This window comes from Xenia sp. Carnegie-2017, unplaced genomic scaffold (genome assembly GCF_021976095.1).
Source record: "Xenia sp. Carnegie-2017 unplaced genomic scaffold, XeniaSp_v1 HiC_scaffold_3, whole genome shotgun sequence".
Classification (NCBI taxonomy): Eukaryota; Metazoa; Cnidaria; class Anthozoa; order Malacalcyonacea; family Xeniidae; genus Xenia; species Xenia sp. Carnegie-2017.
This window is the reverse complement of record NW_025813493.1, coordinates 3,077,920-3,140,088: the sequence shown is the minus strand read 5'-3', so window position 1 is coordinate 3,140,088 and position 62,169 is coordinate 3,077,920. Positions and strand designations below refer to the sequence as shown.

Sequence of the window (62,169 nt, the reverse complement as noted above, 5' to 3'; positions counted from 1 at the left end):
TTTTCACTTTCCTTTGTGTGGACCCTACACATACTATCGTAAAATTAATGTAACATTGAACTGCACGTGTATTTTGGAAGGATACTTTGGAGAATGTAACTCGTGCAGGAGAGGTATGGATTTATTACTGTCTTTATCAAGATTTTTTATCACCGATCATGAATAAAGAGCATCTCTGTGCAGTTTTAAAACTTTGTTCTTTGTTGAGAATCCTGAGCTGTTCTCTGTGCTGTTGCTTCTGTGCAAGGAATTTGCTGCATCTACATTTTACATGTAACCACAAAAATAAGGCTCCCAGCCACACATACAACTTCATTATTATCAATACAATCAAGCAGGAAATCAGTAATAAATTTATGAAAAGCTTCAATACACTTAAAACTTCCTCAGCACACAACATTGAAAGTGTATGGTTCTCTAAATGACAATAGCACATGTTAACATTAACACATTTTGAGTTTCTCTACATTAAGGAGGGGGTAGGGCTAGGGTAAGGGTTAAGGTTAAGTTTAACACTCCTCCTGAAGTTAGTAATCTAGCCCTGCTAACCTAGATACACCATATTAGACAGTCTTGAGTTTATAATTGGTTGGCTTTCCTAAACTAAGAATTCTGTAAATACAAACTTTAAAAAGCATTTTGACAGACAGGCTGCCAGACAGGGGCTGCGGAAGTATCTCAAAAGTGGGGGGGCACTGACCGAAAAGGGTATGTGAGTTTGCAGCTTACTGTTTTAGTTTATAACAGATATGCATTGCTTCATGAATCATGATTAAATTTCAAAGTCTGCAAAATATTGGTTGACATTCTTTGAATGCTATGCGTATTCTCTACAGCTCGGCGTGCGTGCTAACAAATTGAACTAAGATGACTACATGAACAATTCTATTAAGTAATGCGATCTCCTTAAAATTTCCAAAAAACATCTAACCTTACGTTCGTTTTTCAGAACAAAGTTCTTAGCTATTAAACGTAAGTCCAGTTCGTCAGTTCTGGCCTTGTTTACATGCATAACAATAAGATTATTGTAGCCTGCTGCCGTCATTGTGCTCCTGAGATGTGTCTTGACAAGCCACTGGCATGAAAAAGATCGTTCTAAAGAGGCTGCACTCATTGGAGCAAGAAGGTAAATCTGCAAGTGTCGAACAACATTAGACATTGCCATGACAATCTGCGATGAGTTATTTTCTTCGGTTGAGAATATTGATGTTATGGTGTCAATTGATGTCACCTTCTTTACTTCTGGAAGTCGCTGCGAGATAACTCCTTCAAGAAGCTTTAACTCCGCCTTCAGCTGGTCAAAGTCGAGGTCATTTTCGTAAAGGTGTTCAACTTCATCATTCAACTCAAACTTACGCCCGTTTGCTGCATTAATGAGCACGGTTTCGATGTTCATCAATACAGAATATGTTTTTTGATCGAAGCGCTCCTGTAGTGAAGCCAAGCACGCACCAATTACTTAGTTGTTTTAGCAACATTCTTCTTCAAGTTTCCTGGGTTTTCTTCAATTCCCTGACCAATATCGCTCCAACATCTCTTCTCGAATCATCAGATAATAAAACTTTCTCAGTCGCCTCTGCGTGAAATTTAGACTGAGAGTGTTTTTAAGTTTTCTCCGCACTTCCTCCAGTCAATGAATTCTCCTAGGAGAAAAGCCTTTTCACCATTATGACTGAAAGTAATAAGGTCTTGACGCATCGCTCTTTTACAGAAGTAACAGGCAATGGTGCCTTTTGTCATGCAGTATGTGCCCCATGTATATTTCAAAATATAGAAGACGGCCAAGTTCGTACATTCGATTATCCTCCTGTACTGGTTCTTTCTAGACGTGTGCTTTATTTCTTCTAGGGTAGGATGGTAAGGATGTCGGCCTGTACAGCACAAACGCTTACAATCGAGTCCTAGCAAACATTCCGTTGACTCAATCTGCATAGGTCCTACCAATAGGGCGGTAGTCGTGGAACTTGGCAAAGACGCATACGTTAGGTTTTGAGAAGGTGTGTGAACTGGCTCGGTCGGTGGCGCGACTAGTATCTCTGAAGACGATGTAGAGTCAGAATCGCCGAATTTTGGTTTGGAATGAGAATGAGGAGATAAACACGTTGATGGAGTTTCTGTAGCTGACGGCAGTGTCAAATTAGACCTAGAGTCGATGTTTTGGTCAACAACGTTCTCTGCTGGAGCACTACTAAAAACTCGTCAGTTTTCGCATCCTTTTAGCTCTTTCTACAAGCTCTTTTCCTTTTCTCGTTTTCGCCTAGCAGCTCTAGGCATGATGATTTTGATTAGAAGTGATTTAAACCGCAAAATTTTCAATTATTATGATTATGAATTGTCAACAGTTTTGTAGGACCAATGGCCTGAAAGACAATACGACGGGAGCAATGCGTTGCCGTAGAATTTATAGTCTCATGTGGATCATAAATTGCGACTTCTCATTGGTTAATTAAGTTACTGGGCGGACGTCTGCGAAGACAACCCCAATCGACAAACGCGATTTTTGATCTATCTGGGTAATCAAGATCAAAACTAAGCTATAGCTGATTTCGCATGATGCCGACAGACTATGTTCTACTCTCGGGGCTACTTGTATCTAAGAAAAACTTCTTCTGTCCAATTTTGCCTAAAACAAGGGCATTTCTATACCATGAAAAGGGCACTTTCATTCCAGAAAAGGGCACATTTTTCCCTGTTGCAAAAGTGGGGGCACTTGCCCCAATGCCCCCGTTCCCTCTGCTTCCAGACCTCCTAGAATGAGTGCACCTCAATAATATTACATCAAATGTCTTCAACCAATGGATTGTAGCTTTATGAACTTATTCCAAGAACAGACAAATATGGCCGTTGTCCGATTACTCAGTAGGCTATGTAGGCTGAAGCTTACATTCCCGCGTTTTAAAAGTCCTGTTCTCTTTAAACATAGTTTTACTCTTTGCCATTCTAGATGAGATAAATGATCAAAATTTCAATAATATATCCTGTTGGAAACTGTACGATATACTATTATAATGCTCTATGTATAGAACTCATAAAGTAGTGAGTTTATCTCGTTCGAAATTTAAATTTATTCTATAATGTTTACACTATGAGTAACAAAACTGAAGCAAAGGCAATGGAGCATGAGAAACGGAAACGTCGTCAAAAGACTGAAATTTTTGGGAGAAAGTTATATCACTTAAAGTCCCACAAATTTTTCTAAGCTTATAGTCCGCGCAATTAGTCATCCGCCGCTTAGTTTGGGTGGTATGCACTGATAATGTTCATTCATACATATCCTGTTAACTTTCGATGTAAGAAAATTAGGTTTTACTATTAAGCATTCACTTCCCTTAAAAACCTAAATAAGCAATATTTTTAAGAGGTACAATAAATAAGGTCAAAAAATGTATGTAAATAATGGGTAATAACGTTTTTCAGTAGATGGCATTAAATTTCTACTGGGTTTAATAAAATTTCAAATGACTTTCTTACTATTCAATTTAACGCTATTAGAGTTAGACTGGAATTTTCTATTCAGACATAGAAAAATTTCATGTAAGCACACATTACAATGAAATTGACTTTATATTCTGAAATTGAGTATATTGCAAAACAGCATCCCCACTTCAAATGTAATTCACAGTAGTCAATAATATCCATATCTTACATGCAATGCTTGTGTTCTGTACGTTTTCAGCCTGTGAAACATGAAACAAGCAATTTTTAACAAATAATAATAATACCTAGTAATGATTTTATTCGCTTAAAAACACTTTTTCACAAAATTCAGTCGTTTATCCTATCATAACATAACCTTGAGAAACTGAATTTTTAACATTTTCAATTTAAATAGCTAAAGATTGCAGTGAGGAACAAAATAATGGCAAGAACGAAAGTGGAGTTTATCAAATTGATCCTGATGGTCAAGGATCTTTTAATGTCTACTGTGACATGACTTCAAATGGTGGTGGCTGGACTGTATTTCAAAGACGCCAGGATGGAAGTGTTAATTTCTATCGTGGGTGGAATGACTATAAAGAAGGTTTTGGTAATCTTAGTTCTGAATTTTGGCTTGGATTGGATAAAATATACCGACTAACATCAGCAAGGAGAAATAAACTTCGTGTAGACCTGGGAGACTGGTCAGGAAACAAAGCATATGCTGAATATGATTATTTTGCTGTAAAGAATGAAAGTAAAAAATATCAACTAAGTCTTGGTAAATATTTTGGTAAGTTAATACGTAAATATATACGTTTGAGGAAAAAACATTTTGATATATACAATATTTTGAATGATTTGAGTGATTACAGTTTGCAACGGGGGATTCTCCAAGTTTTGAAAAAAACGGATAGTAACGGTTGGTTTCGAACTAAAGCCTTGTTTGTCAATAAAAATATAATTAATTTTGAACTTAAAACTTACCGAAAAATACAACAAAAACGTAAGTAAAAAGTCGTTCCAATTTCGAACGATTCTGTTGCAAAGATTGATTGTGACATGTAATAATTGTGATTAACTTATCATCAACATTAAATGCAAATTCAACTGCAGCTTTGTAAATTACGTAACGATAACCTAGCACATGAACAACATGTAGCTAATAAACACGACTAAATTATTTGGTACATAAGAAAAATCTATACTGTGAATATCATTGTCTAATGATCATTGACTGAAATCTTTTTATAAAATGCAAGCATTGAAGTAAGCCCTAGTAAATAATTGTAAATGCAAGTTTCAATGCCTAAATGTTATATACATTATAACTTGTTCTTACATGTAAAAGTTTTTATGAACTTAGCAACAACCTAAAACATAACAGAAATTTATTTAAGTTTACATGGACAATTCACATTTATAAGCATGAAACACAAATATATCAATTGAGCGTCGGAAAATACCCATGTACGCCATTAAGTAAGGTCTGTTTCATACGTCAAACTTTACATACACCAAACAGAGCCCTCTCTTTGTAAGAGTTGGGACATGTATTGTTCTCTCGTTTGCGAACGTTGACTGGACAATATCGATCACATGATTAATTTCCGCCATTTTCGTTCCTAATTTTGAAATTTGAACTAGTGTTTATATGGCGATTATTATAAGTTTGTTTGTATTTTGAGAAAATATTTTGATTTTTTGGAGGTATGGTTACAATAATTGATTATTTGATAGCTAAAACATGTAACTGCATATCGCCATAATTATGGATCGAGAAAAAAGAAAGAAATGGCTTTACGATAGATTGGATTGTGCGTAGTGACCATTGTGTCTAACTGATCTTTATCTAAAGGTTTATTTACGAAGATTGTTTTCGAGTAAAACATCATTGGAAATATTTCTCCTAATGCTAACGATTCAATACTTTTCTTACATACAAAGCCTGTTCTTTATAGAAAGATTATGACTTATCATTATGTTCGGAAATTACTCTAATTTACAAGTTCTTAACCACTTCAAGAGATAATTATTGCTAATCCAATATGCTAAAATAATATACTTTCGAATATTGTATTTTGCATCTTTAGGAAATCCTTTGAAAGTATAGTATCAGTAATCATAAATAAAATATTTACTGAAACAGCTGGGTAAAATACATTACTGGTAATGAAATACACATTCTGACTGTACTTCAAACCAGAGCATGTTCAATTTGGTTATCAATGATTTGTTCTGGTCTTTACATAATCAATGATTTGGTGTGGTCTTTGGTCTTTATAATTTGGAAAACATGCAGAAGTTTTGTCATTACTCAACTTATTATTTTTTTAAGATAGATTAAAACTTGGATCAGACTCATATACAATGTCAAAGTCTGTACAAACAGTGACATTTGTAGCAAACAAGACTGTTCTTCAACAGCAGAATTGTTTTATAATACACAAACATAATTTCCTTTTCAACAAATGCTTCACCAAATAGAAGCCTATACCGTTTTGCATTAGAGTTAAACTTTAACTATAATCTCAGTTTCACAATCAATAAGAAATCAACAACTTCACATTAGATTAATAGAATATAAGAGCTACTGCATCTAACAAATATTTTAAATTCATAATTTTCACACAAAAACTTTTTGTAATCTATCTGCATTAAATTTTTATGCCTGGACTACATTGCAAAATATGTACTACCTAAGCAAAATTTCACGACCACAGTGCTTCAAAACAAAACTTGGATAACACTGATTCAATGGTAGGCACAGTTTAAGTCAAAATAAATTATAGCAGCTCAATTGTAAATTCAAAATACTTTTTAGTTTTAGAATAAGATTATTAGTGGTGAATTTCTAAAGAATATATTTTTACCAGTTGAGTCGCCTCTACGTTTTCTAAATGTAAATATAACCAAAAATGAGCTGCAGTGATTTATTTTTACATACCTTATACCTGAGAAAGCATTGATTCAAATCTGGAGATATGTGTAGTAACGTGTTTTCCCGAACAGGAATATGCAGCCAAAATGTCGAGTATTTTCTTTATCGCTGGTAAATTATAAGCAATGAAAACAAATATCTTGGTGCTGTAGTTGAAAACTGCGAGAATATACGTTCACATACGTAAAAACGTCTAGCAGTGGGTCACGATTAGTTTAAAAGCACAAACTAGTCAATGTATCTAAAATCTGCGAAATTGAGTTTGGTTTGCAGTAATTATTCACAAAAACGCCAAAAGCTTGATTGTGGTTTCCGATATGTTTAAAATTTCCTATAAACAAGGCGGAATTTTATTATTCTTTTGCTCATTAACCAATTTCACACAGTTTTATTACAAGTTTAACTTGCAAGTAGTCACGAAAATGGCGGCTCCGCGCTCACCCCAGACCCGTTGTCCTAGCTCTTACAAATAGAGGGCTCTGGCACCGAACGCATTAAAGACAAAAGAACCATTGTCAAATGAAGATTGACTGAAGTCCTTTTTATATCTAAGCCTCTAATAATCAATTGTAAATGAAAGTGTCAATGTCTAAATGATATATACATTAAGCTTGTGTTAATGGAAGTTCAAAAGAATTCTATAACTGCATTAGATGTGATTTTTGAAATGTATTATTTTTCTTAGGAAATGCTGGAGATTCATTGTCAGTTCATAAAAGTATGGCGTTTACAACAAAAGATTCAGATAATGATAAGGAACGTGGAGGAAACTGTGCCACATACTTCAAAGGTGGTTGGTGGTTTAAGAGATGTCATCATTCTAACCTGAATGGACACTACTATAGTGGCAACCAAAACAATGCCAAAGGTGTGGTTTGGTATCATTGGAAAGGTCGTAAATCCTTAAAGTTCACTGAGATGAAAATAAAACCATAAAGAATTTCCAAAGACTGTGATATTATAAATTTGATCATTATTTCTAATGAAACTTTCAACATATAATAAAAACATTTTAGCTTTTATGTCTTTTAAAACAACCTTGATGAAATTGTTAAAAATGCGTTGGTGAAACAATACTTTTCTAATATTTTCCCTAAAAATTAGAGCTGATTTAGGTAATTATATGATTCTAATGTTACGTCATTTCACTCATTTTTTTAATGAGATGTTGCTCTTTAAAGCCCGGTTTCCATATGATCGTTCCTGTCGTAAGGATCGTCTTTGTCGCTTGCAATTTGTAGAAGCGACAGAGACGATCATATGGAAACGCTCAACTCAAACGACAAAAGCGATCCTTACGTTAGAAACGATCCTTGCGTATCGATCGTTTGAGATAGACTAGAGTTTTATCCTTGCGACAGAAACGACCGGAAACACCTTTACGCGCTTGCATTTTTAATGAAAACCGGTGCAAAACGATCGTTACGAAGTAGCTAATTTTATCTTTTCGCCCCGTTTCACGCAATCTTGATGTATCATGCATTTCATGCAATTATCTTACATCATTATTCACTATATAAACAATGTCACTTTTGATTGGTCAACTACCTGCAAATAATTCTAGATATCAGTAGGTAAGACGTCTATTTACAAATAACAGTTTGTCATGAAAAGCCGATTTTGAAAAAAATTCAAATCATTACCCATGTCGCATGTTCTTAATCGTCTGAAACAAGACTTCTCAAATTGAGAACGTCGCATGTATGTGATGTAGGAGATCCTCTAAGCATTCTCATTGACGCCATATTTGATTTATATATGCATCAATTTATATATCATCAACACACGACATGCATACGACACACGTGTACCTTATGAACATGGCGGCAACTGGAATACAGTATGAAGTATTAACTGACTTGCAAAAAGCTATCTTGAAATCTTATTACGATCAGGGAATGAATACAACCTCAAAGGAGAAACATGAAACAATACAAAAGGCAGCTGATGAGACAAGAATTACATTTGAAAAAGTTAAGGTGAGTGAGTATTTCTACCTACTTTTTACTTGGAAGGGCAGGCTACCCCTGTACTCTCAGAATTGTGCGCACTAAAATGTCGTATCCAAATCTGTGACCATAACCTATTTCTAGGTTGAAGTATTAACATACAAATATTTTTTAAAAGGTACTAAAATTTTTCATACGTAAGTTTGTTTGGAAAGGCAAAAATACGCAACTACAAATATACACGTTAATGATGTTGTATTTTCTATGTTAAGAAGCTGCGCATTATTTCTTCGACTAGATGCGCTTTTAGAATAATCACAAAAATGCCTTAATGGTAATATTTTGGCCTTGCGTGATGTGCTTTTGCCTAGGAAAGACTAAAATTAAGAATAATTTGGGATATCAAATGATTTGTGTCGGAATGATTTTGTAGCAGTTTTTGGTTTGAAAAAATATCAATATGTTAAATTCAATTCTAGTCTGTGATACTTATAGTCCTTTTTATGAAGATTCTTTTCTTGCCATTGTCTACATGCAAATGAAGTGAACATTGTACTTATAAAAGATAGCTTTTACTATAAAACATATAAATTCATTTTTGACGGTGTGAATTTCTAGCTGAAAATCTATCATATGAGCAAATTTGTATATTCCATTTCATTCATAGTAATTTATTTAAGTCAACGAAGCTCGTTAAGAAATCTGACAATTTGTGTAATATCTTGCAGGTTTAGTTACATCAAGCAGTAGTAACTGGAATGATCCAGCAATGGTAATAACTATTTAATATTTAGGTTATGAGAAAGTACATTTCCTTACCTCTGTCTTGAGTATTTATAAAAGATGACGTTTTTTTTTGATAAACATTATTAATAATGAAATTGACCGACAATAAGCAAATTGCCGTATACTTTGTGTAAGACTTGATGCAACTTGTCTCGCAAAAAACTCTGACCGCTGCGATGTATCAAGAAAAAGCAAACGGCGTAACAGCACAGCGCCCAAATCGATGATGAAAAAACAAATTTCTATTATTTTTCCAAATGAAGGCAGATTTATTGATATAGTTCTACTGTGACGCCTTTTCTCTCATTTCTTTGATGTTTGTGGTGAAAGTAAATTGCAAAAAATTTTGATGTTTTTTGCTTTGTTCTCACGCAATCTTGGATTTATCATGCATGTGATGCGACTATCTTATATATTATCTGGTTTGTCATGCAATAATACTGTTCCCACCCAAGAGAATGTTTGTACAGCACCTACAGACAACACAATATATCTAAATATTTGTTGTTCAGTTTTTAGAGTTACACCATTATAGTTATTCTTAATTTGAGAATTTGTGTAGAAATTCACACACAAATTAATACAGTTTTGCACAATTTTATATCTTTGGAGTGATTGTTATATTCGCCAATTAGCATATTTATATAGAAAAATATATTTTGGTTATTTTGGAATCCAAATCAAGGAATATAAATGTTATATCCTTATTTAAAGGTCATAAAACTGTAGTTAAAACATACAAACATAACTTTGAGAAAGTTTTAATGGTTTACATTAACTTTACTATAGTCAGAAAACTGCATTTGGAATTTCAACAAGACAGTAGTGAGCACAGTCTGTGAGAGTTTTCAACCGGAAAGTAACGTAATAGCAAGTCAAGCAATAGAAGTGACAAGGGATAAATACCAAATAGATTGACATTGGCTGAAATGGTGTGGAGATACTTGTATATATTCAGAAGGAATTTCCAAATTGTCGCAACACATAAAATAAAACAAAGTGTGAACAGTCTGTGTAGACACAGCGTGAAAATTATGCTCACGCTTGCGTAGTAAGTTTTAAAGTTTCTAGCCAAATGATCAAACTCATAAATTATAAATGCAAAATGCTGTCATATGTTAATAATATTTTTCTTTAAAATCAAATTGGAAACCAAAAGTAAATCCAATTTTGTGGATATGAAACTCTAAATTACTGCTATAAACAATAACACAATAGCCAAAAGAAATCATTGCAGTTTTTAAAATCCAGATCACCCAGCCTTGAGAATGAACAAAAAGTACGCCGTCAAAGACACATTCATTTTTACGAAACATTTAAGCCTATTACTGTTAGTAATTAGTAAATTCAAAAGAAACCCCGTTATTCAAAAAGACTTTGAATGAAAATGCAAACAAACCATGGTGTTTCTGGAGATAATTTACATACATGATACATCTGTATACTACTCTCTTTTATCACTAAAATATCGAATTTCGCGATCATCAACGACTTGTGATGGGATCAAAATTGACACTAAACATCACAATGGATTTTACCATTATCATGACGCAATTGTCTCCAGGTTTCTCCTCGAAAAATTATTGAAATGATTAAAGCATTCCAGTCGAAAAAGACGTATTCCTGAAAGAAAAAGAGCAGTAATCAAGCATATAAAGTCATATTAACTACACCTCAACGTTAGCCTTCAGGAGGAACATAACATCATCTAATTATACTGAAAAGGCAATCTTATCAAAATAAAACTTACAAAGGAGTAATTGAGAAAATATTTACTGCAAAAATGTTAACACGTTTGTGTACATGCTAGTGGAGCAATTCAACGTTCTACATGGACGCCGAATCGTCGATAATAGGGAAGGGGGAAAATATTCATATAATTGTGTTTTTACTGATTACTTTCTTTTGAAATGAATTGTTTTTTAGGAGATGTGACTACGAATTCATGAATATTCTTCCCCCCTTCAATTAAAGACGTTCCGGCGTCCCTGACGTCCTACAATACATGAATTAAATTGCACGCAAATAACTTGGTTTGTCTGTTTTAGTTTTAATAGTATTTCCTTTGATCATATTTTACTGAACAAAAAGAGAAATGCTTTTTATCGATCATTTATAAAACAACAACAATAAAAAATGCGTACGCAACTTGGTGTACAGCTGGGTTTTCTTTTGCTTGTGAAAATGTGGAAGTCGATCTGAGCCACTGAACTAAAATACATGGAACGCTACCAGTAATAAAAAAGCCCTATAATTTTTTTAAGCCAAATTTTACACCCAGACACGCGTGTGTAGTCAATCAATTTTCACTCCTCGAGAAAATCTCGAAACACTACACACGCGTATCTGGTGTAAAACCTCGCGTATCTGGTGTAAGACTTGCCTTCAATTATTTTCTTAAGGTAGCGTTCCATCTATTTTTAGTTTAATGATCTTAGCTTTTATTAACTTAACATAACAAGTTCCTTATCTCAGTTCTTTTTACTAGAATGTGCTAACATTCACGACATTATCAGACAAGGAGCATGAATTTTTTAACATCATTGTCAGACTATAACTAGTAGTAGTAGTAGTAGCTTAAACAGAGAAGGAGAACCTAATGCATAGGTATGTAGCTACGTATAAAAATAAGCATTCATTTATCATGTAAGAAATAGAAAATATTTTCCGTGTTTCTACACGCGAGAAAGTTTGAGAGAAACAAGAAGTTGCGTGGCAAGCACGAGCACGAATTGCGACGGCGAGTGCTTCCGAGCAATTTTGAGTTGCTCACAAACTTTCACACTTTTATTACATTCATAAAATAGCCTATTAAAGCAATATTAAAAAGACAAATTACTTAATGACAAATTACTTAATTACTAAAAGACAGAGTACTTAATGATTTATATATGAGTTTTAACTTAATGTGCTGTCTATCACATATGATGTAATTAATGAGAACAATGTTTTACAATATTGCTCACCAATCAACCAATCTTTTCATAATCATCAAGCAAGAAAATATTTCTTAAAGCTTCTTGGAGGTAAACAAAAATCGGCTTTTATGGCCTTGAAACATGCCCAAAATACCGGAAAAAGGCTTTTCTATGTAATTTAGGTAAATTAAACACAGCTGCATGTGCAAAAAATAATTTATTCTTCATGACGGTGGCTATAAAAATGTTGTCAAAAACGTTTTTCAAACATAAAGTGTTTTCTTTCTTTTGTGCAATATGTTGATGCGCGTTTCTGTATTTTTTCTTTTAGTTGCTTTTTGCAATGCATCAAATAATGCTTGTCAAAGTTCACAAAGTGTTTTCATAAAGACAAAAAACAACGGTAAGTTACAGTATAACAAAGATAATAATAACGTATATGAATTTAAGGATAGAAAAAACTCGTGTGTTTTAAAACGCATACCAGCAGGCCAATTGTCATTGCTTAATTGCAATAAAATTTTTACATTTTTATTTTAATATACCATTCTTGTGTTTTATTAACTTAACACGAGGGAAATATATTTTTCGTTGAACCTTTAACAAAGCTCGAGGTCTTCACCGAGATAAATCCGACCAAGGGCTTTTTAGCTATATACAGAGTCCGTACGGCGAGGTTATCCACTCAAAGACTAAAATCCAATATTTAACGGTAATGACCGAGCAGACAAGGTTGGTTGGCTTATTGCATGACTTGAAACAAAGCTTTCTATCTAGCTTTGTTGGTCTTTACTTTGATTTGCCAGTAAAGTAATTTTTTTGAAATTATGTCATCACATCTAAATAATAAAACTTACTTCTCTTGTGTCTTTAATTTCTTCGACTCATTTTCGTATATTGCTTGCGTTCAATGCTGAAACTTGTGTAAAAACTTTAGTAGGTGAAAGCTTCTAAAGGTAAGTCATTGGACAGATATATAGTTATAAAGTTTATTAATTGTAATCTTACCTTGTAAAATAAAGTTTTACGGCGTTACACTTCACATTTCTTGTCACAATAATGAGTCGTGGCATCATGCATTTTTTATAGAAATTAAAATCATGATGAATGCTAATTCAACTTAATTTTTAGAAGTTCTTTTGTGAGCATACTACAATTTCGGACTAATCACTATAAAAAATATAAAGCTATATACTCGTTAAAGAGCAAAAATTATGCTTTGTAACACGTTTATAATTAGCACAACAAGGAAACAGTGTGTTAAGGGGCATAAGAAACGATGTTGCATATTGCTTACGAAAAAGTAGAGGGCAACAACGGCCATGTTTTTAAGGCCAATACGCAAGAGTGCGCAGGAGTTTATCACCAAAACGTTGATTAAATTAGTAACTACTTGCTTTTTTGTCAATCCGAAATTTTTATCTACCATCACTGATGCTAAATCAAAATCATACAGTTTTAAGCATAATTTTACACTTTTGCTGAGAAAAATAATTGGAAATACTATAAAACTATACGCCTAAAAGTTTGCGCTCGTGTAAGTTTATTTATAGAAGGCGTCTTTATGTAGTGCAGCCCAAGAATTTTTTTGTTAACTGCTGGTGGAAAACGTATATTATTCTTAATTTCTCATCTTTATGTTTGTGTTACGGAATCTATCTCGCGGCTAAGGTTGATATTGAATTTTCACATCTAACAATGCATGCACGAATTCATTAATTACAAGTAAAAACAACTAACTATACGTTGATACAAACTTGAGCCGAATTCACGCGACATTAGATAATCTGGGCTCAACCCAGGTTCAAATGAGCCCTGTATGTCTTTTTTGCATGTGAACACTATTAAAACAGGTTTGACCTGGGATTAATTCATTCCACTTCCTAATATGGGTTGAGTCAAACCAAGGTTAAACCTGGGTTTTAGTGGTCAGCATACGCAAAAAAGTAGCCCGTGTGAGTTTGAATCTTGGTTGAACTCAGGTTTGTTTATGTCATGTAAATTGGACTTAAGATAAAATAAACTTATACACTGATAACAACACGGTGTAATAAACATGCACAAAATTGTGAATGTAACTATACAAATATACGATCAAAGAATTTAATGTTGCAAACTAACGATAAATTGACACTATTGGCTGCTTTAGCTGAACTTACAAAACAGCTGCTTCCCTCAATAAAATTAAATGGAGTTTTCTCATAACACGTTGACACTTCATGCATTTGCCAAATAACTTGTAGTGCTTTATCTTAAAATTTTTAACAGTTTGTAATCAGATTTTATATACACGAGTACAAAACCTTGCCCGTTGTAAATTGTGGAACAGTGAAATTACGAAAATCTTCCCAACAAATTCCTGAAACTTGCCCGACTAGTCCAAAGATTGTGAAGAGTGGGGAGTTGTGTCGCTTACCCTCCCTCATACCATCCCAGAAGTTTCAGCCCTATTCGAGTTCTACGTTTTGTGCAACATTTGATATTTGCTTAGCAAAATTCGTTTACATTTATAGCTAAAATTATACGTGTAATAGACAGACATAACGGGAAAGTAATTGATCAGTAAAAATTTTTCTGCGCCACTCAAAGCACGCTAACATGATACAATATGAGAAAATATTGCATTCAATTTACATGAGATGTCCGTGTTATTTAAACTCTAAAACTTAAGACGCTAGACATTAAAAACATATTCATATCTCATTTATGAATTGACGCAACAAAAGTCTTATTATTTTTGCCATGTGGATTGCATGCTATGAACAAAATAAGTTTCTTTTCATGTTTTTATGATTGTTGTCATGAAAATTACTAAAAAATCTACTGATGACGATTCATACGCAAAATACAGTTTGGCAAATTTAGGGCAATGTCGTAGCTACCATTGTATCACCCCGTCTATGTAATATACGTACAGAAAGTTTTGCGTTTACGTTTGAACAGAAATGATGATTGGTTACTTTTGAGAAACGAAGATAATTGGGAACTTTCTTTTGCTTCCTGTCTCATTGAATTTTGTAAATTTTAATTTTATTTTGTATATACTGACTAGAAAATGGACTTTGTTATCTTTGTGCATAATTTACACCTATTGTAATGTATTCTGTTTTGTCCTTTATTTTAAAGATGAGACTTTATCACCGAAAGATATCATTTCAACTCATGCTGTTCCCAATCACATTGAATGTTTCACGAAATGTCATCAACAGAAGCTATGTGTTGGCTTCAATTTCTTATTTGATGCAAAAGAACATCCAAATTACTAACATGATAACAGACACCAATTTAACGAAACTTGCCTCAGAAGGAAAATGGACTTTTTATCAAACTCAACTACCGACGGTAAGAATAAAGAAATTAGCTAGTTGATTGGAAAATGTTTCTTAAGTGGGCATTTTGCGTTTATTTTAAATAATTGATAATTCACGCTAATTTTTTCTACGTAAGTGTTGTGCAAAACTATATTAAATCTGACTTAAAGTTCTTTTAAAAAGAAAATTTTGCTCATTATTTTGTTAGCCTGATCAAGTGTTCGTTTTCGAAATCATCTTCTTGCAAACCCCCGTAATATCCTGCAGGCATATTTTTCTCTTTAAAATTTCTTTAGTACTGCATTGATTAAAGCATGTTGGATTAAAGCAACGCACGATAAATTTTACTCTTTCTTGCATTTTCAATATAATGTAATATAAAATACCAACGGCATTTTGAAAATATAGCTGGTGGAAAATTATGTACTTATTACATTGTTATTCCTTTATTAAGAGATATTTATTAATGATCACTGAAATGCTTGCTAAGTCTTCATCAAATAAAAACATCATTTGATGTTTCGAATCAGTTGATATCATTCAATTTGTCTGCTTAATTGCCAATCATTTATATTAAAAATATGATAACATTACCTAAATAAAAAGTTGGGCTTTAATCTAAAAAAAAATATTGTCTTTAAATCGGAACGTTAGTTCATTAACCAACTTTACCACGCCTGTAGCATCCTAAATAATGTTTAATAATAATATTATCTGATTTATGCGTGGAAACTGTGCATTGGTGAATTTCTAATATAAAATGTAAAATTCAAAAATGTTCACGATTTTGTTTCTACTACATTTGACCAGTTTAAAAAGGTTTTGTGCTCTTTTAATGAAAGTTTACGGTAGGAGACGTTGAATGCATCTATTTCTATAACAAGCCATTAATACCAACCTTTCTATTTAAACATGCTCTGCATTATGTACGTTTAGACAGCCGAATGATAACTGACAGTATCAGAAGATATATTTGTTTTCTATAATAAATTAAACACGCCACAGGTCACAGAATCCATATAAAATAAATTGATCTTTTAAGTTACTGAAATTCTCTTGATTTCAAAGATAAGAACGCAATTGTAATGATCTTGAGTCAATTTTATTTCTAATTTGTGTTTACATTTAATTATAAAATGAACAAACTAGTTATTCAGCACAATGGATGTATGCGCAGGAAAGCTGTGTAGCAATTAGCTTATAGGTTTAATGAGTTACAAAACCCATAAGACGTACATTGCAATAGCTTTTTTAATAAAACTTCTTTTCAGGAAAAAGACTGTGCAGATCTTTACAAAAAAGATGAAAAAAAGAACGGAGTTTATGAAATTGATCCAGATGGCCAGGGCAGATTCAGTGTTGTCTGGGATATGACGTCATCTGGTGGAGGTTGGACCTTGTTTCAACGTCGTCAAGATGGAAGTGTAGACTTTTATCGAGATTGGAAAAACTATACACAAGGATTTGGTAATCTTGCTTCTGAATTCTGGCTTGGATTGGATAAAATAAACCGACTAACCTCAGCCAAGAGAAATAAACTTCGTGTTGACCTGAGAGACTGGTCAGGAAACAAAGCATATGCTGAATATGATTTTTTTGTTGTGAAGAATGAAACACTTAAATATCAGTTGAGTCTTGGTGCACATTCTGGTGAGTCAATAAATAAATATAAACAATTTATAGACAAATTTCTAAGCAATATTTTGATATCAGCATTATACGTTGGAATGATTCGAGTGATTCCAGTTTGAGTAGACAGGTCTGCAATTTTGAGAAAAACATAGATATTTTAACAGTTGACTTTAGCAGAAGTCTTGTTAGATCTTAAAAAATACAATCAATTTGATCTTACAAACTTACAACAAAATACATTGAACAAACATATAAAATTCATTTTGTTGTGTGAATCATTAAGTTGCACCCTACGAAAACAATTTTTGACTTACAATAAGAGACCATTCATGGATTATGGATACCCTATCATTAAGATTAAATAAAAATTCAATTGTAGCTTTGTTAACAGGTAATGAGCATGCGCCTAAACATCGGGGAATAAACTACAACTAAATTATTTTGTACATAAAAGAATTCACACCCTTGTGAAATGAACACTGAAACATTTAATATAAAAGGCAAGTCTGTAATATATCATTGAAAATTCAGGCCTTAAATATATATAATATATATGCATCACAAAAAGGCAAAGTTTTTTCATGAACTCGTGACAAGAACCTAAAACGTTACTGAAATTCATTCAAGTTTACGTGGATAAATTTACTCATAGAAGGATGAAAAACATAAATATAAAATTATGTCTCCGACAACACTACTGGTATATATGAAATAAATAAAAAATTTTGCAGTACTATTGAAATAAAAATTAAATACCAGCCATTAGTCAGGCTGGATGTAAAAATAATGTTCTGGGGAATGAGAGTGAGATCGAAGTCAAGCAGCTGCTTAACAATTTTACCTTCAAACGGTAACAATATTCATGAGATTGTCGTTAGATCTCTTGCATGCACCTGAATATATCAAATGAAAACTTGGTACTATATAATATATTTTGGTATTTACATCAGTTCTCCTTCCTAACTATACAAAATGAGGAAAAAACTGATTGACATTTCTCATAACCCCCTCCCCCCCCCCCTCCCCCTCAGAAAGAACAACCACAGAAAAACTCTAAAAATCTTGCACCAACTGCATAAAACTTTAGTTGGGGGAAATTCCGCAAGTTCGAAAGGAGAATTGTATAACAACATTAAAGACGATTTTATGAGAACTCTTAATTTTCTTAGGAACTGCTGGAGATTCATTATCTTATCATAAAGGTATGGCATTTACCACAAAAGATTCAGATAATGATAAAATTAGTGGAAACTGTGCCACTCGCTTCAAAGGTGCTTGGTGGTATAAAAGTTGTTATATTTCCAACCTGAATGGGCACTACTATAGTGGCAATCAAAACAATGTCAAAGGTGTGACTTGGCATCATTGGAAAGGTATTAAATCCTTAAAGTTCACTGAGATGAAAATAAAACCATAAAGAATTTCCAAAGACTCTGATGTTATAAATTTGAACAATATGCAAATATGAACAATAACACCACAAAATTAAAAGGGTTGATAGGATAAAAATAATATTAGAATTAAATTAAAACGATTAGGATGCTTGGAATTTGCATGAACCGATTCTACTTTTTTTTTACATATTTGTCATAAGAGCAATATATATTGTTTCAACTTAAAATACAACAAACAACCCCCCCTTTGTAAACCAAAAATATGTTGTCATGTGAATACAGCTTTGAAAATATCGGTATAACAATTAAACTACAAACTGCAACAACTACTTCTGGACAGGCAATACTAAAGAGATCATTCAAGAATAAGGACTAGTTTACTCATTAAAATCAACTGCAAACTCAGTTCCAGCTTTATGTACAGCAAATTATGTGTAAGGGCCTGAACATAATATTATATAGAAAAAACACAGCAGTATTTAATATTTTCTACATAATAAAAGAACTAAGTGATGACACACATGATGGAGCAAAAAGAATGTTTTTATTGTAAATATTTCTGTCAATTGTCCATTGATTAAACATTAATATTACACAAGCAGTGAGGTAAGCATGTAGTGACGAAATATAATGCATAATAAAAGTCCACTGTTAAATGTGCGTTCTTTTGAACACAATTATCACCATTTAGGAACTGCTGGGAATTCATTATCCGCCCATAAAGACAAGTCGTTTACGACAATCTATTCAGATAATGATACAGATGGCGGAGGAAACTGCGCTGTAAATGCTAAAGGTGCTTGGTGGTTTCATTATTGTTATGATTTTAACCTAAATGGGTATTATTATCATGGCAATTATTAACCTTCTGCATCTTGGTACAAAGGTGTTGTTTGGAAAGATTGGAAAGGATTTTCTTATTCTTTACAATTCACTGAAATGAAAATAAAACCATCAGGAAATTTTTAATAAAGTAATGATTTCATGACGATAATGAATACATCTGTAGTGAGCTTTATACATCTTGTCGTAAAGTTTGTTGTTTAGTCTTTAAAAAGAAATAAATCTCAACAGTCATTATTCGTGGTTTTTTAATATGGATTTGGTATGATATTTATTGAAACCGTGTGGGAAAAAAGGCAACCTAACTTCAGCTCGCTTTTGTACATAACTAAAATTACTAAATAAGTTATCATGAGCTTTCGAATGTTGTGTTGTTTTAATTTAATTACAAAGTTCCTTTTTACCCCCTTGAAGAAAAAAAAACAGCGGCAGCCATCTCTGATTTCTTGCATTTTGAATTATATAGGTTTTAGTTTTTTAAAAATGCTCTATATCTTTGATGAATTTTTACTGTGCTGAAAACAATTTGCAGACCTTTTGAGCTCTAACAAATGCATGGGCGGATATAGGATTTTTCAAACATCAGTCATAAAACGTCGGAGGCGCTCCGCACTTGGGGGGGTCTGAGGCTATCTCTCCTGAGAAATTTTGAATTTCAGAGCCTTAAAAATGCCATTTTCAGCGTTTTAGAGCATTACAAAATGTATTTTGTGGGCATCGTTTTTCCATAAATACAACACATTTTGGTTACGCTTTTTCAAAAAAAAAAAATGAAGTGAACAATACTTGAATGTTTTGCCAAATATTTAGGCTCATTATTATGCTAAATATACGGCTCATTAGCATGTCTAGGAACGTAAAATTTATTTTACAATAATGCTATATTTAAAAACAGATATAGCCTTTAAAAATTTCTACCAAGTTGTAAGGCGTAGACCCTCCCTAGAGTCCCCCATTGAAACCTCTATGTAATGAGTTAAGTTAGAAATTTGGTACTACAAGTGACAGTTCATAGATATAGAAAAGCTCAAACCTCAAACCATGCAAGTTTATTGTAACCCTTTACCCATCTCCACATCAGTGCCAGCAAATTCACCTTTGGAGAAAAAACTCAAAATTTTTTTCTGCCAAAGATTAAGCAAAAATTATCAGAGTGAAAATTTGCAGTTAAGGACAGCTTAATGCCATAAATGTTTATTAGGCATTTCACTTGACTATTATCTTCTTCAAGGTGTACTATATAGCAATCACTAGTAGCATTGTATTATCAAATACAAACAGAATGTAACCAACATGTCTTTAATTATATAATTACATGAATGTTAAAATTGGTTCATGTGTCATGCTTACTGGTTATGATAAATATCTTTTCATATGATCAAAGCTCGTTTAAATGTAAATCTGAAATAATTTAGTTTAGAAATTATAATGATCATCAGAAAAATTACCTAGTGATCATGAAAAATATTTTGCTGTTTTGCCAAATTTCAAGGTTTATCTGCATACATAGGAAGACATTTTTACTTTATAGAAAATGCTTTTCATACATCAATAGCCCTTTGGAATTTATGGCAAACAATCTGGTATGAGCCGTAGATTAACACAACTTTACATCTCTACATGAGGTGTTCAGTTAGAAAAGGGGACAATATGTGACATGGAACAACATTTCATGTATGTGAAATACTCAGGTTTAATACCATTCCAGTCAATTTGTCAAAATAAAAAGCTTCATGGATCAGAAGACTCAAAATCACAGGTTATAGCAAACAGCTTCTCATGTAATCAATGTTAGTTTTCTCAAATCTTAAACAATATGTAGTATAACTGTCCAATGATTGAATGATCAATGATCATAAACTGAAAAGCCCAAACATTTGTTTATGATAAAGTAAATAATAGTATGGCGCCTTATGGCCACAGATTTTTTGTCCATTGAAATATATTTGCAGGAAGGTAGGATTTCGCTGCCATATAACGGTCACGATTCCCCAAGCACTAAAGAAATCATAGCTAAAAGTCCTTCGGCAACAACAATTTTAGAAGCATCAATCTGCTTACCATACGCCATATTGACATAAATCGCATCACATACTCGCATAAATTGACTTTGATATACTACATTCAAGCATACACTTCACTTGTCCTTTACTTACGATTTTGGATGTAAATTTCTGCTGGTAAAACTCAAAACAATGTTGGCTTGCTTTTGAACATCAATGACTGAAATGTCGCTCGCGAGATCGTCTTTGCCAAGCATTTACAAATCATCCATAAATTTTTCGCCCTCTTGAAAAAATTCCCAGTTTGGAAAGCAGCATTCATGTCAATATATGAATTTGTAAAAGATTTCCATAAATTCCATCCGATTGTAGTTTAGTTTCTATCATGCTTTAGAAAATTATTATGAAACGATCAAACATTCAATTCAGACAGTGAGCTTGACTATGTTAGTTCATTTGGCTATCAGTCGAAATAGGTCAAACCAATCACAGTAAGACAAAAATTTAAACGAACCAATTGCACGATAGCAAGTGAACTCCCTTATAGGTCCGGCCACCCCGCTTATCGGTCGAGATTATTCCAGATCGTCCACTGATCTGGCTTTTGATCAATGAAATAAGAGTTTTTGGCGTTCATAGACTCCTTTATCCGTCGAACCAGTCAAGCCACCTCGCTTATCAGTCGGTTATTCCAGGTCAATTAAAATTCAACTGATCTGATTACCAAGGAGATATTCATTGGATTAGTCATTAGTTTTCAATAATAAATAAAGTTGGATTTTTATCACGAAGTAAATGCGATAATAAAGTAAGAATAATTAATGAATTTTTAACTAATATGAATAGGTAATTTTTGAGTTTCAAACATCAGTCGCGCGACGGACTTGACATAGTCTAGATCCGCCCCTGAACAAATGTATGTATCTTTTCAATTCTCGTATCACCTTTTTTGTTTTTTTATTCATGTGTTTTTGATCAACTTTTAAAAACTAGATTGAAGGAATGGTCATCAACCGTTGATTGAATCTCTGCTACTCTTTCCATTATAATTACTTGCCAGCAAGCAATGGGCGAGAACACTATGTACGAGATTTATATCATAAACTTCTTGTATATGGCAGAGTTATCGGTGTTTGTCATAAAGTACTATTAACGTAAACAAATGTCAGCAGTATTGTCCTAAACAGCGCTTAACTGCGTAATTGCAAAATTAAATAGCTCGTGGTCATTACCAATGTATTAAGCAGCTTTACTCTGTTAATCTGAATCCCTTAGGAAGTAAAACATTGGAACTGTCGCTTGGCTAGATAATATACTTAATGTAAACTACATGAATGGATACTACACAACCAGAGCTTCCTGCCTTATGTGTTCATAACACATCATGACTTCGACAACAAACCAGGGGCATCGAAAAGAACATAAAATTGGGGGGTGAGATTTTAGAAATTATAAGTACCGATGTCTGCAACATGTTGTCAAGTAGTCGCCATTTTGAATTTTAGCAACGCCGGTCGTCTATGTGTAGACGTCACTTCCAGTTGAATATTACTTCCGCTTATAATGTATATATATAAAGGACATTTAGATAAGAGGGCACTTAATAAAAACTCTACAGTCCAATCGCGAACGTAATAAACTAATGAAAAAAAAAGCGCATAATATTTCTACGTGATACTTTAGAGTCCACTCACTGCTCTGTAGATATGTATGTTTTCTAGTCAAAATAGACTATTAGTAAATATTCTCTTTCATTGTAATTTTTCTGCTTCAATAAAAGGGGGGGACTGCATCCTCTGAGAAAAGTGCTTTAGCACCCCACTGTCCCCTGTTTCCAACGCCACAGCAATAAAGGCTTTATTTTGTTCTTAAATAATGAGACAGAAGAGTTACGCTCATTATTGAATGGAAGTCTGGTGTAGAATATTTTTGGTTCATTTAGTAAAACAGCTACAACGTCCCTTTGATACAACTTTAAGACTAAAAAATGAATATTGATGGTGACTTCTAGGCTGTAAGCATTGGCTTCAAAATTGTTATTACAAAAACCTTCTATCAGTTTAGTGAAGAATGCGCTTCATTTTTGCAGTCACGTACAAAATCTACCGAAAGCTTTTAAGTCAGCTCTATTTTCATTAAAATTTAATTATCTAAAATGTATGTTAATGTACTGGCAAATATTTTTTTCATGTAAAGATGATTAACAACAAATATTTTTTAAAATAAAATATTTTTGAAGCATTGTAGATGCATACATCCCTACAGAAAGAAAAGGGAGAGAGACAGATAGCAACTTTTTTTACAAATATAAATGGATTGACAGGAAGTTTATATAGATTCCATTGCAGTGAGTTTAATCTTTTCCTTAGAGGCGAAGTTTCATCTTTTTTTTAAACAAAGAGACCCGCATATAGCTGGCAGGTTAATAGCGTTTTTGTATATTTTTGTATTTCTTTTATATGCAGATATTTTAGCCATAGGTGTATTATATTTACGGCTACTACACTAACTTTTTGCAACTTTTTTCTTTCTAATAAAATTGAACTTTTGCAGAAAAAAGTATTTTACTATTTTTAGTTAATGTTTTGCTACCTAGCTCATAAAATAGGATTTAAACTGAGGAGACATCGTTTCAATAGAATTCCCAGTTATGCGCATATTCAACAATATTGCAACATTATGCTAGCTAGTGTTTATCATATATTCAGCTGCAACTCTTTGTAACTAAATTTTGACAGTGTTTAGCTTTCTCCTAACCCGCATATAGCTGACAGGTTAACAGCGTTTGTGTATAATTTGTATTATATTAAAGCTTGTACATTATTTATGAATTGCTTAAATCATCAATGGTCGACCACCAAAAAGGATTGTAACTGTAATAATAAAACACGCAGGTAATATATTTTTCACCAAATTGACTATATTTTTCCAGCAATCATTTCCTGCAAATAAAGCGAGCGAAACGTTTTGCGATAGATTCATCAAATAATTGACTTTTATGGCGTAGCCAAGCTCATCACATGTTTCAATATTTACATTTGAAATTTTAGTCAAACTAAACACAGCTGTACACGTATATATAGTTAGTTCTTCATGACAGCAGATACATTACGGTAGTCGTGTATGCAAACGTCTTTTCATTTACTTGAAATTATCACTCATTTCTAAAAGATGGTTGGGTACATTTTTGTGACTTTTCTTGTAATCGGTGCATGCAATGCAACAAACAAAGAATTCGAAAGACCACAAATTGCATTCAGGAAAATAAATGAAAATGGTATGTTGTCAATATAAAATATAATAATGTACTTTTATTCGTTTGCTTTGAAGAAAAAAAGAGTTTAAGTCTATAGCTGATGCATGTACATCAAATTTTGAATTATTTTCATTCAGCTTGTATTAGTATTGTAAAATATTCTAGATGACACTCTTAAATCTGAAAATTTTGTTCCAGCGTCTCAATTTGGCTTTATTTTATAATTGCAATACCACGCAAAAATTTTTATTATTTATCTTCAGCAGTTACAAGTGAAAATTTGAGTTATTCTCTTTTTTTAATTTACAAATTTCATGACCTTTTTCGTGCACAAATGGAGTGACAACGCCAACAACTGTGTTGTGAAAAATAAAAACCTTTAAAAAGAAAAACAATATTAATAAAGCTGTAAAAGATATATGAATATAAGCTATGTATAAGCTATAAGTTACGTAAAGCTTAGAAAAGCTAACAAGAGCAGGATTTAGAAAAAGCCATTTTAGTCATCAGCAACTATCTTCAGTCTTCAAATCATTAACTGCACACCAACATTTGACATCTAAACACATACGTAGTTGCAACAGTCGTAGCACATATGGTATTGCTACTGTATTGCTACTATCGTAACTGCAATTTTTTTGTGTTCACTCACTGAACCTCTTTAATTAAATAGAATGTGCATAATAAGCACACAAACATACTCAATTGGAATATAAAAGTACAGTACATGTTGCTATAGATAAGAAAGTTACGACATTTTTTTGCTATATATGAACCGTATAACGTCCAGCTAGCCTTGAATTAGTTATGTAAGCCTTGAGCTCTGATGAATCACGAAATGTTTTCCAGACCTTGTTCAATAAAAAATTATCGATACGCGCAGAATTAAATTTCGTTTTACTTTTTATTATGCAGATGATGCTTTGGCACCAAAAGATATTATTGCAAGTCATGTCGTTTACAGTGCGATTGAATGTTCATTTCAATGTCATCGAGAGAAGAGATGTGTTGGTTTTAACTATCTAGATATGGCTAAAACATCTGAGATAAACTGCCATATTTCCAACGCAACAACCACAAGCAGAGTGAAGACAGTGCTTGTGAAAGAAAAATGGACTTTTTATCAAGCTCTTTTCAAGACGGTAGGAATTTAACAAATTCAACATTATCTTGTTATTCTATAATTTTACTAAATACGTGCAATACACTTTCATGAAAATTTTCTTAAAACTGCGTAGACAAAATATATTCAAGTTCAACCATAATTAAAAAACCTTCGCTTTACAAATTTAATAAACTAAAGTTAATTTGAATAAAAATATTTATTCAGGGAAATATTTAACAGTCTAACATTTAACCAGAAAATGGTGAAATGGCGATATAAATTTTCTGATCTTCAGCTTAAATAAGTAAATAAGACAATAAATTTACGTTTGTGAACATTATTCTTAAATTAACCAGAAAAACGTTGTAAGGAAAGAAATTATTAATTATAGACACTCAATTTAAGTCTCAACAAACGAACAAAAATGTTAAAATTGAAGTCCATGCAGTAATAATATATGAGGATAGTGACCTCATTCAAAAATATATTCTTTTTTGTTCAATAGTCATAAAATAAATCCTGTGATATATATGATTCCCAGGAACTCCGAAACGGTGATAATTAAAGGGGGGAATATTCATATATACGTAGTCACAGCTCGTAAAAAACAATTGATTTCAAAAGAAAGTAATCAGGGAAAGCACGCGTAAATGAGTATTTTCCACCCCTCCCCCCAATTATCGACGTTCAGCCATCCCTTACGACTCCTTTATTGTACATGTGTCATTTTAGAAAGATTATGAGATGTAATTTCTTAGGCAGAAATTTCTTTTTGGTAATTCCAAACAAGACATGAATTTCTTTACAATCTGACTGCTTAATTTTTAAAGGCGTGGTAAAATGTAATTATTTAAATGCCAAAATTTAATCCAAATAGCCCTGGGTACATGCTTTACTGTGCTTAAAAAGAATTTTGTCGCCCACATCCATCAAACTATTAAATTTTTTCATGGTGCTATAGTAAATATTGTAAAAGCAGGCAATTTATGTGCCTCAAAGCGATAAGTGTGCACAATAAGCAGAAAGTAACGTTTTATCGACGATAACGTCTTCATATATAGTTATCAAATATAGAATGGCATGATATGAGCAAAAAAGTATGCTACACTGTTTACTTTCAGTCACTCCTTTATAAAGCACCAATTAATGTTTTTTTACCATGATACCATAGGAAGGCAGACCTGCCAGTTCCCCAATTTTATCGAATGTCATCTAAATCTTAAAGCAAGTATTCAGTTAACCAGATGTTCAATCACTTCTCCTGTTTGCCATTTTTGATATAACATGAATTTAGTAAAATAATTTTGAACGAATCAAGTCTGAGTAAGTGTTTAATTGAGAATTGTAATAACAAACGCACTTATAAACAGAAGAATTCATAAAAGGGAATTTTGTAAGAAAAAGCAAACAGAGAAAACCCAAGTGGATTTCTTGTTCATGAAAAGAAAGTGCGTGGAAAATTTGGGTGCATAACATATAAAATGTATAAATATTTATGGCTATTAAATACTCAGTCCGACCTGATTTGTTCAAATTTTTTTCACTATCTACATGTCATTTAAGAAGGGTGAAAGTGATCGAAAATCTGGCGTTTAGAAGATTTGATTTAAGATAAAGATGACACCAATAAAATCGGGTGAGTTAGCAGGTGTTCCTGTCGTATAAAACAAGACCTTAATATGCCGAGTCGGCATCATGATAAAAACATTCGTTGATGCTTCATAAACAAGTGACTGAAAATAAATGGTCTTGTATACTTTTTTACTCATTTCATACTTATCTGTCTAATGATACTAAAAACTTTTCAAAGCTGCTGGACTTAACAATTAGTATCTTAATCCACAACTAAAACACTATGATTCTGACTGAGGTTATATTTGTACTGAAGGGAGAAAAAGGGGACGGTCAATCTTCAGGGAAAAATATTACATCAAACTTGAAGCAGAGCGCTTCGTCTGAAGGAAGTGGTCTTGACAATGGACTTACAAAGGTAAGCGAATTAATTGTGAATGAATCATACCGTAAGTTTACTTTAGATGGAACAGATGTATTTCTCCGTGTGGAGCTATATGTTTTGGACAGGACTCACTTTTCGATGATCAAATTCAAAACATGTACGCTGATTAAGAAAACAAAAGTATTTTTCATGGAACCCATAGCAAAACGTTTTGGAGGATGTGCATGTTATAAGTAATGAAGTTTGCTTGTTACCAAGTGTTTTTTATATTGTTTTGCGTACAGTCAGCGGAAGTTATGACGTTTATTTTGCTTTAAAAATGACATAACGTGAAAACTAAAATGTCGAAAAAAAGGTAAATTTTGTGGCTGAGATGGAAAGCAGTCAGTTATGCCGAACTTTAGGCTCGAGCTATAAATGAGCTAAATATTAATTTTCGGGTTGTTTAATGAGCATAAATTTCGAAAAGTACTTGTAAATTGAAAAGTGAAAAATTAGCTAATAGCTAGGTAGGAATTAACAATGAAAAGATTATGAAATAAAGAGTCATTTGCTATGACAGTTAGACACTTTTGCCATTTGCTCTCTTTAGCCTTTAGGTTACATAAAAGAGATCAAAAATAGTTTTTCAAAAATTTCAAAGGCCTCTTTTATTACTTTGAATATGTTTCTCAAATCATTTGCTCTTTCATACGTCGATGTATTTAGCTAAATAAATAAGTATAGGCATGCTTTATCAGGCACGTCATACAAGTGTTAATTCTTGCAATGGAACTTAACATCTCTTTAAAAAATGGTAAGCAAGCAAAACATCAACCAATTAAATCCATTTTTTCTTCATTCATAAATTAGATGGCAATTAAATACTTAGAAATTAAGATTTTTTTAAAAAATGTCTCTTCGTCAGTGCATTTAACTGTTTTTTTTGTGACCTCCTTGTTTTAACAAAGAAAGCAATCCGGTACCTAATTTGGAATGTTTAGGGAAGGGGTAAAGAGGCAAAATTCATATATGAAAAGTTATCAAACATAGACTGGCAGTGTAGCAAAAAAGAATGCTACACTGTTTACTTTCAGTCGCTCCTTTATAAAGCATCAATTAATGTTTTTTTACCATGATACCATAGGAAGGCAGACCTGCCAGTTCCCCAATTTTGTCGACTGTCATCTAAATCTTAAAGCAAATATTCAGTTAACCAGATATTCAATCACTTCTCCTGTTTGAAAATTTTGGTATCACATGTATTTAGTAAAATAATTTTGAACGAATCAAGTCTGAGTAAGTGTTTAATTGAGAATTGTGATAACAAACGCACTTATAAACAGAAGAATTCATGAAAGGGAATTTTGTAAGAAAAAGCAAACAGAGAACACCCAAGTGGATTTCTTGTTAATAAAAAGAAAGTGTGTGGAAAATTTGGGTGCATAACATATAAAATGTATAAATATTTATGGCTATTAAATACTCAGTCCGACCTGATTTGTTCAAAATTTTTTCACTATCTACATGTCATTAAAGAAGGGTGAAAGTGATCGAAAATCTGGCTTTAGAAGATTTGCTTTAAGATTTAGATGAAACCAACAAAACCGGGCGAGTTGGCAGGTGTTCCTGTGGTATAAAACAAGACTGAAAATGCTGAGTCGGCATTAAGATGAACTCCAAGGATAGTACATAAACAACTACACGTGCATGACCATATAATGAATTTTGAAATGTTACTATGAAAGTTAGTCATATCTGAAAGCTTGCTATTTTGTATTGTTAATTTTTTTCTATTGAATTAAACTGTTTTGAGTTTATATATTTGAAAACAACTTCGGTATAGAATGTACAAAATAGTTATTTAGCACAATGGATCTTTGCGCAGGAAAGCTGTGTAACAATTTGCTTATAGGTTTAATGAGTTACAAAACCCATAAGACGTACAATGCAATAGCTTTTTTAATAAAATTTTTTCAGGAAAAAGACTGTGCAGATCTTTACAAAAAAGGTGAAAAAAAGAACGGAGTTTATGAAATTGATCCTGATGGCCAGGGCACATTCAGTGTCTTCTGTGATATGACGTCATCTGGTGGAGGTTGGACCGTGTTTCAACGTCGTCAAGATGGAAGTGTAGACTTTTATCGAGATTGGAAAAATTATACCCAAGGATTTGGTAATCTTACTTCTGAATTCTGGCTTGGATTGGATAAAATATACCGACTAACATCAGCCAAGAGAAATAAACTTCGTGTTGACCTGGGAGACTGGTCAGGAAACAAAGCATATGCTGAATATGATTATTTTGCTGTAAAGAATGAAAGTAAAAAATATCAACTAAATCATGGAGCATATTTTGGTGAGTCAATACGTAAATATAAACGGAAAAATTTCTAAGCGTGAGTTTGACATATGCAAAATGTTGGAATGATTTGAGTGAACGGTTAGCTTTGAACTTAAGTCTTGTTTGTTATAAAAAGTATGATAATTAATTTTGAATCGACAAACGTACATTAAAATACAAGGAACAACCATTAAGTAAAAAATCATTCTCTCGTGTAAATCATTAAGTTACACCACGCGACAACAATTCTTGACATGCAAGAAGAGATCATGAAATGGCTGTGAAATTAAATTCTTGCTTTTTAAATAGGTACTGATAAACTGCGCCTGAACAACATGTATAGCTTATAAAACATGAATCATTTGGTACACAAAATCATTTGGTACACAAAAGAGAATTTATACTGTGAAAACCATTGTCCAGCAATCATTGACAGAAATCTTTTTTTATAAAACGCAAGCATTCATGTTAGCCTAACAGTTATAACTAATTGTAAATGATTTATATGTGATAACTTGTTCTAAAAATAAAGGTTTTTCACGAACTTATAACAACAACCTAAAACATTACTGAAATTCATTCAAGTTTACATGGAGAATTTTCATTTATAAGAATGAAACACATAAATATCATTTGAGCCTTGGAAAATACCCAGGTACACCATCAAGTAAATACACAAATTTTGAAAATCTATCATACAATAAAATTAGGCCGGTTAACATTAATGACTAATGTGAATAGACTGGATGCAGAAAAAAAAGTTCAGGGGAATGAAGGTGGGATGAAAGAAAGTCAAAAATCTCTTCATGACATGTAGCTAGCTAACGAGTAGACAACTTTTATTTTTGCGATTTGTTTATTTGATTTTGAGAAGGATAAATGGTTTAATATATTAGCAACAACAACTATATTATAAACGGTAGCAAATTTTAACTTACAGTTAGCAAGTACATTATGCATGATTGTGGTTGTAGCTTCCGCTAAAATTAACCGATGAAATTCGATTTTAGCTTTGTATAAAACTGTATAATCAGACTGCTATTGAATATATCTAATGAAAACTCAGTATTGTAATATATTTCGGTATTTATACCACTTCTTTCTTTACTCTATAAACTAAATCAAAAAAAGTAATTGACAAATCTCATAAAACCCTTCTAAACAAATGACCATTGAAAAATTTCTTGAAATCTTCTATTAACCACATAAAACACGTGTTGGGTATTTTCAGCAATTCTTAAGGAGAATTGTAAATAACATTAGTTGAATGACGTAAAATTTTTCTGAGCAAAATTACTTTGCTTAGGAAATGCTGGAGATGCATTATCTTATCATAACGGCATGGCGTTTACAACCAAAGATTCAGATAATGATAAACATGGAGGAAACTGCGCCATTGGCCACTGGGGTGCTTGGTGGTATAATGGTTGTCATAGTTCCAACCTGAATGGACACTACTATAGGAGCAACCAAAGCAATTTCAATGGTGTGAATTGGCGACATTGGAAAGAATATGAATCCTTAAAGTTTACTGAGATGAAAATAAAACCATAAAGTATTTCCAAAGACTGCGATGTTATAAATTTGATCATTATTTCTAATTAAACTTTCAACATATAATGAAAACATTTTAGCTTTTATGTCTTTTAAAAGAACCTTTATAATCATTATCATTAAAAAAGCGTTGAAAAATTGTTAAAAATGCTATGGTGAAATAATATTTTCCCTAAAAATTAGAGCTGATTTAGGTAATTATATGATTCTAATGTTACGTCTTTTCACTCATTTCTTTAATGATATGCTGCGCTGTAAGTAGCTAATTCTATCTTTTCGCCACGTTCCACGCAATCTTGGTGTATCATGCATTTCATGCAATTATCTTACATCATTATTCACTATGTAAGCAATGTTGCTTTTGATTGGTCAACTACCTGCAAATAATTCTAGATATCTGTAGGTGAAACGTCTATTTACAAATAACAGTTTGTCATTAAAAGCCTGTTTTGAAAAAAATTCAAATCATTACCCGTGCCGCATGTTCTCAATCGTCTGAAGCAAGACTTCTCAAATTGAGAACGTCGCATGTATGTGATATAGGAGATCCCCTAAGCGTTCTCATTGACGCCATATTTTATTTATATATGCATCAATCTATATATCATCAACACACGACATGCACACGACACACGTGTACCATATCTAGATGGCGGCAACTGGAATACAGTATGAAGTAGTAATTGACTTGCAAAAAGCTATCTTGAAGTCTTATTACGATCAGGGAATGAATACAACCTTAAAGGAGAAACATGAAACAATACAAAAAGCAGCTGATGCGACAAGACCAACATTTGAAAAAGTTAAAGTGAGTGAGTATTTCTACCTAGATTTTACTTGAAAGGGCAGGCTACTGCAGCACTCTCTGATTTGTGCACACTAAAATGTCGTATCCAAATCTGTGACCATAACCTATTTTTAGTTTGAAGGATTAGCATACATATATTTTTTTAAAGGTACTGAAATTTGTCATACGTAAGTTTGTTTGGGAAGGCAAAAATGCGCAACTACAAATTTACACGTTAACGATGTTGTATTGCCTCTGTTCAGAAGCTGCGCATTGTTTCTTCGATGAATGCGCTTATAGAATAATCACAAAAATGCCTTAATGGTAATATTTAAGCCTTGTGTGATGTGCTTTGCCTAGGAAAGACTAAAATTAAGAATAATTTGGGATATCAAATGATTTGTGTCGGAATGATTTTGTAGCAGTTTTGGTTTGAAAAAATATGTGGTGAAAAAACAAATTTCTATTTTTTTTCCAAATGAAGGCAAATTTATTGATATAGTTCTACTGTGACGCCTTTTCTCTCATTTCTTTGACGTTTGTGGTGAAAGTAAATTGCAAAAAATTTTGATGTTTTTTGCCACGTTCTCACGCCATCTTGGCTTTATCATGTATGTCATGCGACTATCTTATATATTATCTGGTTTGTGAAGCAATAATATTGTTCCCAACAAAGAGAATGTTTGCACAGCACCTACAGACAACACAATATATCTAAATGTTTGTTGTTTAGTTTTTAGAGTTACACTATTACAGTTATTAGCATTTTGAGAATTTGTGTAGAAATTCACACGCAAATTAACACAGTTTTGCACTATTTTATATCTTTGGAGTGATTGTTATATTCGCCAATTGCCATGTTTATATATAAAAAATATATTTTGGTCATTTTGGAATCCGAATCAAGGAATATAAAGGTTATATCCTGATTTAAATGTCATAACACTGTAGTTAAAACATACAAACATAACTTTATGAAACTGTTAATGGTGTACATTAACTTTACTATAGTCAGAAAACTGCATTTGGAATTACAGTAAGACAGTAGTGAGCACTCTCTGTGAGAGTTTTCAACCGGAAAGTAACGTAAAAGCAAGTCAAGCTATAGAAGTAACAAGGGATAAATGCCAAATAGATTGACATTGGCGGAAGTGGTTTGGCGATTCTTGTATATATTCATAAGGAATTTCCATATTGTCGCTACATATAAAATAAAAGCAAAGTATGAACAGTCTGTGTAGACACAGCGTGAAAATTATGCTCACGCTTGCGTAGTAAGTTTTAAAGTTTCTAGCCAAATGATCCAACTCATAAATTATAAATGCAAAATGCTGTCATATGTTAATGTTATTTTTCTTTAAAATGAAATCTGAAACCAAAAGTAAATCCAATTTTGTGCATCTGAAACTCTAAATTACTGCTATAAACAATAACACAATAGCCAAAAGAAATCATTGCAGTTTTTGAAATCCAGATCACCCTGCCTTAAGAATGAATAAAAAAATTCGCCATCAAAGACACATTCATACATACGTAACATTTAAGCTTATTCTTGTTAGTAATTGGTAAATTCAAAAGAAACCCCGTTATTCAAAAAGACTTTGAATGAAGATGCAAACAAACAATTGCGTTTCTGGAGATAATTTACATACATGCTACATCTGAATACTACTTTCTCTTATTACAAAAAATATCGAATTTTGCGATCATCAACGACTTGTGACGGGATCAAAATTGACACTAAACATCACAATAGATTTTACCATTATCGTGACGCAACTTGTCTCCAGGTTTCTCCTCGGAAAAATGCCTGAAATGATTTAAGCATTCCATTGGAAAAAGGGCGTATTCCTAAAAAAAAGCAGTAATCAAGCAGATGAAGACATATTAACTACACCTCAACTTTAGCCTTCAGGAGGACCATAACATCATCCCATTACACTGACAAGGCAATCTTATCAAAATAAAATTTACAAAGGAGTAATTGAGAAAATATTTACTGCAAAATGTAAACACGTTTGTGTACATGGTAGTGGACCATGTACACACGGACGAAACGACGATACGTACGGACGAAAAATACCTGAAATATCGAAGAGTTTAGGTGATATAAAAACAGCAAACCTTCGGGATGATATCGAGGCGGATAAAAAAGCAGCTTTTGTGCAAAGTTTTATAAGATTGTTAAAAACACAATATTTGCGTGATTTTCGACCTGGAATACATAATACCTCCGGCAGCTAAACACCGAGGGAAAAAGCTATACGGTAAAACACCGAGGGAAAACCTATATACGGCAAAACACCGAGGGAAAAACATATATACGGCAAAACACCGAGGAAAAAACATATATACGGCAAAACACCGAGGGAAAAATATATTTACGTCAAAACACCGAGGAAAAAGCTATACGGTAAAACACCGAGGGAAAACATATATACGGCAAAACACCGAGGGAAAAAGCTATACTACAAAACACCGAGGGAAAAGGCTATACGGCAAAACACCAAGGGAAAAACATATACGGTAAAACACTGAGGGAAAAACATGTATACGGCAAAACACCGAGGGAAAAACATATATACGGCAAAACACCGAGGAAAAAGCTATACTACAAACACCGAGGGAAAAACATATATACGGCAAAACACCGAGGAAAAACATATACGGTAAAACACCGAGGGAAAAACATATATACGGCAAAACACTGAGGGAAAAACATATATACGGCAAAACACCGAGGGAAAAAGCTATACGGTAAAACACCGAGGGAAAAACATATATACAAAACACCGAGGGAAAGCTATACTACAAAACACCGAGGGAAAAGGCTATAAAAACACCAAGGGAAAAACATATATGGTAAAACACTGAGGAAAAACATGTATAATGAAAACACCGAGGGAAAACATATACAAAACCGAGGGAAAAAGACAAAACCGAGGGAAAAAGGCTAAAACACCGAGGAAAACATACAAAACACCGAGGAAAAACATATATGGCAAAACACTGAGGGAAAAAGACAAAACACCGAGGGAAAAATAAATGGAAAACACGAGGGAAAAAGCTATACTACAAAACACCGAGGGAAAAGGCTATACGGCAAAACACCAAGGGAAAAACATATATACGGTAAAACACCGAGGGAAAAACATATATACGGCAAAACACCGAGGGAAAAAGCTATACGGTAAAACACTGAGGGAAAAACATATATACGGCAAAACACCGAGGGAAAAATATATACGGTAAAACACCAAAGGAAAAAAAAATATATATACGGCAAAACAGCGAGGGAAAAATATATATACGGCAAAACACCGAGGGAAAAATTTATATACGGCGAAACACCGAGGGAAAAATATATATACGGCAACACACCGAGGGAAAAACATATATACGGCAAAAACCGAGGGAAAAATATATACACAAGGTGCCAAAAAAATGAGTCCATTAAATATGGAATGCATATTTTTAGTTTTGAACCATATTACCACTCTGTCACAACAATGTTAGGTTTTAAGTTCTCGAAAAAGCAATGTCAGTACATGTTATGTCCTCCCTTAGCTTTCAAAATGGCTTCAACTCTTTTTGGCATAGATTTAACAAGAATTTGAAGTGTAGATGGTTCAATATTATGCCAACATGTAGAGATTACATCCCATAGCCTGTCCTGGCTTGTTACGTTATGTTTCACTTTTTCTCTTTTTAACTCATCCCAGAAGTAATCAATTGGATTAATATCTGGCGATTGAGGCGGAAATGCCATGAGCTTCAATTCACCTTGATTTTCTTTATTCCTTAAATAATTTGTGCACAAGTTGGAGCTATGTTTCGGATCGTTATCCTGAAGTAAGGTAAATCCTCTCCCGCATAACCTTTTGCCAGATGGTACAGCATGCCTTTGGAGAATAGAATGGTAATACTTTTTGTCAAGATTGCCTTTTATTCTGTACTCTTAACACCATTAAAGCTGAAACAGCCCCAGACTTGAATGTTTCCACCCCCATGCTTCACGGTGGACTTGAGGCATTGACTTGACAATCTTTCACCACATCTTCGTCTCACATAAACACGGCGATTATTTCCATGTATTTCAAACTTTGATTCATCAGTAAAAAGTACTTTTTTCCAATTGTCTACGCTGTAATGCTTGTATTTTTTGGCCCATAAGAATCTCCTCCGCTTATTTATCGGGCGAAGCAACGGCTTGGAAGCTGCAACTCTTCCGTTCAGACCACTTCCAGCCAATCTCCTTCTTACTGTTGTTTTGCTGATTGCTTTCTCTCGGGTGGCGTTAATTGACGATTGAATGTCGCTAGCAGTTGCTCGTCTGTTGCGCAAAGAGCGTAGCTTTATGAATTGATCTTCTTTTTTTGTTGTTATACGTGGTCTCCCAGGTTTTGGTAAGCTGGAATAACATTGCGTCTTTTTAAATCTTTCCACGGTTCGCCGCACAGCTCCTTTGGACACTCCCAGCTTTGCAGCAACATTTCGTTGTGAGTAATTTTCGTTAGTGAGAGCAACAATTTGTCCTCTAACTCCTTCACTTAAAACTTTAGCCATTTCCCAATGTACTGCCCATGCGCTTAGATATTGTGAAATATCTTGCAAACAATTGTGGGAGACAATTTCAGGTCTCACTGCGCATTTTTAAGTGGCTACTGTAACTATACGTTTCAAAAGACACATTTTTCCCACAATTTTTCCAATATTGGAACTGGACTCATTTTTTTGGCACCTAGTGTATATACGGCAAAACACCGAGGGAAAAACATATATATACGGTAAAACATCGAGGGAAAAACATATATACGGCAAAACACCGAGGGAAAAATATATACGGTAAAACACCGAGGGAAAAACATATATACGGCAAAACACCGAGGGAAAAATATATATACGTCAATACACCGAGGGAAAAACATATATACGGCAAAACACCGAGGGAAAATATATACGGTAAAACACCGAGGGAAAAACATATATACGGCAAAACACCGAGGGAAAATATATACGGTAAAACACCGAGGGAAAAACATATATACGTCAAAACACCGAGGGAAAAATATATACGGCAAAACACCGAGGGAAAAACATATATACGGCAACACACCGAGGGAAAAATATATATACCGCAAGCAACGAGGAAAAAGCAATAGGGCAAAACACCGAGGGGAAAAAGCTATACGGCAAACGCTGTATAAACGCTAGATTTTTTGCACTCAAACGCTGTTAAGAAATCCTGTACATCTTCATCATCAACTGCAAGAGAATGAGAAAGTACATTTTCAACCACACTAGACTCAGTGGTCGAAATATACTTCATAAAGGAACTCAGGTACATATCTTCTGAGACATAATCTTCGCCAAAAAGACAGGAGCACAAGAAAAGGCGAGAAATTTTGATTTGAAAATAGCGTTTTTGAGTGTAACCTTTCACAAGATTTCTAGCTAGCGCTTGCCACTTCCCCCGCGAAACGTCAAGATGAATCACTGGGACTCGTTCATCCTCGCCTGACATGAAACTATTTCATTCCAAAACAGAGAAAATGCATACCTGACAACGCCGACTGCTTCGCCCTTCTCCTCGACACCTCTGGAATCTATCATCTGGACATCCACACACTTCTTTAAAATATCACCTTTTTCAAAATAGTGCAGCAAGTCTGCTTTCACATTACAACGATGAATAAGCAACACTTCTCGCTCCATAACCTCATTTGCCATACTTTCTGGGACAAAAGTAGACCCTTCAGAACTCTCACCTGCAATGTACAACACTTAATATAGTAAAGATGGGTGAAAAGCCACAACATTTCTGACTGTTCTATTTTCAAATTCCATTCATCCACTTTCTTTCAATGAATTCCCAATGGTATTTTGCACCATCATCACAATACCCACTCATCATTTTATGAAATATTAATTGAACATCAAATTAGTGGATATTTTTCTTCCATACTATGTAACTAGAACATCTTTTTCATAAAAAGTCTGACAAGTACAAGTAGACTATATAGTACTCACAAACCTTGGAAAGTATTCATCTCAAAAGCATCACAATTTTGGAGGTTCTCCAGTGCATGTGGTGTTAAAGTTGCATCATCAATAGATGACAGTCCAACCAAAGTTGTGGAATGTGATTCTTTTCCAAGCTGTGGTTCTGTGCACAATAATTCATTTTGAGTCTTTGTTAGTCTGATTTCTTCCAAATCTAATTGTTCTTCCACAACATCATCAACTAATTCATTAGCAACTACAAAACAAATATTTGTATTTTTATCAAATATGTAACTTATTTAAATAAAGATTGTTGCATAACACACTTTTGCTGATTTCCTTATGCACTCATATTGGAATTCTCAAATATAACATCTGAATGAATGTTGCCTTTTACAGTATTAATGTGTGATATTTAATATTAGCTCCTTATAAAGTAAGTGTTTAATTTTATTTGTATCATGATAGTTTCATAAAATTAACCAAATGGTGCAAAAATTATTATATACTTGACCATACAGAATTACTTTGATTATTAAAGGCTCATAATTAGGTATTAATCAACATTAAGAAAATTGCGTATACATTAACAAAGTGTTTTTAAGAATTAATAGAAAACCTCCTCATTTTCATAATCAAAGTCTAGCAAACATACAAATTGAGACGACTTGCATGGCCTGTCAAGGGACTCCTTGTACTTTTCTACAGAAAATGTTTCTGTTCTGCCTGGTAAATATAAAACTCCATATCTGGGTACAAAAAAACCCATTCAGAACTTTCATCATGGAGTTGCTTATTGTGAGCCAGTTGCTTCTCCACCCCAGCAGTTTTTATGACAACATGAGAATCCATTTTTTTACATCAATAGGAAGAAGTGAGCCTCGCATAATTTTCAAATGATTCCCATCTAGCTCAATAATTCCAATGTTTATCTGGGGTGGAAAAAAATATCCAGTTACAAGGTGTTCATGACCTGCCATCACAAAATGTGTGTTGAAGAATGAAAGAATAATTGGACATTTTAATGGAAAATACTATTCCATCTTTCTCCATGAAAACCTGAGCCTGATTTTTAAAGCATGCAACAAAAGTATTGTGTTGATTCGAATGAGTGCAAAAAAAACCAAATTTATTATAGCAGTATTTTACATTTCAGCTTAAAATAGGTGGGAATTACATGAGTAATATCAACATAAAAACAAGCATTGAGTATAATTATTCACTACCATCACCCATCCTTCAAATAATTATTGACATGACCTATCAGCAGAGGTAGTAATAATCACAAACCTTGACAGTCTCATTCTTCTTCCCCTTTTTCGTGGAGACAAAACGATCTTGACGCTTCCTTGTCTCAACAGTGGCAAATGAAATATCTGCCAAATACTCTTTAAAAGTCAAAAGTTTGGTGGCACGAGGATCAGTAGAAGGCCCAGCTGATGTTGATGGATCACTATTTCGCAAGGTCTTTGATTCGTCAGACTTTCGAAGATCCGTCCCACAGTTAGCACAAAAATTACCCCTTGTATTTAGTGAACTCCCGCATACTGTACAAAACATGGTGTTCAAGTTCACACTTCCAACAGCCGGAAAAGATAATATGAACATATACATGAACGCTAAATGTAATAAATACCTCACGCATATATCTATTCAACTAACTTTCTCGAAATAAAACGAAAATATAAGAATATGACAATATTCTGCACTTCGGCAACTTTGTAAACTCCGAACACATTTGGCTGGCAAATTAACCGGATATGAATTTTGCATATTATAATTTGTGTTTGTGTATTAGAATTTGTGTTTGTGTATTGCACCTCTCGGCCACCGTAATTAACTGACTCAAGTAGAGAATCATATTTTGGCCAAATAACATTGTAAAGATTGTGCTAATGCAGTTTCAATAGTTTTCTTACTCCAAAGCTTGTTTTCTAATCAAGATGATTTCTCATTATGTTCTGAAATGGGTCAATTTACAAACTTCTCAATTCTTAGCCACTTCCACACTAAAACAAACAACTACACCAAATCACAGAAACTCTTACGACTTTCCATGTAGTATTTTGTATTTTTAGTTCATCATTTAAAAATAAAGTAATTATAATTAGGATATTCACTGAAACAGCTAATATATTAATTTCAAAGAAATGCTTAACCAAAACTTTCAGCAGAATCCTTAACAAACTTCATTAGAAATAAACTTTAATACTTTATAAAGTGTTAAAGGCGAAATAACTTCGTGCAGCGTAAATTGTTTCAAGAATGTTCAACGGCAAAATACATCTTGTAACCAATTTTACTGCATCAAAAGTATAGCTATATTTGAAAATGATCTGTATCGAGTGCCACGTTTTAAAGGTTCTTTGTAAGTCGTGCATATAAATTAATTACTTAATTCAATTGAGTGCTGAGACAGAATATCAAAAGAAGGATACATATCACTTGTAGACAGGAATACAGTTGGGTTGAGTTTTAGGCATAGAAATTTATATACTTTGTAAATTTGTTGTATTTTATACAACAAAATATCAAATAAGTAAACAACAGGATGTGTAATTAACTCATTCATAATCTCCACTCTATTGATAAAAGTATGGGCTGTAACGATACCTTTTTAACTATATTTTACGACCGAAGCAAAGCTTATGTAATTATTTCCACCACAAAATTGATATGGCGTAGAATCTCCCCACACTACAGAACATCCGGTCAAAAGACCCGGTGCACTATGTCTGACAATTTATATCGTTACATCAATCTCCTCATAAAGAGCAAAACAAGGTTATACTTTGAAGCACCTAAGAGTAGTTTTCATAAAAGTTTGTAATCACATGTAAAACGTTCATTGTAATGTACGTCCTAGAGAAGATTTTCTTTTGACTGAGGGGTTCAATGTGTCGGTGTCTGGTCGTGCCTGATTGGTTTCTATACTGACATTTGTGGATGTGTCTTGCGTAGAGAACTTGGCTGCAACGGTGGCTCATTTGGGTCTTCGGACTCAGATTGTTCATTTTCTTCCTCATTACGCTCTTTATCAATTTTCCCTTTCTTTAGTGGACGCCGGATGTCTTCTGTTCCGTCTGCATATTTAGCCTTCCGAAATTACTTGGTACGACGTGGGTGCAAACTTCTGGTTACACACTTCTTTCCTTCATGTCCTGCACGTCTAGTCTGGTCGTATAAGTACTGTATCTCCTAGGTTGAAATCTATTAATGGCTTGCTGCCACATTTGTAATATTTCGCTTGTTTTTTCTTTTGTTTGTCAACAATTTCTTGAATCGGTAGGTTAATTTTGGCTTCAATAGTTTCGTTGCCGTAGGGAGAAGCGTTTTTGTTCACATAGCCTACTATATATGTACGTGGATAAATAGTCCAGTTTAGTTTACATATCAGTGGCTTAATTTCCTCTACGAATAGCAAAATAAATAAAACAGCATTACAACACCGAATCAAAATTTTAAATGTTGAAGAAAGGTAATCACATTGTTAAAACAGTTCATCGTTGTCTTGGTGGATTAAAGTAATCTCCAAATCGTTAAGAATGAAATGAGTAATTTAGAACAAAAATCCTCAGCCTTGTTTTCGTTGACTAAAGCGCGTCATAAAGAAAAGCAATGATGCGCATGCGTATTAATTTTATATTGCTGTTTCCAGCCATTGTATCCAGTATGCTCGCTCTGCAATCTTCAGAAACGTTGTGAATATCAGTAGGACTAGTGTAGAAGATTCTTCCAGAACATAACATCATGCAGCAGTGGAAATGTCTCAGTGTTAAAGAGGAATAATTTGTCAATCACTTTGAAAATACAAGTTCTTATGAAACTTCTTGTAAAATCGCCGTGTTGCTTACAAAGGCCAAGAGAATCGATACAATACTGGCATATTCAACTAATTCAAGTTAGATCATCGATGTCAGGTTCTCTAAAAGATCACGTTTTAAATAAGGCATGAGCGTACATACATAAAGAAAAACACATGATGTAGACTAGTGAGAAATTTATCATTTTAAGAAATATACAACAAATGAAATTACTTCAACAAATATCATTATAACGTAGATATTTATAAATGCCACGTTTGTGCTCATTACGATTCCTTGAAAATAAAGCATGAATTAATTATCAATTTCAATAGCTTGCTGAAACCAAAAATAAGCACATCAACACAAGCTACTTTTAGAAATGGATAATTTCGGTCAATTTGAGAGGTAAAAGTTTATAGCTACATACCTTGATGGTAGCTATGTTTCAAGTGATGTTTAGTTTTCTAGTTCTCAAGTTTTAGTCCAGCTTTTCATCATCCTTATTCATGTCTATATAAATTCATTGTTTTTACCGTAAGTATAAACACAGAGAGATTGACAGCAGGATAACATGAGCATGAACTGTAAATAAAACATTTTTCGCATTTTGGACCACGTTCAAAAAAAAATGTGCTGTACATTCATTATTTTAAAGTAGAAGTTTCAAAAATTCATGTTGATAACGTTAATATGTACGTAATTGCATGTGTTGTTCGTTATGACACAACAATTTCCTTCAATGTACGTGTAAAGTTGATATTAACAATAAAATTGCTGTTCGAGATAATAGAGTTATATTTATATAATTTTTATTCTGGAGAAAGATGGGGGGAATTATTGCGAGTTTGGTTCAATATAGCTGCAACATAAGTTGTTTTAAGAATGGTCAACGGCGAAATACAGCTTGTAACCAATTTTACTGCATCAAAAGTATGTACACAAAATATAGCTATATTTGAAAATGATCTGTATCGAGTGCCACGTTTTAAAGGTTTCTTTTTAAGTCGTGTATGAATAAATTACTTAATTCAATTGAGTGCTTAGACAGAATATCAAAAGAAGGATACATATCGCTTGTAGACAGGAATACAGTTGGGTTGAGTTTTAGGCATAGAAATTTATATAATTTGTAAATTTGTTATGTTTCATACAACAAAATATCAAATAAGTAAACAACAGAATGTGTAATCAATTCATTCATAATCTCCACTCTATTGATAAAAGTATGAGCTGCAACGATGCCTTCAATTAAGAAGGCGCTAGAATTCTCGCCCCAATACAGTACATCCTGTCAAAAGGCCCGATAATTTATATCCTTACATCTATCTCCTCGTAAGGAACAAAACAAGGTTATAATTTGAAGGACCTAAGAGTAGTTTTCATAAAAATTGGTAATTACATGTAGAACGTTCTTCATTATGTACGTCCTATAGAAGATTTTCTTTTGACTGAGGGGTTCAATGTGTCGGTGTCTGGTCGTGCCTGATTGGTTTCTATACTGACATTTAGGGACGTGTCTTCCGTAGAAACTTAACAGCAACGATTGCTCATTTGGGTCTTCGGACTCAGATTGTTCATTTTCTTTCTCAGAAAATCGTTTTCTCGGTAGATAAAAGTCATCTCCGAATCGTTAGGAATAAATGAGTAATTTGGAGCAAAATCGTAAGCGTCGTTCATGTTGACGAAAAACAGGCCAAAAAGAAAAGCAATAATGCGCATGCGTATTAATTTTATATTGCAGCACCCAGCCATTGTACCCATCATGCTCGCTCTGCAATCTTCAGAAACGTTGTGAATATCAGTGGGACTAGTGTAGAAGATTCTGCCAGAACGTAACATCATGCAGCTGAGGAAAATATATCAGTTTTAAAGAGGAATGATTTGTCAATCACTTTGAAAATACATGTTCTTATTAAACGTCTTGTAAAACTGTTGTGTTGCTTACAAAGGCCAAGAGAATTGATATAATACGGGCATATTCAACTATTTCAAGTTACATCATCGATGTGAGGTTCTCTAAGTGATGATCAGGTTTTTAATAAGGCATGAGCGTACATACACAATAAAAAAACACATGTTGTAGACAAGTGAAAAATTAATCATTTTAAGAAATATACAACAAATGAAATTACTTCAACTAATATCATTATAACTTATATATTTGTAAATGCCACGTTTGCGTCTATTACAGTTCCTTTAAAAATAAAGCATGAATTAATTATCAATTTCAATTGCTTGCTGAAACCAAAAATAAGCACATCAACACAAGCTACATTTAGAAATGGATAATTTCGGTCAATTTGAGAGGTAGAGGCTTATAGCTACATACCTTGATGGTAGCTATGTTTCAAGTTATGTATAGTTTTTTAGTTCTCAAGTCTTAGTCCAATTTTTCAACATCCTTATTCATGTCTATACAAATTCAACGGTAAATAAAACATTTTTCTCATTTTGGACTACGTTCAAAAAAGATAGTCGTGTACATTCATAATTTTAAAGTAGAAGTTTCAAAAATTCATGTTGATAACGTTAATATGTTCGTAATTGCATGTGTTGTTCGTTATGACACAACAATTTCCTTCAATGTACGTGCAAAGTTGATATTAACAATAAAATTGCTGTTTAAAATAATAGAGTTATATTTATATAATTTTTATACTGGAGAAAGCTGGGGGGAATTGTTGCCAGTTTTGTTCAATATAGATGCGACATAAATTATTTTAAGAATGGTCAACGGCGAAATACAGCTTGTAACAAATTTTACTGCATCAAAAGTATGTACACAAAATATAGCTATATTTGAAAATGATCCGTATCGAGTGCCACGTTTTAAAGGTTTCTTTGTAAGTCGTGTATGAATAAATTACTTAATTTAATTGAGTGCTTAGACAGAATGTGAAAGCAAGAAACATAGCTCTCACTTGTAGATAGGAATACAGTTGGGTTGAGTTTTAGGCATAGAAATTTATATAATTTGAAAATTTGTTATGTTTCATACAACAAAATATCAAATAAGTAAACAACAGGATGTGTAATTAACTCATTCATAATCTCCACTCTATTGATAAAAGTATGAGCTGCAACGATGCCTTCAATTAAGAAGGAGCTAGAATTCTCGCCCCAATACAGTACATCCGGTCAAAAGGCCCGATAATTTATATCGTTACATCTATCTCCTCGTAAGGAACAAAACAAGGTTATAATTTGAAGGACCTAAGAGCAGTTTTCATAAAAATTGGTAATCACATGTAGAACGTTCTTCATAATGTACGTCCTATAGAAGATTTTCTTTTGACTGAGGGGTTTGATGTGTCGTTGTCTGGTCGTGCCTGATTGGTTTCTATACTGACATTTGTGGATGTGTCTTGCGTAGAGAACTTAACAGCAACGATTGCTCATTTGGGTTTTCGGACTCAGATTGTTCATTTTCTTTCTCAGAAAATCGTTGTCTTGGTAGATTAAAGTCATCTCCGAATCGTTAGAAATGAAATGAGTAATTTGGAGCAAAATTGTAAGCGTCGTTCATGTTGACGAAAGCAGGCCAAAAAGAAAAGCAATAATGCGCATGCGTATTAATTTTATATTGCAGCACCCAGCCATTGTACCCATCATGCTCGCTCTGCAATCTTCAGAAACGTTGTGAATATCAGTGGGACTAGTGTAGAAGATTCTGCCAGAACGTGACATCATGCAGCTGAGGAAAATATATCTGTTTTAAAGAGGAATGATTTGTCAATCACTTTGAAAATACAAGTTCTTATTAAACGTCTTGTAAAATTGTCGTGTTGCTTACAAAGGCCAAGAGAGTTGATATAATACGGGCATATTCAACTAATTCAAGTTACATCATCGATGTGAGGTTCTCTAAGTGATCACGTCTTTAATAAGGCATGAGCGTACATACACAATAAAAAAACACATGTTGTAGACAAGTGAAAAATTAATCATTTTAAGAAATATACAACAAATGAAATTACTTCAACTAATATCATTATAACTTATATATTTGTAAATGCCACGTTTGCGTCTATTACAGTTCCTTTAAAAATAAAGCATGAATTAATTATCAATTTCAATAGCTTGCTGAAACCAAAATAAGCACATCAAAACAAGCTACATTTAGAAATGGATAATTTCGGTCAATTTGAGAGGTAGAGGCTTATAGCTACATACCTTGATGGTAGCTATGTTTCAAGTGATGTATAGTTTTTTAGTTCTCAAAGTCTTAGTCCAGCTTTTCAACATCCTTATTCATGTCTATACAAATTCATTGTTTTTGCCGTGAGTATAAACACAGAGAGATTGAAAGCAGGATTACATGAGCATGCTGGCGATATGAACGGTAAATAAAACATTTTTCTCATTTTGGACTACGTTCAAAAAAAAATGTCCTGTACATTCATTATTTTAAAGTAGAAGTTTCAAAAATTCGTGTTGATAACGTTAATATGTTCGTAATTGCATGTGTTGTTCGTTATAACAACTTCCTTCAATGTACGTGTAAAGTTGATATTAACAATAAAATTGCTGTTCGAGATAATAGAGTTATATTTATATAATTTTTATACTGGAGACAGATAGGGAATTATTGCGAGTTTGGTTCAATATAGCTGCAACATAAATTGTTTTAAGAATGGTCAACGGCGAAATACAGCTTGTAATCATTTTTACTGCATCAAAAGTATGTACACAAAATATAGCTATATTTGAAAATGATCCGTATCAAGTGCCACGTTTTAAAGGTTTCTTTGTAAGTCGTGCATATAAAACAATTACTTAATTCAATTGAGTGCTTAGACAGAATATCAAAAGAAGGATACATATCACTTGTAGACAGAAATACAGTTAGGTTGAGTTTTAGGCATAAAAATTTGTATAATTTGTAAATTTGTTATGTTTCATACAACAAAATATCAAATAAGTAAACAACAGGATGTGTAATGACTCATTCATAATCTCCACTCTATTGATAAAAATATGAGCTGCAAGATGCCTTCAATTAAGAAGGCGCTAGAATTCTAGCCCCAATACAAAACATCCTGTCAAAAGGCCGATAATTTATATCGTTACATCTATCTTCTCGTAAGGAACTAAACAAGGTTATAATTTGAAGGACCTAAGAGCAGTTTTCATAAAATTGGTAATCACATGTAGAACGTTCTTCATAATGTACGTCCTATAGAAGATTTTCTTTTGACTGAGGGGTTGGATTTGTCGGTGTCTGGTCGTGCCTGATTGGTTTCTATACTGACATTTGTGGACGTGTCTTGCGTAGAGAACTTAACAGCAACGATTGCTCATTTGGGTCTAAGGACTAATATTGTTCATTTTCTTTCTCAGAAAATCGTTTTCTTGGTAGATTAAAGTCATCTCCGAATCGTTAGGAATGAAATGAATAATTTGGAGCAAAATCGTAAGCGTCGTTCATGTTGACGAAAGCGCGCCAAAAAGAAAAGCAATGATGCGCATGCGTATTAATTTTATAATGTACCCAGCCATTGTACCCAGCATGCTCGCTCTGCAATCTTCAGAAACGTTGTGGATATCAGTAGGACTAGTGTAGAAGATTCTGCCAGAACGTAACATCATGCAGCTGAGGAAAATATATCAGTTTTAAAAAGGAATGATTTGTCAATCACTTTGAAAATACTTGTTCTTATTAAACGTCTTGTAAAACTGTTGTGTTGCTTACAAAGGCCAAGAGAATTGATATAATACGGGCATATTCAACTATTTCAAGTTACATCATCGATGTGAGGTTCTCTAAGTGATGATCAGGTTTTTAATAAGGCATGAGCGTACATACACAATAAAAAAACACATGTTGTAGACAATTGAAAAATTAATCATTTTAAGAAATATACAACAAATGAAATTACTTCAACTAATATCATTATAACTTATATATTTATAAATGCCACGTTTGCGTCTATTACAGTTCCTTTGAAAATAAAGCATGAATTAATTATCAATTTCAATAGCTTGCTGAAACCAAAAATAAGCACATCAACACAAGCTACATTTAGAAATGGATAATTTCGGTCAATTTGAGAGGTAGAGGCTTATAACTACATACCTTGATGGTAGCTATGTTTCAAGTGATGTTTAGTTTTCTAGTTCTCAAGTTTTAGTCCAGCTTTTCAACATCCTTATTCATGTCTATACAAATTCAACGGTAAATAAAACATTTTTCTCATTTTGGACTACGTTCAAAAAAGAATGTCATGTACATTCATAATTTTAAAGTAGAAGTTTCAAAAATTCATGTTGATAACGTTACTATGTTCGTAATTGCATGTGTTGTTCGTTATGACACAACAATTTCCTTCAATGTACGTGCAAAGTTGATATTAACAATAAAATTGCTGTTTGAAATAATAGAGTTATATTTATATAATTTTTATACTGGAGAAAGCTGGGGGGAATTGTTGCCAGTTTTGTTCAATATAGATGCGACATAAATTATTTTAAGAATGGTCAACGGCGAAATACAGCTTGTAACAAATTTTACTGCATCAAAAGTATGTACACAAAATATAGCTATATTTGAAAATGATCCGTATCGAGTGCCACGTTTTAAAGGTTTCTTTGTAAGTCGTGTATGAATAAATTACTTAATTTAATTGAGTGCTTAGACAGAATGTGAAAGCAAGAAACATAGCTCACTTGTAGACAGGAATACAGTTGGGTTGAGTTTTAGGCATAGAAATTTATATAATTTGAAAATTTGTTATGTTTCATACAACAAAATATCAAATAAGTAAACAACAGGATGTGTAATTAACTCATTCATAATCTCCACTCTATTGATAAAAGTATGAGCTGCAACGATGCCTTCAATTAAGAAGGAGCTAGAATTCTCGCCCCAATACAGTACATCCGGTCAAAAGGCCCGATAATTTATATCGTTACATCTATCTCCTCGTAAGGAACAAAACAAGGTTATAATTTGAAGGACCTAAGAGCAGTTTTCATAAAATTGGTAATCACATGTAGAACGTTCTTCATAATGTACGTCCTATAGAAGATTTTCTTTTGACTGAGGGGTTTGATGTGTCGTTGTCTGGTCGTGCCTGATTGGTTTCTATACTGACATTTGTGGATGTGTCTTGCGTAGAGAACTTAACAGCAACGATTGCTCATTTGGGTTTTCGGACTCAGATTGTTCATTTTCTTTCTCAGAAAATCGTTGTCTTGGTAGATTAAAGTCATCTCCGAATCGTTAGAAATGAAATGAGTAATTTGGAGCAAAATTGTAAGCGTCGTTCATGTTGACGAAAGCAGGCCAAAAAGAAAAGCAATAATGCGCATGCGTATTAATTTTATATTGCAGCACCCAGCCATTGTACCCATCATGCTCGCTCTGCAATCTTCAGAAACGTTGTGAATATCAGTGGGACTAGTGTAGAAGATTCTGCCAGAACGTGACATCATGCAGCTGAGGAAAATATATCTGTTTTAAAGAGGAATGATTTGTCAATCACTTTGAAAATACAAGTTCTTATTAAACGTCTTGTAAAATTGTCGTGTTGCTTACAAAGGCCAAGAGAGTTGATATAATACGGGCATATTCAACTAATTCAAGTTACATCATCGATGTGAGGTTCTCTAAGTGATCACGTCTTTAATAAGGCATGAGCGTACATACACAAAAAGAAAAACACATGTTGTAGACAAGTGAAAAATTAATCATTTTAAGAAATATACAACAAATGAAATTACTTCAACTAATATCATTATAACTTATATATTTGTAAATGCCACGTTTGCGTCTATTACAGTTCCTTTAAAAATAAAGCATGAATTAATTATCAATTTCAATAGCTTGCTGAAACCAAAATAAGCACATCAAAACAAGCTACATTTAGAAATGGATAATTTCGGTCAATTTGAGAGGTAGAGGCTTATAGATACATACCTTGATGGTACCTATGTTTGAAGTGGTGTATAGTTTTTTAGTTCTCAAAGTCTTAGTCCAGCTTTTCAACATCCTTATTCATGTCTATACAAATTCATTGTTTTTGCCGTGAGTATAAACACAGAGAGATTGAAAGCAGGATTACATGAGCATGCTGGCGATATGAACGGTAAATAAAACATTTTTCTCATTTTGGACTACGTTCAAAAAAAAATGTCCTGTACATTCATTATTTTAAAGTAGAAGTTTCAAAAATTCGTGTTGATAACGTTAATATGTTCGTAATTGCATGTGTTGTTCGTTATGACATAACAACTTCCTTCAATGTACGTGTAAAGTTGATATTAACAATAAAATTGCTGTTCGAGATAATAGAGTTATATTTATATAATTTTTATACTGGAGACAGATAGGGGGAATTATTGCGAGTTTCGTTCAATATAGCTGCAACATAAGTTGTTTTAACAATGGTCAACGGCAAAATACAGCTTGTAATCAATTTTACTGCATCAAAAGTATGTGCACAAAATATAGCTATATTTGAAAATGATCCGTATCAAGTGCCACGTTTTAAAGGTTTCTTTGTAATTCGTGCATATAAAACAATTACTTAATTCAATTGAGTGCTTAGACAGAATATCAAAAGAAGGATACATATCACTTGTAGACAGAAATACAGTTAGGTTGAGTTTTAGGCATAAAAATTTGTATAATTTGTAAATTTGTTATGTTTCATACAACAAAATATCAAATAAGTAAACAACAGGATGTGTAATGACTCATTCATAATCTCCACTCTATTGATAAAAATATGAGCTGCAAGATGCCTTCAATTAAGAAGGCGCTAGAATTCTAGCCCCAATACAAAACATCCTGTCAAAAGGCCGATAATTTATATCGTTACATCTATCTTCTCGTAAGGAACTAAACAAGGTTATAATTTGAAGGACCTAAGAGCAGTTTTCATAAAAATTGGTAATCACATGTAGAACGTTCTTCATAATGTACGTCCTATAGAAGATTTTCTTTTGACTGAGGGGTTGGATTTGTCGGTGTCTGGTCGTGCCTGATTGGTTTCTATACTGACATTTGTGGACGTGTCTTGCGTAGAGAACTTAACAGCAACGATTGCTCATTTGGGTCTAAGGACTAATATTGTTCATTTTCTTTCTCAGAAAATCGTTTTCTTGGTAGATTAAAGTCATCTCCGAATCGTTAGGAATGAAATGAATAATTTGGAGCAAAATCGTAAGCGTCGTTCATGTTGACGAAAGCGCGCCAAAAAGAAAAGAATGATGCGCATGCGTATTAATTTTATAATGTACCCAGCCATTGTACCCAGCATGCTCGCTCTGCAATCTTCAGAAACGTTGTGGATATCAGTAGGACTAGTGTAGAAGATTCTGCCAGAACGTAACATCATGCAGCTGAGGAAAATATATCAGTTTTAAAAAGGAATGATTTGTCAATCACTTTGAAAATACTTGTTCTTATTAAACGTCTTGTAAAACTGTTGTGTTGCTTACAAAGGCCAAGAGAATTGATATAATACGGGCATATTCAACTATTTCAAGTTACATCATCGATGTGAGGTTCTCTAAGTGATGATCAGGTTTTTAATAAGGCATGAGCGTACATACACAATAAAAAACACATGTTGTAGACAAGTGAAAAATTAATCATTTTAAGAAATATACAACAAATGAAATTACTTCAACTAATATCATTATAACTTATATATTTGTAAATGCCACGTTTGCGTCTATTACAGTTCCTTTAAAAATAAAGCATGAATTAATTATCAATTTCAATAGCTTGCTGAAACCAAAAATAAGCACATCAACACAAGCTACATTTAGAAATGGATAATTTCGGTCAATTTGAGAGGTAGAGGCTTATAACTACATACCTTGATGGTAGCTATGTTTCAAGTGATGTTTAGTTTTCTAGTTCTCAAGTTTTAGTCCAGCTTTTCAACATCCTTATTCATGTCTATACAAATTCAACGGTAAATAAAACATTTTTCTCATTTTGGACTACGTTCAAAAAAGAATGTCATGTACATTCATAATTTTAAAGTAGAAGTTTCAAAAATTCATGTTGATAACGTTACTATGTTCGTAATTGCATGTGTTGTTCGTTATGACACAACAATTTCCTTCAATGTACGTGCAAAGTTGATATTAACAATAAAATTGCTGTTTGAAATAATAGAGTTATATTTATATAATTTTTATACTGGAGACAGCTGGGGGGAATTGTCGCCAGTTTCGTTCAATATAGCTGCGACATAAATTGTTTTAAGAATGGTCAACGGCGAAATACAGCTTGTAATAAATTTTATTGCATCAAAAATATGTACACAAAATATAGCTATATTTGAAAATGATCCGTATCGAGTGCCACGTTTTAAAGGTTTCTTTGTAAATCAAGTATGATTAAATTACTTAATTCAATTGAGTGCTGAGACTGAATGTGAAAGCAAGAATACATAGCACTCGCTTGTAGACAAGAATACAGTTGGGTTGAGTTTTAGGCATAAAAATTTATATAATTTGTAAATTTGTTATGTTTATAAAACAAAATATCAAATAAGTAAACAAAATATCAAATAATTAAACAACAGGATGTGTAATCAACTACAAATTTGACACATACAATGCAATATTTTCAGTTTAAATTTGTAGACAAACTGTTGTGTCTGTTGTTCCTTATAAATATTAAAATTGATTTTCACACTAAAGACAACAGAAATTTTTTCGTGCTAGTAGATTTACATCAAGGTTTGACTATATACAATAAAATGGTGGCGCAAAATTCGTCATTTAAACTTCGCATAGTAAAGCAGAACTTGTAATAGTGCAAATTCATTGACGAAACTTCGAGCATAAAAAGACTGCTGTCTAAATCTCAAATAATTAATCTCTTTTATTATCAGCTGAAACCATCCTATTCTTCATGAATACTTAACATGAAATTACGTGCATGCATCATCGATAGTTGGCAATAAATTATTGAAATACAGTCGACCCAAGTACATAAAAAGAGCTTTCATGATCTTGTCCTCACTCCAAACTTGTGGATATCAATCACATATCACAAAATGGCGAAATATACTTTTGCGTTGGTCGTAATTTTTTGTATTGGTGTTATTATTGAAGGGTAAGTAATCATATTTTAAGTTCAATTTTGGGATTTTTCACTAAATTTTGTTGAACGTTATCAATGTTTCTATGTTTTACGGCATATCTTAACGAGTAAATAAACATCAAGCCGTTTTCAGTTAGCTGCACTATGTTAAGTCATCAATCTATTTACGAGTTTGTTTTAAAACAATTTCATTTTTTGGCTATACTAAATCAATGATTAGAGGAATATTATGTCGTAATGTATATAGTAATAAAGAAAGTAAATGTATTGATCTCATTTCCTTCATTATTTCCATAGAGCAAATATAACAAGTGAAAAAGAAATTAATATAAAAGATAATTTCTCATCGCTCAACTTTGACATGAAACGCACTTTAAAAGTTGTTCAAAGAAATGTAACATTAAAGAAACAAATTGCATTAATAAAAGGGCAAATAAAGACACTGAAAAAATATCACAAAAATCTACAAACACAAAAAAAGCACCTTCAAGCATTTAAGATTGCGCTTCATTCCAAAATCAACAAGACACATGTACAAACTTACAAATTAGTAAAATTGCAAAAACAAATTAAGAACATTGAACTGAAAATGATTAATTTGTCATTACAAATGAAAACAATCGATGTGAAAGTAGCAACAATTCAAGCACAGCTAAAAAAACTAGAAAAACAACTGAAAGCTCTTTACAAAGAAAATAGAAAACTCACAGGAAAGTCACAAAGAGGTAAGAATGATTTTAAGTAACAGTAGTGACATTTAACAACATATTATTTCATGGCAGATCTCTTTGTTTACATTACCAGGGAAAGACTGCGCAGATCTGTACAAAAAAGGTGAAAAAAAGAACGGAGTTTATCAAATTAATCCTGATGGTCAGGGTTACTTTAAGGTTTTCTGTGATATGAAGTCATCTGGTGGAGGTTGGACTGTGTTTCAACGACGTCAAGATGGAAGTGTAAACTTCTATCGAGGTTGGAAAGACTATAAACAAGGTTTTGGCGATCTTACTTCTGAATTCTGGCTTGGATTGGATAAAATATACAGACTAACATCTGCAAGGAGAAATAAACTTCGTGTAGACCTGGGAGACTGGTCAGGAAACAAAGCATATGTTGAATATGATTATTTTGCTGTAAAGAATGAAAATAAAAAATATCAACTAAGTCTTGGTAAATATTCTGGTAAGTTTTGATATATACAATATTTTTGAATGATTTGAGTGATTGCAGTTTGTAACGGGGGATTCTCCAAGTTTTGATAAAAACGGATAGTGACGGTTGGTTTCGAACTAAAGCCTTGTTTGTCAATAAAAATATAATTAATTTTGAACTTAAAAACTTACCGAAAAAATACAACAAACAAACGTAAAGTAAAAAGTCGTTCTGTTTTGCGAATGATTCTGTTGCAACGATTGATTCTGACATGTAATGATTGTGATTAGCTTATCATCAATATTAAATGCAAATTCAACTGCAGCTTTGTAAATTAGGTAATGATAACCTAGCACATGAACAACATGTATCTAATAAACACGACTAAATTATTTGGTACATAAGAAAGAATCTATACTGTGAATATCATTGTCTAATGATCATTGACTGAAATCTTTTTTACAAAATGCATGCATTGAAGTAAGCCCCTAGCATTCAATTGTAAATGCAAGTTTTAATGCCTAAATGATATATACATTATAACTTGTTCTTACATGTAAAAGTTTTTTCTGAACTTATAACCTACGGTGGCCGGTACGGGTCACCAGAAAAATAATTTAGAAAGCATAACAAACAATAAGAAAACATCATTCAAAGTCATACTACACATTTCAAAATACTCACTACACATTTCAAAATACTCGCTACACATTTCAAAATACTCACTACACAGTTCAAAATACTCGCTACACATTTCAAAATACTCGCTACACATTTCAAAATACTCACTACACATTTCAAAATACTCACACACATTTCAAAATACTCACTACACATTCGTCCCAGTCTTACCCTGGTCTGGCCTGCTCACGGTCATCATTAGTTTCCATCTACGAAACTGACGTGACATCATAAAGTAAGCATATTAAATATATAATTCCGCATTTCACAAGACAAACAAATTGAGACATTGGGATAAAAGCATGAAAATATTGGCTGAACTCTAATCAGAAATTCTTCCAGGGTTATGCTGGACTTGGTCGGGCAACAACATTAGTAGACGATCTACATATCGCAAGCAAATGTATTTGCAGTGGCTTTCGACACATGTCCGTACTTTAATAGCAAAAATTTGAGTATATGAATTTGCATTCGCTATGTCGCGTACGTACTTGTGTGATGCGTTACAAAAATAACAAGGAAACCAAAGAGGAAATTTACACATAGTGCTATAATTTGTTGCACAAGAAACGCCAAAGAAAAATGAAAATTTCGGTAATTTCAATAAAAGCAGTTCCAGTCAATAATGATTGTCGAATATCACCAATATACAATTATATGTAATCAGACCACTCATGTTGTGTTGTCTAATCAAGACCAAGAAATCCCTGGAAGTTAAAAGGCATCGATTTATCGACATGTTATGTGCCGAATTCCACATAGACAACATATCGCCACAATAGCATCAAAATATCCTTACGCGTGCTGAACTTTTAGTAAAATCGGAAGCGTATATTTGTATTAGCTTTCTGCCATCACGTCAATTTCGTATATGTAAACTAATGACAAACGTGGTTAGGCCAGACCAGGGTAAGACTGGGACGAATGTGTAGTGAGTATTTTGAAATGTGTAGTGAGTATTTTGAAATGTGTAGTGAGTATTTTGAAATGTGTAGTGAGTATTTTGAAATGTGTAGTGAGTATTTTTAAGAAATGTGTAGTGAGTATTTTGAAATGTGTAGTGAGTATTTTGAAATGTGTAGTGAGTATTTTGAAATGTGTAGTGAGTATTTTGAAATGTGTAGTGAGTATTTTGAAATGTGTAGTGAGTATTTTGAAATGTGTGAGTGAGTGGATCTGAATGTGTAGTGAGTAATGTGTAGTGAGTATGAATGTGAATGGAAATGTAATGGAAGTGAATGTGTAATGGTAAGAGTGAGTGGTAATGTGAATGGAAATGTGTAGTGAGTATTTTGAAATGTGTAGGAATGGTGTAGAAAATGTGTAAGTGGTAGAAAAGTATTTTTGAAATGTGTGAAAGATTTTGAATGTGAAGGTACTTGAAATGTGTATGGAATGTGAAGTGGAATGGAGAGGGATGGAATGTGAGTGAGTAGAAATGTGTATGGAATGTGAAGTGAGTGGAATGTGTAAGTGAGTGAAGTGAATGTGAATGGAATGTGAAAGGAAATGTGTAGTGAGTATTTTGAAATGTGTGTGAGTATTTTGAAATGTGTGTAGTGAGTATTTTGTAATGTGAATTTTAAATGAGTATTTTGTAATGTGTAGTGAGTATTTTGTAATGTGTAGTGAGTATTTTGTAATGTGTGGAGTATTTTGAAATGTGTAGTGAGTATTTGAAATGTGTAGTGAGTATTTTGAAATGTAGTGAGTATTTTGAAATGTGTAGTGAGTATTTTGTAATGTGTAGTGAGTATTTTGAATGTGTAGTGAGTATTTTGAAATAGTGTAAATGTGTAGTATTTTGAAATGTGTAGTGAGTATTTTGAAATGTGTAGTGAGTATTTTGAAATGTGTAGTGAGTATTTTGAAATGTGTAGTGAGTATTTTGAAATGTGTAGTGAGTATTTTGAAATGTGTAGTGAGTATTTTGAAATGTGTAGTGAGTATTTTGAAATGTGTGGTATGATTTTGAGTGATATTTTCTTATTGTTTGTTATGTTTTTTAAATTATTTTTCTGGTGACTCGTACCGGCCACCGTAACAACCTAAAACATAACACAAATTTATTAAAGTTTACATGGACAATTCACATTTATAAGCATGAAACACAAATATAACAATTGAGCCTCGGAAAATACACAAGTACGCCATTAAGTAAGGTATGTTTCATACGTCAAACTTTACATACACCGAACAGAGCCCTCTATTTCTAAGAGTTGGGACATGTATTGTTCTCTGGTTTGCGAACGTTGACTGGACAATATTGATCGCATGATTAATTTCCGCCATTTTCCTTCCTAATTTTGAAATTTCAACTAGTGATGTATGGTTACAATAATTGATTATTTGATAGCTAAAACATGTAACTGCATATCGCCAGAATCATGGAATCGGGAAAAAAGAAAGAAATGGCTTTACGATAGATTGGATTGTGCGTAGTGACCATTGTGTCTAACTGACCTTGACCTAAAGGTTTATTTACGAAGATTGTTTTCGAGTAAAACATCATTGGAAATAATTGTCCTAATGCTAACGATTCAATAGTTTTCTTACACACAAAGCCTGTTCTTTATAGAGAGATTATGACTAATCATTATGTTCGGAAATTACTCTAATTTGCAAGTTCTTAACCACTTCAAGAGATAATTATTGCTAATTCAATATGCTAAAATAATATACTTTCGAATATTGTATTTTGCATGTTTAGGAAATCCTTTGAAAGTATAGTATCAGTAATCATAAATAAAATATTTACTGAAACAGCTGGTTAAAAGGGATTTGTTACGTGGATAAATTGTTGGCTGTTTTTCGTCAGCAAAACTTGGGGTGTTTACAGCACTGACGAACGTAGTACATTGTCCTTAAAGCTCTTATTCTAAAAGCCTTTGCCACTTTGCCATGGAAGATACATATGTGATTAAAAACTCAAGGTAAAACCTTGTTGATCAACATCATCTCGCCCATAATTGTCTTTGAGAAGCTAAGCCGCCAAATTTAACGGCTTTTTGAAAAGTTAACTATGCTCCATAGCATAGTTAACTTTAACTACCTTTTAACTGCAGTATTATACCTGACAAGCATTGATTCAGATCTGGACGTATTTGTGTGTAGTAACGTGTTTTCTCGGCCAAGAATATGCAACCAAAATGTCGAGTATTTTCTTTACCGCAGGTAAATTATAAGCAATGAAAACAAATATCTTGGTGCTGTAGTTGAAAACTGTGAGAATATACGCTCACATACGTAAAAACGTCTAGCAGTGGGTCACGATTAGTTTCAAAGCACGAACTAGCCAACCGCGAATGCAGCTAAAATCTGCAAAATTGAGTTTGGTTTGCAGTAATTATTCACAAAAACGCCAAAAGCTTGATTGTAGTTTCCAACATATTTAAAATTTCCATTAAACAAGACGAAATTTCTTTATTCTTTTGCTCATTTAGCCAATTTCACACACTTTTATTATAAGTTTAACTTGCAAGTAGTCACGAAAATGGCGGCTCCGTGCTCGCCCTTGACCCGTCGTCCTAGCTCTTACAAATAGAGGGCTCTGGCACCGAACGCGTTAAAGACAAAAGAAAATGAGATAAAATTCCTCGTTGCATTCGGCTCATGTAAAATGCGACGTATGAAACAGGCCTAAGTAAACAAATTTTGAAAATTTATAATACAATAAGAATCAGGCCAGGTACCAATTGAGACCAATGTGAATAGACTGGATGCAGAAAAAACTTCAGGGCAATGACTATGGGGATGAAAGAAAGTTAAAAAGCCTTCATGACATGTAGCTAATTCGTAGACATCTTTTACTTTTGCGATATATTTGATTTCGAGAAGGATAAATGGTTTAATAAATTAGCAACAACTATAATACCAGCGAGTACATTGTGCATGATTGTGGTTGGAACATCCGCTAACATTAACCAGTAAAATTCGATTTTAGCTTTGTATAAAACTTAATAACGAGCATGGTACTGAATATATCTAATGAAAACTCAGGATTGTAATATGTTTCGGTATTTATACCACTTCTTTTTCACTCTATAAATTAAATGAAAAACTAATTGACAAATCTCATAAAAGCCTCGTAAACAAATGACCATTAAAAAATCTCTTGAAATCTTCTACTAACGACATAAAACACGTGTTGGGTATTTTCTGCAATTCTTAAGGAGAAATGTAAGATAACATTAGTTAAATGACGTAAAATTCTTCTGAGCAAAATTACTTTTTTTAGGAAATGCTGGAGATTCATTATCTTATCATAATGGCATGGCGTTTTCAACCAAAGATTCAGATAATGATAAATATAAAGGGAACTGCGCCATTAACACCAAAGGTGCTTGGTGGTATAATAGATGTAATACTTCCAACCTAAATGGACACTACTATAGTAAAGGATACAGCAGTTGGAGTGGTGTGGTTTGGTTTCGTTGGAAAAATAACACTAAATCCTTAAAGTTTACTGAGATGAAACTAAAACCATAAAGAATTTTTAAATATTGTGTTTCCTTAACTTTGATTAATATATCTTATGAAACTTCGCATAATATTGACATATGATAATAACTCTTAATAGAACCTTTACAATCATCATTCTTTTAAAAAAGCGTGGAAACAATTGTTGAAAAATGCTGTGGTAAAATAATAATTTTTTTCCCCAAATGATGGCATATTTGATGATATAGTTTTGAAGTGACGTCTTTTCTAACATTTCTTTGACGTTTGCGGTGAAAGTTAATTGCAAAAAATTGTGATGTTTTTTGCTCGTTCTCACGCCATCTTGGATTTATCATGCATGTCATGCGAGTATCTGATATATTATCTGGTTTGTCATGAGCAATCTTGTTCCCGCCAAAGATAATGGTTGCACATAACCTATAGACAACACAGTGTGTCTAACTGCTTGTTGTTTAGATAGATTTAAACCACTATATTATTCATTTGAAAATTTGAGTAGAAATTCACACACAAGTGAACGCAGTCATACACACCTTACATTTAAGCCCATTGCTGTTCGTAATTGGTAAATTCAAAAGAAAACCGTTATTCAAGAAGACTTTGAATGGAGACGCAAACAAACACATGTGTTGGTGCAGTTAATTTACATATATGCTACTACATAATGATATTCTTTCTAATCACCAAAAAATGAATATCTCGATCTTCAGCAACTTGTGACGGGCTCAAAATTCACCCTAAACATCACAATGGATTTTACCATTATCATGACGCAACTTGTCTCCAGGTTTCTCCTCGGAAAAATGCCTGAAATGATTTAAACATTCCATTCGAAAAAGGGCGTATTCCTGAAAGAAAGAGCAGTAATCAAGCAGATGAAGACATATTAACTACAGCTCAACTTTAGCCTTAAGGAGGTCCATAACATCATCCCATTACACTGAAAAGGCAATCTTATTAAAATAATATTTACTAAGGAGTAATTGAGACAAAAGTTACTGCAAAAAATGTAAACAAGTTTGTGTACATGTTATGTTAGAGGGCCCATTCAACGTACAGTAATGCACCAGTTAAACTGCAGGCAAATAACTTTGTTTGTCTGTTTAGGTTTTAATAAAAGTTCCTATGAACATATTTTAATAAATAAAAAGAGGAATATTTTTTATCTATCCTTTATAAAACAACAAAAAGATATAACGCAATACGCTGCTTGGTCTACAGGTGAGTTTTCAATTGCCTTTGCAAATGTGGAAAGTTGATCTCATCTTAATCAATTAAATCAATTAAAGATAATTTAGAATAGATAATTTCGCAAAACATGTTTTATTTCAAATAATACTGGTCAATGGTGATAAAAGGCTTGTAACTCATAGTTCTTTTTAAGAACTGTTTAAACTACCATCTTGCAGTTAACGTAATATTTGCGTAATATTTCCTATTTAAGTTGAGGTTCGCATTTCTCTATATATTTTCTCACGTTTTTAAATACGTTGTATGTGAGAGTAATACGTTGTATGTGAGACTAATACGTTGTATGTGAGACTAATACGTTGTATGTGAGATTAATACTTTGAATGCGAGATCTTTCGATTAATAATACAGCTGGGAATTGTTTTATATTGATTTGATTATTAAAAGAAATCCGTGCATAACGAAAAATTCAATATCTCTCATACGTGCATAACCTCTGTTCTGAAAAAATCCACATCGAGAGAACTTAGTGCAAAAGACCATGCATTTACACAAATGTTTTTGAAGAAATAACGCTAATTATTTGCAAAAAGATGATGAAGTGGTAGTGCACATTTCTAACAGTGTTTGATGTAGAATGTTCCTTATAAGACATGGTATTTTAAAAATATCAAATGTTGTACATTACCACGGTACGACAATACAACAACCAAAAAGGCAATTCAGTCACGTGATGTAAATCTAACGGTAAACAACACTATTGAACAATTCATCTACTTACGAGATAACCAAAATTAATCGAGGATTTATAACTTTGAAGAATTGAAAACATTGCCCAAAAGAAATGAGAAAGAAGAGACAATCTATAGAAAAAAAGGAAGACAAAGCTGATGTTATTTCATAAATATTTTTAAAACATACGTAAAATTAACATTTATTCGCAGAAAAACAAAACCGACGCCAATATGTAAGCACATGCGTGCAATATGTAAAAAGTTACTTGAATAGGCTTTGTAATAAAAGCCTATAAAGGTATACATAAAACCGACCTGAATTAAATGGCGTCATTAAACCCTAAACTGACGTATTCCAAAAACTGAACCTTAAATAAACGAGAACTACGACAGTGAAAATAAATCTGTCAACACATACGTACTCATAGAAATCTAAGAATTTCCAAAATTTATCTTGCGCTATATTAATACAAGAGGACGATTGTTATAATATTTACCTATCAGCTTCGTCGATAACTTTTTCAATCTCGTCTAACGTGACGTCAGTCGTTTCATTGTAAGCTTGTAAATACGCACGGACAAAAAATACCTGAAATTTCGATAAGTTTGGAATAAGAATTTTTCACAAAATTTTTATTTCATGAGCCCGCGTCTTTCCGCTGACTTTGACTACCAAATCCGCCATGTTTTTGACCACGGGCCGCGCGCCAATAATTTATAGTAATTTTGTTAACGTGTTCCCTCCAGGTCTTATAGAACTCAATGGAAATACCCCTACGGCAAAACACCGGGGGGACCTCTACGGCAAAACACCGAGGGCAAACCTCTACGGCAAAACAATGAGAGAAATAACTCTACAGCAAAACACCGGGGTAAAACCTCTACGGCAAAACACCG

General features: G+C 33.1%; 4 protein-coding genes and 3 long non-coding RNA genes across 8 annotated transcripts in view; 5 read left to right on the top strand and 2 right to left on the bottom strand.

The window, feature by feature from the left end:
• The first annotated feature begins 3,396 nt into the window (after positions 1–3,396).
• On the top strand, positions 3,397–7,496 carry LOC124454906 (fibrinogen C domain-containing protein 1-A-like). The gene is made up of 3 exons (XM_047005658.1): positions 3,397–3,400; positions 3,833–4,210; positions 7,044–7,496. Exons 1-3 carry the CDS (start codon positions 3,397–3,399, stop codon positions 7,292–7,294), a joined length of 633 nt encoding a protein of 210 aa, XP_046861614.1. The 3' UTR covers positions 7,295–7,496.
• A 16,777-nt stretch (positions 7,497–24,273) lies between these two features.
• LOC124454649 (ryncolin-1-like) lies at positions 24,274–31,606 on the top strand. Its single transcript, XM_047005424.1, has 5 exons — positions 24,274–24,471; positions 25,366–25,592; positions 27,444–27,545; positions 29,472–29,850; positions 31,142–31,606. Exons 1-5 carry the CDS (start codon positions 24,366–24,368, stop codon positions 31,387–31,389), a joined length of 1,062 nt encoding a protein of 353 aa, XP_046861380.1. The 5' UTR covers positions 24,274–24,365; the 3' UTR covers positions 31,390–31,606.
• A 6,072-nt stretch (positions 31,607–37,678) lies between these two features.
• On the bottom strand, positions 37,679–39,811 carry LOC124454650. The gene is made up of 3 exons (XR_006951553.1): positions 39,470–39,811; positions 38,211–38,435; positions 37,679–37,944 (listed from the first exon to the last, which is right to left on the bottom strand). It is a non-coding gene; the product is annotated as an uncharacterized LOC124454650 (long non-coding RNA).
• A 5,222-nt stretch (positions 39,812–45,033) lies between these two features.
• Positions 45,034–46,055, top strand: LOC124454486. Its single transcript, XR_006951469.1, has 2 exons — positions 45,034–45,496; positions 45,575–46,055. It is a non-coding gene; the product is annotated as an uncharacterized LOC124454486 (long non-coding RNA).
• A 2,926-nt stretch (positions 46,056–48,981) lies between these two features.
• On the top strand, positions 48,982–49,800 carry LOC124454449. The gene is made up of 2 exons (XR_006951456.1): positions 48,982–49,240; positions 49,319–49,800. It is a non-coding gene; the product is annotated as an uncharacterized LOC124454449 (long non-coding RNA).
• A 3,134-nt stretch (positions 49,801–52,934) lies between these two features.
• Positions 52,935–59,551, top strand: LOC124454641 (angiopoietin-related protein 7-like). Its single transcript, XM_047005411.1, has 4 exons — positions 52,935–53,065; positions 53,351–53,778; positions 53,858–54,235; positions 59,124–59,551. Exons 1-4 carry the CDS (start codon positions 53,007–53,009, stop codon positions 59,372–59,374), a joined length of 1,116 nt encoding a protein of 371 aa, XP_046861367.1. The 5' UTR covers positions 52,935–53,006; the 3' UTR covers positions 59,375–59,551.
• Positions 56,857–62,169, bottom strand: part of LOC124454643 (choline/ethanolamine kinase-like) — a 9,702-nt gene continuing 4,389 nt past the window's right edge. Inside the window, exons 7-10 of one of the 2 annotated variants that reach the window (XM_047005412.1) lie at positions 61,770–61,861; positions 61,320–61,401; positions 60,108–60,195; positions 56,857–56,934 (exon numbers count right to left, since the gene is read on the bottom strand). In XM_047005412.1, the coding sequence (XP_046861368.1) occupies positions 56,897–56,934; positions 60,108–60,195; positions 61,320–61,401; positions 61,770–61,861 (300 nt within the window). In that variant the 3' untranslated portion in view covers positions 56,857–56,896. The other variant, XM_047005413.1, reaches the window with a different exon arrangement.

Bases quoted from the DNA above. Each gene is read 5' to 3' on its own strand.
- LOC124454906 (XM_047005658.1), top strand. The intron at 4,211-7,043 runs GTAAGTTAATAC...TATTTTTCTTAG, and splicing joins AAGTCTTGGTAAATATTTTG to GAAATGCTGGAGATTCATTG.
- LOC124454641 (XM_047005411.1), top strand. From the start codon at position 53,007: ATGGCGAAATATACTTTTGCGTTGGTCGTAATTTTTTGTATTGGTGTT. The intron at 53,066-53,350 runs GTAAGTAATCAT...TTATTTCCATAG, and splicing joins ATTGGTGTTATTATTGAAGG to AGCAAATATAACAAGTGAAA. The intron at 53,779-53,857 runs GTAAGAATGATT...TTACATTACCAG, and splicing joins CACAGGAAAGTCACAAAGAG to GGAAAGACTGCGCAGATCTG.
- LOC124454649 (XM_047005424.1), top strand. From the start codon at position 24,366: ATGGTTGGGTACATTTTTGTGACTTTTCTTGTAATCGGTGCATGCAAT. The intron at 24,472-25,365 runs GTATGTTGTCAA...TTTATTATGCAG, and splicing joins CAGGAAAATAAATGAAAATG to ATGATGCTTTGGCACCAAAA. The intron at 27,546-29,471 runs GTAAGCGAATTA...AAATTTTTTCAG, and splicing joins TTGACAATGGACTTACAAAG to GAAAAAGACTGTGCAGATCT.